Source organism: Gymnodraco acuticeps, unplaced genomic scaffold (genome assembly GCF_902827175.1).
Source record: "Gymnodraco acuticeps unplaced genomic scaffold, fGymAcu1.1, whole genome shotgun sequence".
NCBI lineage: Eukaryota > Metazoa > Chordata > Actinopteri > Perciformes > Bathydraconidae > Gymnodraco > Gymnodraco acuticeps.
Genome location: NW_022990023.1, coordinates 5,635,034 through 5,703,209, shown reverse-complemented (window position 1 = coordinate 5,703,209; position 68,176 = coordinate 5,635,034). Strand labels below are relative to the sequence as shown.

General features: G+C 40.8%; 9 protein-coding genes across 16 annotated transcripts in view; 4 read left to right on the top strand and 5 right to left on the bottom strand.

The window, feature by feature from the left end:
* The window catches only part of rac1a (Rac family small GTPase 1a), a 7,715-nt gene extending 2,985 nt beyond the window's left edge, over positions 1–4,730 (top strand). For both annotated transcript variants that reach the window (XM_034214416.1, XM_034214417.1), the window contains exons 3-6: positions 151–268; positions 767–829; positions 2,178–2,337; positions 3,413–4,730. In XM_034214416.1, coding sequence (XP_034070307.1) covers positions 151–268; positions 767–829; positions 2,178–2,337; positions 3,413–3,543 — 472 coding nt within the window. In that variant the 3' untranslated portion in view covers positions 3,544–4,730. The remainder of the gene's footprint in view (positions 1–150; positions 269–766; positions 830–2,177; positions 2,338–3,412) is intronic.
* Positions 4,731–8,408: 3,678 nt separating this feature from the next.
* Positions 8,409–14,587, bottom strand: crym (crystallin, mu). 2 transcript variants are annotated; one of them, XM_034214414.1, is made up of 8 exons: positions 14,165–14,587; positions 11,291–11,483; positions 10,485–10,547; positions 10,297–10,398; positions 9,563–9,746; positions 9,347–9,468; positions 9,180–9,264; positions 8,409–8,676 (listed from the first exon to the last, which is right to left on the bottom strand). In XM_034214414.1, the coding sequence occupies exons 1-8, from the start codon at positions 14,329–14,331 to the stop codon at positions 8,603–8,605; spliced, it is 990 nt and encodes a 329-aa protein (XP_034070305.1). In that variant the 5' UTR covers positions 14,332–14,587; the 3' UTR covers positions 8,409–8,602. The 2 variants fall into 2 exon arrangements, with proteins under 2 accessions (XP_034070305.1, XP_034070306.1); XM_034214415.1 differs by having other exon boundaries at positions 11,333–11,483.
* A 614-nt stretch (positions 14,588–15,201) lies between these two features.
* On the bottom strand, positions 15,202–17,083 carry LOC117544834 (NHP2-like protein 1). The gene is made up of 3 exons (XM_034214302.1): positions 16,825–17,083; positions 16,546–16,666; positions 15,202–15,670 (listed from the first exon to the last, which is right to left on the bottom strand). Exons 1-3 carry the CDS (start codon positions 16,825–16,827, stop codon positions 15,408–15,410), a joined length of 387 nt encoding a protein of 128 aa, XP_034070193.1. The 5' UTR covers positions 16,828–17,083; the 3' UTR covers positions 15,202–15,407.
* Positions 17,084–17,446: 363 nt separating this feature from the next.
* On the top strand, positions 17,447–26,063 carry LOC117544921 (cytochrome b-c1 complex subunit 2, mitochondrial). 3 transcript variants are annotated; one of them, XM_034214444.1, is made up of 15 exons: positions 17,497–17,587; positions 18,665–18,697; positions 18,785–18,886; positions 19,439–19,588; positions 19,893–19,957; positions 20,053–20,109; positions 20,357–20,481; positions 22,453–22,550; positions 22,640–22,697; positions 23,791–23,886; positions 23,974–24,173; positions 24,382–24,462; positions 24,548–24,624; positions 25,197–25,350; positions 25,778–26,063. In XM_034214444.1, the coding sequence occupies exons 1-15, from the start codon at positions 17,555–17,557 to the stop codon at positions 25,859–25,861; spliced, it is 1,413 nt and encodes a 470-aa protein (XP_034070335.1). In that variant the 5' UTR covers positions 17,497–17,554; the 3' UTR covers positions 25,862–26,063. The 3 variants fall into 3 exon arrangements, with proteins under 3 accessions (XP_034070337.1, XP_034070335.1, XP_034070336.1); XM_034214446.1 differs by lacking the exon at positions 18,785–18,886 and having other exon boundaries at positions 17,447–17,587; positions 18,665–18,748; XM_034214445.1 differs by lacking the exon at positions 18,665–18,697 and having other exon boundaries at positions 17,518–17,587.
* Positions 26,064–26,332: 269 nt separating this feature from the next.
* Positions 26,333–36,881, top strand: LOC117544922 (uncharacterized protein C16orf52 homolog B-like). 3 transcript variants are annotated; one of them, XM_034214449.1, is made up of 4 exons: positions 26,333–26,975; positions 27,062–27,121; positions 32,764–32,976; positions 35,367–36,881. In XM_034214449.1, exons 1-4 carry the CDS (start codon positions 26,957–26,959, stop codon positions 35,549–35,551), a joined length of 477 nt encoding a protein of 158 aa, XP_034070340.1. In that variant the 5' UTR covers positions 26,333–26,956; the 3' UTR covers positions 35,552–36,881. The 3 variants fall into 3 exon arrangements, with proteins under 3 accessions (XP_034070340.1, XP_034070339.1, XP_034070338.1); XM_034214448.1 differs by having other exon boundaries at positions 27,041–27,121; XM_034214447.1 differs by having other exon boundaries at positions 26,333–27,121.
* Positions 36,882–38,290: 1,409 nt separating this feature from the next.
* On the bottom strand, positions 38,291–49,783 carry tmem235b (transmembrane protein 235b). Its single transcript, XM_034214834.1, has 4 exons — positions 49,430–49,783; positions 49,157–49,234; positions 48,508–48,645; positions 38,291–38,948 (listed from the first exon to the last, which is right to left on the bottom strand). Exons 1-4 carry the CDS (start codon positions 49,605–49,607, stop codon positions 38,722–38,724), a joined length of 621 nt encoding a protein of 206 aa, XP_034070725.1. The 5' UTR covers positions 49,608–49,783; the 3' UTR covers positions 38,291–38,721.
* Positions 49,784–50,783: 1,000 nt separating this feature from the next.
* Positions 50,784–54,356, bottom strand: birc5a (baculoviral IAP repeat containing 5a). The gene is made up of 4 exons (XM_034214517.1): positions 54,117–54,356; positions 51,381–51,490; positions 51,171–51,288; positions 50,784–51,033 (listed from the first exon to the last, which is right to left on the bottom strand). Exons 1-4 carry the CDS (start codon positions 54,222–54,224, stop codon positions 50,941–50,943), a joined length of 429 nt encoding a protein of 142 aa, XP_034070408.1. The 5' UTR covers positions 54,225–54,356; the 3' UTR covers positions 50,784–50,940.
* A 965-nt stretch (positions 54,357–55,321) lies between these two features.
* Positions 55,322–62,621, top strand: faap100 (FA core complex associated protein 100). The gene is made up of 8 exons (XM_034214839.1): positions 55,322–55,633; positions 56,215–56,333; positions 57,035–57,891; positions 58,462–58,624; positions 59,169–60,078; positions 60,157–60,264; positions 60,872–60,958; positions 62,245–62,621. The coding sequence occupies exons 1-8, from the start codon at positions 55,460–55,462 to the stop codon at positions 62,374–62,376; spliced, it is 2,550 nt and encodes an 849-aa protein (XP_034070730.1). The 5' UTR covers positions 55,322–55,459; the 3' UTR covers positions 62,377–62,621.
* Positions 62,622–63,671: 1,050 nt separating this feature from the next.
* Positions 63,672–68,176, bottom strand: part of fscn2b (fascin actin-bundling protein 2b, retinal) — a 13,772-nt gene continuing 9,267 nt past the window's right edge. The window contains exons 4-7 of one of the 2 annotated variants that reach the window (XM_034214840.1): positions 65,927–66,083; positions 65,414–65,535; positions 64,904–65,071; positions 63,672–64,397 (exon numbers count right to left, since the gene is read on the bottom strand). In XM_034214840.1, coding sequence (XP_034070731.1) covers positions 64,192–64,397; positions 64,904–65,071; positions 65,414–65,535; positions 65,927–66,083 — 653 coding nt within the window. In that variant the 3' untranslated portion in view covers positions 63,672–64,191. The remainder of the gene's footprint in view (positions 64,398–64,903; positions 65,072–65,413; positions 65,536–65,926; positions 66,084–68,176) is intronic. The other variant, XM_034214841.1, reaches the window with a different exon arrangement.

Genomic DNA, 68,176 nt, shown 5'->3' with positions numbered 1-68,176 from the left:
AATTTAAACTTTATTTCACCACAATATGATTCCATTAAAAGACAAACAATTATCATATTGAATAATGGCCTAGCCCTATCCTTTAGGGAAAATTGTTGGAATGCATTAAACTACATTTTCCATAGCTTATCCTCTCCCCCCCTCCTACAGCTTTGACAACTACTCTGCCAATGTGATGGTGGATGGCAAACCGGTGAACCTGGGCTTGTGGGATACAGCGGGACAGGAGGACTACGATAGGCTGAGGCCTCTGTCCTACCCTCAGACAGTACGTACACACATCCATACACTTCACTAACAACAGCATCGTCTCAGACCGCTGCCGTGCACTGACCAGTATCAGCCAGACAATGTTAGCATGAACACTGTTCTCACTTTGCCACCATTGATTTAGAGTCATTCACTGGCTTTAAATGCTTCAGACACTCAGCAGAGTAGAGCCTCGTATCCATAGTACCTATACACTGTCTGCAGGAAGTGAAAGGCAGCTCTTGTTTGCGCTCTTTGTCCCCACAACAAACTGGCCTCTGTGCCAGAGACTCTCAAGGAGCTGAGAGCGAGTCAGTGTGGATCTAACCAACAGTGTCTAGTTCTGTGAACCCTCATGTCTTAGCATTTGGGGTCTATTAAGTCAATGTTGTGTGCTATCTTTAGCATCATAGTGTCAAAGATGTAGGTATTCTTGTCCCAGTAGTAACTTAAACACTTACACAGTGGCTATAAAATGTGTTAATGGTGACTTGATGTTTGTCCTTTTCCTCCTCAGGATGTGTTCCTGATTTGCTTTTCACTAGTCAGTCCGGCCTCCTTTGAAAACGTCCGTGCCAAGGTGAGAAAAACCTGCTCTACATCCCTGTAGTTTGTCAAATCGGCCAATAATGTTAATATTAAGTTTGCATAACATTTCATAATTACATTACATTTTGGTGGAGGATCAAGACAGCCGTATCTTGGATTCTAGCCATTACACAATAACAGTTTCTGACACACCTATTAATGTAACAGTGACTGCGCTTGTTTTGATATCATAGGCATTTTGATAGGGATGTCCCGATCACCTTTTTTTGCTCCCGATCCGATTCCGATCATTTGATTTTGACAATCTGCCGATACCGATTTTTCCCGATCCGATCTTTATGCAATGCATTAAGAGGAAAAAAAGGTAACAGATAACGGCTGGTCATCCAACGCCATGAATTCAGCTATCTTGGCTGTTATTGTTTTGGCCTTTTCACTGTTCTGGGGCAGTTTCTCTTTCCTTTTAAAAGTCTCTGAAAGTGTCGGTTGTTTCAGTGCCGTTACCTGAGTGGCCGCTGTGTACTCGTCGTGTTGTTGTTGGTGTTTGTTTCTCAGGTGGCGTGTTAGATTGGTCGTGTTGAACGTAGCTCTGTTCTTTCCACCACGCGGAACCTCCGCCTTGCAAACATTGCGTCTGGCTGTTACACTGCCTTCGCTTTCAATTTTATAATACTTCCAAACTCCTGACATTTGCTCTGTCCCGACTCCCGAGTCACCAGCTGAACGTAGCCTCTCGTTAGCTAACTGCTACTATTAGACACTGCGCCCACTCTGCCGCCAGATTTGAGAGAAATAAGCAACCAGGTCTGAAAACAAGCCCAACAGAAGCAACACATACATGATGTTGTGTGATTTTAAACCAAAACTAAGTCCTCAGGATGACTTTAAGACGTGAACATGGTCATTTTTGTTTTGTAACATTAAATAAAATACAAATATTTTATAGGAAAAAAAATCCCGATCCCCGATTTTTTTCTCCCGATTCCGATCTTTTGAAAATCACGTGATCCGATCCCCGATCACGTGATCCGATCCGATCTCCGATCACGTGATCCGATCGGGACATCTCTAATTTTTGAATCAAATCAACAATCTTAACTGAAACATTTACTTTTATTCTTATGTAAATACAAAATAACTCACAAAACCTTATTTTAAAATATATAAAATTACAGATTTAATGACAATATGCATACTTTTATGCAAAAGACATTCAACATGTTGCGATTAATGTAAATATTCAGCCATTAGGTACACATTTAAAGGCAGAAACAGACTGTCGGTCATGTTAAAATAACCCATGACCCTTTTTGAATATATTAAATATTCCACACTGTCTGCATCCTGCGACCGCTGACTGTCCCCCCTCTCCCCCTCAGTGGTACCCTGAGGTGAGACACCACTGTCCCAACACGCCCATCATCCTGGTGGGCACCAAGCTGGATCTGAGAGACGACAAGGACACGATTGAGAAACTGAAGGAGAAGAAGCTCAGCCCCATCACCTACCCTCAGGGCCTGGCCATGGCTAAAGAAATAAGTGAGTTGAAACACCACAAATTAATCCTCAGATCCTTTGAGAAATGGTTGAATGCTGTTCTCTGAATCGTGATTTTGTGTACTCATTATGGTCATTTAAAATCCATTTCCTGATACCAATTATATGGAATTAGGGTTGTTCTAGAAACCTCATGCCTCCTCTGTAGTATGGGATTTACAGTGTACTCAGATTTACTATTTTGTATTACCATGTCCTAAATACTTGGGTATTCTACTCTTACACTTTTCTTGCATTGTATGTATTTGTACTGCTATGTTTGTAATTTTAATTTTCTCAATGTTTTATGTGAGGGCATATTTACACTTGGCATATTTCATGTTTTAAGTGTTCATTATTGTGCAATGTCCCTGCCAAATAAATAAATACAAATACTGGTACAACATCATCAAATGTGATATAAGACATTTGCCACTTGCTCAATTGTTAAAATAAGCATATATTGAATAGGTTATATCACCAGGGGGTCCGCGGGGTCTTAACAAGTATTAAAAGTTGATAAATCAATTTAGCGAAAATGAAGGCTATTAAACGACATTTCTCAAGGTATTACGTTTTGTAGCTTGTTTTCAATAAGTATATAAATGGTCCAAAGAGGTTGTATTCTACAGTCGGCCTGAATGTAATCATTGCGTAGGTGTGTAGTGTGATTCTGTGTAGTTTATTTATGGCATCCCGTTGGATTTGACGTCGTCTGAACAGGACATCGCACGCTCACTGCTTGATAGCGCGAAGGTCCGTTTACGCCGGTTGTTAAACAACATCGTTATGGGGAAATGCAAGTTTGCGTCCAAATGGTTGGAAGATAAGGAGGAAGGACAATCAATACTGTATATAGTAAATGTGAGGTAAAGTGTGTCGCCAAGGTAACCGGTTAAAACTCCAAGTGGCGATGAGGTCTTAAAATGTGTGGAAAGGGTCTTAAAAAAGGTCTTAAAAGTTTTTACATCTGACTTCAGGATTCCTGCACATACCCTGATCATGCCATGCAAACAAAAACAAACTTATTTGCTGACTTGCCCCTCTGCCTTTTTGCTTTCCTCCCCTCCGCCCTCAGGTTCAGTGAAGTATCTGGAGTGCTCTGCTCTGACGCAGCGCGGCCTGAAGACGGTGTTTGACGAAGCCATCAGGGCGGTGCTGTGCCCCCCGCCCGTCAAGAAGAGGAGGAGGAAGTGCAGAATATTGTAAGGGAGAAACACAGGGAGTAGAATAACACAGTTGCAGTCAGAACCCGCCTACCTAGGAGATGGAGAGGATGGCTGGGTTCCCCACATATCTATTCACCCCGTGTCCTTGCTTACATAGAAGCTCTGGTAGATCAGATCTCCATCTAAAAGGACTTCACAGATTTAAGCAGCGCTGAAGGTTTTTCTCTCAGATCTGGTTTCTGTTTGCTTTCATCTGTATCGTCCTTTTAGATCGACAGGAATGAAGTGACTTTGTTAGGCCTTGGGGAATGTGAGGGAGAGGGTGATTTAACATTTCACATCATCTGTCTCCTACGTTGTGAAGAAACACTACTTGAATGTGATTTTATCATGAATTAACTGAAGATTTAACTCTTAAGAGAAGGGGGTCCTGCATTGCACTCTTTCCCCTACACACTACAAGATTCCTGCTGCCTTGATGACATTTTACTTTTAGCAAGAAATGTATTTCAGTAGCTCTAATTTCCATCGTCAGTTTATTTTCAGCTGCGGTTTGTTTACATGTTTCATCTGACTAGACTGAGGTGTTGCCAAAACTCAGTGGTCAAAGGTCATCACTTTGTAGTCGCTCCTTGGACACTAAATATCTCTTCCTTATTAACTTAGTTTCTAACCTGTTCAAGGTACCATCATGCAGTCACAGTTAGATCCTTAAATGACATATAACCTTTCTTGTAGCAGATGCTAAACTAAGTACTAATTTCTCTGTACAAGTAACAAGCATTTAAAACGCAGTCTCTGCTAGACGTCTAACAGGTGAATGTGAACACACGCAGTATTTTCTAACTGTCGGGCCTGTGAGGGTGCAGCGCTGCCAGTGTTGTTGTGCTGTTTCGTCCTCAATCTATCTGTAATTATAAAACTCTCACTAAGTTCTTGTTGATTTTGACCACATCTACTACTGTGTTTCATGAAGTCTACGAGCCAGTGCACTCAAGGTTGTAACGGATGTCTCTTGTTGTACAATATGAGCAGTAGCTTCGAAGCAAATGCATTTTATTTTTAAACGAGCAATGATCAAATTGCATGGGTGCTCTGGGGAGCCGCTGTAAATCTCATTTTCAGTGCGCAGTGGACACGTGGATTTACCTTCTCGCTTAATATGTTTTAATTTTCACTAGTAATATGCAGATTTTTTTTGTAAGCAAATAAATTCATTTAAAATTATCTGTTTGATTTGTTATTTCTGTTCAAACATCATGGTGCAGGGAAATAATATAAGTAAGACTGCAAGAGATGAGCTTTTTTTTCTTTATTTAGTCTAGTTTCTCTGGACCTGTGCGCATCAGAGGGCCACCTAGTGGGTCGTGAATGTACTGCCACATTTTTATTTAAACAAAAATGTTGTGTAATACACAAGCTAGTTATTTTCAAATATCTAAATATAATTCACTCATTAAAAATAAAATTCATATTTTTAGGTACAAATATTCCCATGTCAGGTAGAAACAAACATGTTACCGTTACTTCATGCATTGATACTAAATGCACTAGTTTTTGGGTAAACCAAGTCATAATTTTAATGACTTGAATGTTATAGACGAACATATATGGAAGAACCCGGTCCTATTTCAAGTTAAAAAGCATGTGGTGAGGAAATATGACCGTGAATACATTAAAGGGGACCTATCATGCAAAATTCACTTTTTTATGTATTTTATACATAAAGATGTGTCCCCGGTGTGTCAGGGAACACACGCCGCGTCAGAAAATAAAACCCTCTTTTCCTCCATACCCAAATCTCTAAAAACTGGGCTACAACGGAGCTGATCCAGATTTGCGTCCGATATGACGTAATATCGGAAATGTAGGCTGGCTTTACACCCACGGCCCAATCAGAAACAATGCCCGACTGTTTTGGACGTAATATGGTCTGTGTTTACATTAGCATCGCTAACACTCAGAGCTAACCTGTACTGGAGAGCATGTGTGTGAAGAAGCAGGAAATAAAAAGGAACTCACCTTGTGGTATAACCGGCAAGAGAGAAAGCCTCCATGATATGGCGTTTCATCACGGCAGTATTTAGTTTAGACAGTAGCTGCCGGGTCCCGCATGAGCTCAGCCCACTCCTTTTTTTTTATCAATTATTTTTATTTTTATTAAGTTTTATACTTAAAGGGGACCTATCATGCAAAAATACACTCTTGTACGTCTTTTATACATGAATATGTGTCCCCGCTGGTGTGTCAGGGAGTCTCACCAAGTGTCAGAAAATACAACCTTCTCTTTTCCTCTATACCCAAATCTCAAAAAAAGGGGCTGTAACGGATCTGATACAGGCTGATCCAGATTTGAATTATTTTCTACGTCACAAAAGGGGTGCTCCGCTTAATGGTCAATTCTCCACCTATCAGGGGAATGAGAGGTTGGGCCACGGCCGGCCATTGCCGCTCGAAAGCGCTGGAGACGCTGTAGTATATATGCCAGGCCTGTAAGTGGCGCTGTAGTCTGCCACAAAAGCAGCAAAGAAGACTTCCCTTGCATGGTTGGCCTTCTGTTTATTCTCCGCTGTGGCTCTTTTTCTCCCTCCCCGAGGCAAGCGTTTGCGCCTCCTGCTTTAAAACAAATGAATAATGACTCTATATAATCATATGTAAGGGATAATGTGCAGCGACAAGGTCATTATGGGGAAAAGAACACCGACAGGCTGATCAGGAGCCCGACGCGAAGCGGAGCGATCTAGATCGGCATGAAGGCACATTATGCAATGTGCACATTATCCCGCTCATTACATGGCCACATTCTCAACAAAGTAACGATATGACTCCCAATATTAATTGAAATGCTTTTATGGATTTATAAATGTATTTTATTGATTTAAAAAATAGTTGTATTGATTTAAATTGACATGCATCCGCTAAGAAAAATAGTCCGTTGTTACTGTCTGAACCATGGTCTGAACTAACGTAGCAACGGCAGGAACTGCTTCGATAGCGTTTTTGAGGAGCTTTTTGATTACAGATTTGAAAACATCGTTGCTTGCTTTAAAAGTAGAACAATTCATTATGTCAAACCTTGGAAAGTATCTAGATATCCCTGCCCTAATGCAGAGATGGGGACTCGAGTCTGTGACTCGGACTCGAGTCGCACTTAAGTCGCACACACAGAGACTTCAGACTTGACTTGGACTCCTGCTCAAAAGACTTCGGACTCGACTTGGACTCGTGTGTTGGGACTCGTGTGTTGGGACTCGTGAACAATCATTGTGTTTTCTATTTTTGGCGTATTAAAGGTGGGGTAGGTACGTTTGAGAAACCGTCTCGAGATCGCTCGAATTTGAAAATACACAACCGGAGAAAATCTGCCACTTCCTCACAGAGCCCCTCCTCCAACACACACGAACGCGCACATGACCAATGAGGGCACGAGATAAGTTTGTGCCCCGATGGGAGGCTGACAGGCAGGTAGGCCATCCAGTTACTTTAGCCGGGCCGGCTATCGGGATGTTAAGAGCATTCCATGGAATATAACAACAAGTGTATCTCGAGCCGGTTTCTCAAACTTACCTACCCCACCTTTAATATTAACATTAACATTATGGTAGCACCATGGCGACCGGCGGCACACCTGCAGCTGTACCGCTTGTAATTAGGTTCAACTATAAAAACTTCGAACAAAACGCCGGCGGCACCAACAAAAGGAGCGCACACTGCAAAGTCTGCAATATTAAAATCAAGGATGCTGGTGCAACAACGTCAAATTTCATCAGGCACTTGAAAACTCACCCGGAGAGGTCAGTCACATTAACACATATGGACGGTTAGCAAACATGTTTAGCTCAGCATCAGCTATGTAATGTTAACTTAGCTTGCTACTAGCTTTGTAACTGAATATTTGAAAAGATGAGTGAATGTTTGCTTGTCACACTTGTTTGCGTTGAGTGGCGTTGACATCCAACTCTTGACATGACATAAAAAAGGTCGGTAACGTTAATCATTACGTTCCGCTGCCACCATCTACTGGCTAACGTTAAACGTAGAAAAATACAGTTACATACATAAATACATCTGTCGGTTTATAGGCAGGTTACAGGTTTATTGTTGACCACGTAACGTTAATGTTACAGGTTTATCAGGTTACCATTACACTGGGTTTGAGTGAGAGGATAGAGGAATATGTTTATTTATAGTAGACTTAAAATATGTAATTAGAGACCCAGTGTAATTAAACAATACGGTTGCAGAGGTCAAATTTTAACATGTTTGTCCACTGGCCAAATGGCTAGCCTAGTGAATGTTGACATTTTACCAGCCACTCAATAGATTGCCATTGTTATTTTTGGCTGGTGCGTGCAACATACAGCACCAGCCACTTGCATGATTTACCAGCAAATGGTGTTAATGGTAGATATCTCTTTTGGAACAGGTCATGTTTTAATATCACCAGTTCAGTATATTTCAGATAATATTGCAGCAATAGTTTTTTAGTTGCAAATGGCACAGAACAAATGTTTTCTTTTAAGTACTTTTAACACAGTTTCCCTGCGGGGGATTAATAAAGTATTTGTGATACTGATTTCTGATTCTGAAGTGTTTTGCTTATAAGTTGTTTGCATTTAGCTAAAGTGTGATGTTTTTCCTCATATTGCATTGCAATAGCCTGTTTAAAGTGATCATATAACAAACAACTAATCAGTACTGATACTGTATGCTAATAGATATAGGAGTGATAATAATACAGTAAATGCTTTGAATTTCTTAGATATAGCTGTGCAGTATTCTTAACAGACTGGATAGCAACAGACAATAGAAGGCTTATTACAACCAGAAGAGACATGAGACTTTTATTTTTTAGAGACTTGAGACTTGACTTGGACTCGTGACCAAAGACTTGAGACTTGACTTGGACTTGCAAAAAAAGACTTGTGAACATCTCTGCCCCAATGCCAAAGTAACTGGCAACTGAATATGTGTCGCCGTTTGATGTCTATGTCTGGACTGCTGCGTAAAAAGGAGGGTTTCTGCCCCATTACTTCTCTTCTTAGTTCTATAAGAATAAAACACGGTAAAACAGGTCAGGATTGAAATAGATGGCCACTTCATGATTTGCAGGATTTGGCTTCCCATTGGTCGAACACCAGCTGAGCGGACACGGCATCTTCCACTCCCATTCCTGTTATTCCAAAAAGAAAGGTTTAATGTATTAAGTTGAGAAATGTAAGTACTTCACTCTCTAGGGACTAGCCATAACATGGAGTCATATAAAAGCCATTACAAAGAATACATAATATGTAAAATATTACAAAAATACATGTTGTAAATAAAATAATAAATATGTCAGTAAATGCTGAAATATAGTATGAATAAATAAAATGTAAGTATAGTATATATTTTAAAGTATATCAATATAGAGAACTATTACAAATTATTAAATAATTATTAAAAGCACATATTCCTGTGTATATGTATTTATATACAATTAATCAAAATGTATTTATTTCCTTTTAAATTACTCTTTATATTCCCTATTTTCTTTCATCTATTTCTATGTAAAGTAATTTATCTCTTTGCTTTTTGCTGATGCTCTAATGTTTTTGTTACTCCTTAAGGACCAGGCTGCAAAAACCTGCAAACCTGAGCTTTTTCTAAATATATATACAATCAAGTAAGGCTTACCGAGGGATTTGAACACGGTTGTCTTCTCTCTGAGGGCTGGTTTGGTCCCATTGATAACATCTCCGAGCTCTGCAAACACCTCGGCCTAAAACAAATAATATTAAAACAAATTCTGCAAAAAGACAGTTATGCCAATGAGGCAGTAAGAGAGCACAATGCAGACTGACCCCTGAGAGGATGACGTCCCCGGACTCAGTCAGCGCCCCCTCCCTGCTGTCAGCGTACACCACGGCCTCCTTCATCAACACGTCGTCCAGCTCCCTCCAGGTCGGCCTGCAGGCTCCGACCGCTAATCAGAAAGAAACCAGAACCGTTAGAAAACATATTGAAATCTCACCTTTTTCTTCCTTTTTTTAGTGTGTGTGTTAAGTAAGTTTTCTCACCTGCCACATGGGCTCCTGGTTTGACCCACTGCCCAAACAGCACCGGCTCTGTACACCTGGTAACCGTCACTATGACGTCTGCGCCCCTCACCGCCTCCTCAGCTGAGACACACGCGGTCACCGGACCGCTGACTGAGCGGCAAAACCTCTCTGACCCCTGACCTGTGCGGCTCCAAACACGCACCTGTGGGGAGGATGCGAAGTCAATGCAACAAATAGTCTGGCAAATAACTCCCCGAAAGAATACAACCTGTTATTGCCATATCTACACTATAGCTACTGTGCACTTGACAATAAAGCCTTGAATCTTTACACTTATATAGATTAATTAAATGATGTTACCTTTTATTAGCTATAGATCTGCTAGTAGGTGGACTTTGTTAACTTTTTTTTCCCCCTTCGTTTCCTGTCTTTATGCAATTCTGATCGGCTATTGGCATCAACTTCCTATTTTTGATATTATAAGAGTTTTATAAATGTCAATCTTCTCATCTAACTCTGAAAGAGAAATTTCCTCTAGTGGGAACTTTGGGAATGTAGCCTTTGCAGACCATTTACATGCACAAAAACCTATATAACACACTAAAGGAAAGGGAAAACCCCCCAAAAGCATCATAGGGCCTCTTTAAATCACATAAATAATACCCCACTTCTTTTATCATGCATATATTAAATTGCCCTCAACTGATACTTGTGTCCAGGCTGACTTTTTAAAGATATTGTTGTAACCGTACCTCTTTAAATGAGAACATTTCTGTGAAGACGTTGTAATGACTCATGGCCTGAGCGCCAGTCCCCAAGATGGCCAATACCTCTGCCTCAGGACACATCAGCAGCTGCGTAACAAAAGCATGTCTAAATTAAAACAAGAGTGTAAATTAGAGAACAAGTTTGAATCGATACTCGTCAAAATTGGAGCTACCTTAGCAGAGATGGCTGACACTGCAGCTGTCCTCATCCTTGTGATCAGCTCTCCATCCATAACCTGCAGGGTGGAAACGTGACTGTGTTTGAGTGAAAAGCTTTGCCTTTTGCTGTCTCTTTAAAGGTCCCCTATACTACTGTTTGTCATCAATATATTATAGGTCTCAGATATATACAAAACATGTCTCTGAAGTGTTTGGCTCCAAACACCAAACAGATCATTGCAGCATTACCCATAATCCCCTCTGTTTCAGCCCTGTTTCAAAAGTGATTCTCTGTCTGTTACTTTAGATGAAAATAAGGAGCCCCTCCCCACGCCCCTCTGAGAGAGATTTGGTTAGAAAGAACACAATGGTGCTCTAGGAGGAGATTCAGGTGATAAGGTGGGGGGGGGTTACCTTGGTTGCTGATTGGCTAATGGTTACACAAGCCAACACATCGTTATGGAGCGAGCTTCACTTTCGATTGCATGCTATAGCCCAGCGCAACATCTTCATCACACATGTTGCCACTTGTTTGTACCATTTGCATGCGATTTGTAATCTGTTCTAGAAAAACGACGTGTCTTTGGGTATTTTTGGAGTTAGGTGGTCCGCGAGTGTTTTTTTATTGGTTAAGGGGTCCTTGGTATATGAAAAAGTTTGAGAAACACTGCTCTAGGAGGACGGACATTCAGGTGATAAGGTGGATCAGGACAAAAAGAGAGACAGTCTTTGTTCCTGAAACTTTCAGAGTCTCTTTACACAGAGGACACATGTTGATGTAGAAAAGACATGAAGAAGTGGATTTTGCATAATAGGTGACCTTTAAGGGATCCCTGCCTGTGTTTAATAAGGTTTTCCTCACAGCCTTTACGTTCCCGTACTCCGGGTCCAGCAGCACCACCGTGGCCTGTGTGGACGGCAAATTTGAACCGTCCTCCCTCTTGTAGAAACACACAAACTTTGCGCACAGGACTCCCTTATTCTCCATGTATGTAGGCATCAATCCCATAAAGCTGTGAAAGAAAAGGAGGGTCAGTCAGAAATACATCTTGTTTTTAATGTTTCCCCTGTAGGACAACCAAACTACTTGAAGGAATTCACTTGGAAGTGATAATTAAATATTATATAATGCCTTATAATCAAAGGAAATGTAAGCTATTTTCTAGAAAGTATGATTGAGAGGACATTGGGCTTTCTTTACATGTCAAATATTACTTTCCTTTTGGAACGGTTGAGGAAACACCGTTATCTATTTACCAGGAAAGATCAATAATTAACATGGTTGCCGCCATAAAGACAAGGACAGTTTTGAAAGAAAGGCTCAGATTCTTTACTAAAGTAAAAGTTCAAATATTGTGGTCTGAAACTACTCAATTACAAGTAACAGTCCTGATTTAAAAATATTACTTAAGTAAAAGAAGTCAAGTAAAAGCATCAGAATATATTTAAAGTACAAAAAGTTAAAGTATTATACATTATATCACATCAGCATAGCATGTGTTTGAATGTGCACAAAGTAACAATATGAGGGTTAAAAGTAGTGGAGTTAAAAGTCCAAAATGTTCCTCTGAACTAGTACAGAAATATTAAAGTAAAGTGCAAATGTCAACAAAAATACTTAAATACAATTCTAGAGTAAATTAAAAGATACTTTCCACTACTGCAGGGGTATTCAACTAAAATTCAACGAGGTCCAATTAGAGAAAATGTCCCCATGCAAAGGTCCGGAACATCAAAATGTCTAAGTTGCCTTATGAATTAGTGTGATATTGAAGTAGCTGTAGCTTTATCAACGTCTGCATGTAATCAACAGCTGACTGCCAATCAAATAAAGAAAGTACAATTCATAAACAACAATATTTATCGTCAATTAACATTGAACTATACAGATATACAGTAAATACTGTGGATATGTGTAATGTTCCTCTCGGGCTGCATTTAAAAATAAAATAGAGAAAATAAATAAAATAGCTTTTGAAAATGTGTGCATCTTAAAAGTGCTTCATTTTAGATAAATCAAATAAAGTGTAGCAGCAGCTTGAGTTTCCCTTTTTCTTTGTTAACCGTTTCACATCATGACTTAACAGTTTCAGACGATTATAGAACAATATCAGTCTTTACATCATAACAATTTAACAGTTTTAAAGTTTCTCTTTCTTTCCCTCTTATATTGCAGTCCCTCACTCACTTTGTTTAAATTCAGTGTGAGAATTGAGCTCGAGCTTGTCCTGCCAGGAGTTTGTAAATCTGGGCTGAAATGGTGTCAGGGCCATTCTCACACACATGCAGGTGCTCATTGGTTACAGTGATGCAAACACAGGTATGGTGAAAAAAGAGAGAACTATATTATGAAGCAGGAAAAAAACAGCGTAATATACCATCTGACAAAGGCCTGTGCTATAATGCTTCAATTAACTGCTATTCTTTATAATATACTCTGATCAATAGGAGACAGAGATGTTAAGTTATAAATCAAGGGTTTTTTATTATTATTTACAGCAGGGGTGGGGAACCTTTTTCCTTTCAATTTTTACAATATCCTCCGAGGGTCGTACAAATTATTGAACTCAACCTCTGCTTAAAAAAACTAAAATCACAGCCCATTCATTTGACCTTTCTTTCATGCTGTGCAAAGAAAAAGCAACCTTTTAAATATTGAAGTTAAAAGCATCAATCTGGTGCACTTTGAGAGCAACATGAAGAGATCTATGGATCCATCTTTCAACACCCATATGAAACAGAACTGTAAGCAGATTTTTCTTTTTGGATATTTTACAAATCACTCCCCTTTTAAACTCTATTCTTGTTATTTTTAACAACTTTTTTGTGACTGTCATAGTATTTTATACCTGTTTTTTATTTAGTCTCTAATGTCTCATTAATAACTATAATGATCATATCAAGGTGTGCCTTAACCTTCTCACTGAGCTGAGGTTATGTGAGCCTCTCAGGAGAGAGCTCTCTTCCACCTGGTTGTAGAAAAGCTCTTTAAATTCGTTAGCATAGCTAGCTAACCAGATGCTAATAACAACAGATCGCCACTGTGCTTACAACTAAAGACACAGCCACGCAAACACTGCGGCATGTGTACGGCTCCTTATGGGTATTGCAATATTGTAAGGGCTGGAGCGGCGTTCCGGTGCTCTCTGTCAGCACTCCTTTCAGACGAGACATATACCACGTGAAGACACGTTACGCTCGTGTTGTGTTCAAGGAACCTGTCCTTGGCCAGGACAAACAGGTACTCGCTTGTTTAATTATTTTTGCGGTCTAGATTTCTTCTTCTTTTTTGAAGTGAGAAGTTGTCCGACAGTCGGACGGACTCCCCACCCCCAAAACGAAAACTCTTTGGTTCTCCACGAATTACACAAGTCACCCAAATCAGCGTTAAAAAAGCGGGAGGCGACGAAAAATCCCCTATTAATGTATTGATTATAGCTCCGCGTCCGTATAGGTCGGCATCTGGGTCCGGATCCGGACCGCGGTCCGTCTGTTGCCGACCCCTGCACTACTGCATAAAGGGTTTACATTTCATTTCATAGATCATTTTGGTTTTTTTAATAACCTCAAAGACAGAAGAAAATATTACTTTTGTCTAGCCGATTCAATGTGTATTAATTGAACCAGTTACACCGTGCAATAGATTCTATAGACAACTAAATATTAAAATCAAAGCTTCATCATTGAGGCATACCCGTGGTGTTTCTGCAGCGGCACGGTGGTGCGCACAGGCTGGATCACCTCTGCGGGGTCCCGGCTGGAGAACTTCCCCAGAGCCTCCTCCAGCCGGGGAACCAGCTCTCGGTACCGCAGCAGACCCTCCACCTCGCGCTCCCAGATCACAGCAGGAGGTCCGGCCATGCTTCAGCTTCTCAGATCAGTTACTGCGGTGAGTTTGGTGCAAAGTTTAGATTCTAAACTTCAGAAGCTCACTTGGTATACTTGTTGCATTCAAGAGCCGCAGTAAAGCTCTGATTTAGTAGGTTTTTAAAGTTCAGTGACTTCTGAATGTTTGCCTCAAAGGTAGGGTTGGTCAAATTGGGGAAAACAGGAGTAAGCAAGAGGTTATAATATGTCCAGCCATAAAACCAAGCCATGCGTTGCAAAATGTTTCCAAATGAAAGTAGCACAGCAGTTAAGTAGTTCAATTGAAAATGGTCAAGACAGCTGGTCCCTTCAAAGCCACTCCCCCAAAATACAATATTAATAATGTAACTCTTTAACTTGGTTCATTCTGCCTATCAAGTTATTTACATTTATACTGTTAGTTATTTTTGCTGCTATATGTATATATATTTTAGATTGTACTTGATTTTGAGTGAATATAAGGTTTTTAGTTTTTGAAGTATCTCTACTTTTATTCAAAGTGAAAGTATTTTCACTATAGCCAGTTTTATTTCGACAGAGCTACTGATATATATGTATCGCTGTGGGTGTATGTTTTATAATTTAATTATAGTTTAAACCCCATATCTTCAAGGGCCAACTTTTCTATTGATAATGAACAACATAGCTTGAGTGAAGTTTTTGCTCATATTTCATCATGTTCAATATCTCACCAGAACAACCCAATCTGTTATATTCAAATATGAGGTTTGCCAGTTATGTACAATAAAACCATGTTATAGTTTTTTGTAATGCATTTAGCAATGTGAAGCAATTTACTTTCCTAAATATTTGGATTTTTAGACGACTTCTGAAGTTCACACTGAATGAGAACAGAACAAAACATCAGGTTTAAATAAAAAAGTATTTTTTATTCATCAGGATATGCCTTCGCAAACTGATACAATGAAGTGGACACACTGTCCTAAAAAGTACAAAAGAAAAACCATTACATTTTCCTGTCATTCATAACTGTTTTTCATCAGACAGCTGGCAAGATAACGTCTTCCTCGTTTTTCAGAGGAGACTTTGTTACAACAGTGCAACAAAAATTAGACGAGCAGTCTCTCAATGGACAATTGAACAGACTGGATCTGTGGTTTAAGCTGGGACCCCTCCTTTATGGTGACTGAGGTAGCGATGACGGGGCGAGAAACCCCGCAGGCCCGACCCAAAGCCTGCTTGGATCGGACGAACACGTATGGGACGTTCTTGTCCTCGCACAGCAGGGGCAGGTGGAGGATGATCTCCAGAGGTTCTGCATCAGCGGCCATCACGATGAACTCAGAGATGCCTCTGTTCAGGGTTTTAGTGGCTGGGGAAGAATTAAATCACAATTAGTACAATGCGTTAACATCACTGTTACATCGTCATTACTTTAGTTATTGTTTTGGCAGCAACACAATGGTGGCCTACTGGTTTAAGAACTGATTCTGAGATCTGCAGAATTTTTTTGATTATTGGTTTAATAATTTGAGTATAAGTATTGAACAATGTAAATAATGTTCTTGATTTATGAAACTAAACTCAAAATTCAAACAAGTAGCTAATTTGAGTTGGTAAATCATAGAACAGGGTTCATACACTTTCACCAATGATTTTCCATGACCTTTACCTCATTTTCCATGACCAAACAAATTACTCTTTCTCAGCGGTACCACTGAAAATGGTTTATTTTAACATGGAACAGGAAAATAAGGTCTGCATATGAAACATGTTGTGCCTATCTAAAACAAATCAAATAGTAGGCTTACTAGCTTCTACAGACTAAAGCAACTAAAATCTCTCCCCAGCAAAAAAATATATTGTTTTCCATAACTTTTCCAGGGCCTGGAATTAGCATTTTGAATTCCCATGACTTTTCCAGGTTTTTAAATGACCGTAAGAACCCTGATAGAAACAAGCAGCAAAATATATTTGCCATTTAAGTTATTTTTTTTTTTAATGACTAAAAGATTAATTAAGGTGTCTTTACTTTTGAAAAGATAACAAAGTAATTGACAAATCCCTGCAGGTTTACAATGAGTTTTTTCCCCACACATACTGCTGCGTTTGTTGTTAACCTGAACGAGACCACGTTTCGCAGCCTTTCCTGATGTTACAATAGCTTTGAAAGTAGCAAATTATCCAACTACCAGGTTCTACTTGAAGCCACCATCTAGTTACATTTAATTCCATACGTCTCCTCACCTTCATTAGCTCCCTTCCTGAGCTGTTTGTAGTTGGAGGCTTGCTGCACCAGGTCCAGGATGGTCTTGGACAGCGTGGCGTCGGCCAGCGGATAGGCCTTTGGGTTTACTGCTGCTTCAGTCTGAACATGGAAATAAAACAACATTTAACACACATTAACAACAGCAAAGCTCCATATAAAGTGGACAAACAAGGAGATTGGGATGAGGTTAGTACGACATACAACGTTGTTACCTTAAGCTAATGTTAGCTCAAAGTGAGCCTACTCACAACACTCACCATTGTGAATTAGTTTTTTGGGTATTTCTGTCCTCTCGGCGAAATGCTTCACGGAGGTTATTCGTCTTTTACCTCGGTAAGAAGAGACAACTAAACTTGCGCTGAGTTTTCTTTAAGCAATATGTTGTACCGATATTAACTTTCTAAGCTCTCTGTTAAATGCAGCCAGTCAGACGATCACCACACGTGTGGAATATTCGCACATGCGCACTGGCTACACCAGCTGAAAAGGACCGGAAGTGCTTCTTTTTTTCTCCCGGTGCGCATTGTTAGCTTTTTTGTTGTTGTGATGACATTTTAAACTGTGATTAATGATGAAATATTAATTATATGAATGATATCAAGTAATAAACAACAACAATACAAAATATACACCTTCTGATAGTAAAATATATTTAGTATCAATAATATAAAACAACAACATTATTCATGCGTTATTAAATTACAATTCAATCACCTATACATTTATCAGTTATAAGACTAGGAACATGTTTCCACAATCTCTTAGTAAAATTCCAAAACACATATGCAAAGGTTTTACGTTTTTTTGCAGTACAGACATTTATATATATCATATTTAGAATAATAAACAGTTTGTGGTCTTGTCACGCATCAACAACAGAGCGCGCTCATTGGCTCAGCGGATCGCCGGCAAGGAACGCGCTAGGCATTCTGGGTAGGGCAAACACGGCGGCCATATTACTCAGATTTCCTGAAGGAGAGAGGGGAGATGAAGGGGATTCGTGGAATTAGTCAGCTTTCGGTAAGGATTTATCCAATGTATCCTGTATATATGTGTATTGAGAGAGATATACAGTCATTAGCTGTCTGTTTCAGTGTTTGTGTGATTGTCAGAGAGTGTAAAAGCTCAGGGTCAAGGTGTGATGAAGAGCAGAGGAGGAACAGCTAATGCTAACCTGATGCTATCCAGCAGTAACCCAACTGATAACTTTAGCTTACATAATAAACATTACACAGTAATGGACGTTATAAACATAACTTACTGTTAACTTAAACCATATTTACTTAAGTCAAAGCCTTAGTAGTAAGAGCTAGCTTCTCGTAGACTTAACTCCACAACAAATGTTGACCTATATTGTGTGATGACAGCTGGCTTTAATCAGCCTATTTTTGTTTCTATCTTTTTTAAAAACATTTATTTTATAAGAAATGAGCAAAACAGTAAAAGTCTATATAGGTTTGGACTTGTATATTAGACAAGGGAGAGCACACGTTATTACAACATGTATTAAAACCAATCTGTCTTTGTGTCTATGTGTATTTAAAAAAATAAACGGCGTTTATTTTGCTGTTTGAAATGCTAATTAAATGTAAATTGGTTTGTGACTGATTTAACATCTGAGTGTGTTTTATTGTGTCAGGCCTAGGAAAAAGGAATCCTCTCAAACGTTGAATATTTACCTCAATATCTATCCACTCAGTCTCTATTGAAGGTTGGGTTTTAGTCTTTTTCATGTACAGCTCTTTTTTTGCTGGCTGCTGATGATATCTTTATCTGAATTGTCTTGAACCAATATATGAGCTGCTATATTGCTTAGAAGATTAACGAGAAATAATTGAGTCACCATAGTGTTCTCTATATATATATATATATATATAGTGTTATCCATGCCCATATTACCAAATAGCTCGGCAGCTCTAACATATTTAGAAATGTTTTTCTGCTATCGACCCTATCCCTTCTCATTGATCTATAAACCTTTATAAATCCACAATGTTTAATGCCCCCGGATTTTCCTGCTCCCCCTTGCATCAATCAGCATGCCAGCAACACATTAGTTGTAATGTCCCGTCTTCCCATGTTTTTTCTACTTTCCAGACGAGGCTTTACGCGGCCCAGGCTGCCCGTAAGGTGGAGTTCACCGCCGCTGAACATGTTAAGTTTCAGCCGCAGGATGTGCAGGTCAGTAGTTGTTGATGTGTTGTTTCTTCTCCACAGAGACACTTCCATGTGGCTGCCAGAACAAGCCAGTCTCTCGCTCAGCCACTGGCTGGCATCAAGCTCTCTCCAGGGGCCGCACACTCCCTCCAGGACATCCATGTATGTTGGGGGAGTGAAGAGGAAGGGTTGGATGGGTCCAGTCAGTTTAGGGGGCACACACATTAATTTTGTTATTCTACAGTATTGTTGTTTTATAGTTATTTGTTAATGTAACCCAATTTGTGTTCTTTGAAATTGAAAAGGATATCGCATTGTGTTTGTTACTTTCGTTGCAGTTGTATGTGTCTTAAGTGTAATTTGGCTTGGCTTCCTATTTATGGACATGCTTTTATTTTGAAGGAGAGGTAGCGCAGTTGACAGGAAGTTGTTGTTGCTATGGAAACAACGTGAGGGAGATTAAGGGAGAAAAGTAATATCTACATATAAAGACGGAGAAAGTAAACGATAACGTGTATGGTTAAGTGTTAGCACCCCCGAAGAGGCACAAGCTCTTACGTTGATATTGGAGATTTCAATAAATTCAATTTGAGAAAAAAAACGGGGGAAAAACAAACAAAACGAATATCCGAATAACGAAATTGAAACCCGAATAGTACTCCAACGAACGGATATTCGGGTACAGCCCTAAAAACTAAAGAAACATCTCTGCAGGTGACCAGGCTGCCCAGCGGACTGGTGATCGCCTCCCTGGAGAATTACTCGCCCGCCTCCAAGATCGGAGTGTTTGTGAGGTCCGGCTGTCGCTATGAGACCCCTGAGAACCAGGGGGTCACCCACGTCCTCCGACTGGCCTCAAGCCTGGTATGGTGCAGCAGTTAATCCAAAATGTTTTTGTAATATTTATTCAGCCATGACCTGTGCAAAAAAATGTTTTGGTAGAAAAGAAAAAGAGATACAAAGCTGTGCCATTGGTGTCTGATTTACTTAACAACCTTGTAACTGGAAAACGCCCAATTATTTATTTTGAATGTTTAGAATCCATCACTAAATTCATGGCAAAACAATTTGTTCTCATCTTGCAATAACACTAACAAGTTTCATTTACAATTTAGTGTTAAAAGGTCCTCCTCAGCTTGGTGTTGACTGACATGTTCTGCTTCCCCAGACAACCAAAGGAGCCTCAGCTTTTAAGATATGCCGCGGTGTTGAGGCAGTGGGAGGCAGCCTGAGGTCAGTAACTTTACAGAAAGATCATTACAAACCTTTGAATACAAGTTGTTCCTAGATCAGTATGCTTATCTGGAGATGTAATTGTTTCTCTGCAGTGTGACTTCATCCAGAGAGAACATGGTCTACACCGTTGACTGCTTGAGAGATGACTTGTGAGTCTTTGAATAACTCAACGTAGTGACTAATAATAATAATAATAATACACTGAACAGGAATCTTGATATGAATCATTTGAAGGTCAGGGCCTAATCTGATAACACCTTATTTTTGTGAAAGAATAACTGTTTAGTACTTAGGAGAGTCCGGTGGAAAGGCAGATTATGCTACAGGATTTAATATAGTATTGGTGTAGCTTTGCAACTAACATGTTTTTTGTGATTTTTAAAAAATGATTTGCAGTGACACGGTGATGGAGTATTTGATCAACGTGACGACAGCCCCTGAGTTTCGGCCATGGGAGGTGTCAGACCTCACGCCCAGAGTCAAGAGGGACAATGCCCAGGCCAAACAGAGCGCTCAGATCGGTGGGCCCTTATTTCTCTTTGCCTTTTGACCTCGTCTCTTCATTTTATGTAGGTCTATATTGACCACTTATTAATTATCATTCCCTCCTCCTTTCTGCGGAGTATAGTCCAATTTAGCTCTGAAGATGCTTCTTTGCTGATTGATATCAGAAATATGTTTTGTATTTTTCACAAATAAAGCTGCAATGCTACGTTCTTTTAAATCGAAATACTACTGCAAAGACGACAGCATCCAGCATCTAGTGTATAAAGTGGTTTCATGTCATTGTTGGTGAGACATTTCCACAAAACGACAGTTTGTTACTCCTTCACTTGGGGTAAGGACTCATTCCCTACTTGGAGTGGACAGTCCATCGGTTTCCTGCTGAGAACCATGGCCTCAGATTTGGAGGTGCTGATCCTCATCCCAGCCGCTTCACACTCGGTTGCGAACCGATCCAGTGAGTGCTGAAGGTCGCAGACCGATGAAGCCATAGAAACCGGAAACCGATGGAAACCGGAAAACCGATGGACTGTCCACTCCAAGTAGGGAATGAGTCCTTACCCCAAGTGAAGGAGTTCAAGTATCTCGGGGTCTTGTTCTCGAGTGAGGGAACAATGGAGCGTGAGATGGGCCGGAGAATCGGAGCAGCGGGAGCGGTACTGCAGTCGCTTTACCGCACCGTTGTGACGAAAAGGGAGCTGAGCCAGAAGGCAAAGCTCTCTGTCTACCGGGCCATTTTCGTTCCTACCCTCACCTATGGTCATGAAGAATGGGTCATGACCGAAAGAACGAGATCGCGGATACAAGCGGCCGAGATGGGTTTTCTCCGCAGGGTGGCTGGTGTCTCCCTTAGGGATAAGGTGAGAAGTTCGGTCATCAGGGAGGGACTCGGAGTTGAGCCGCTCCTCCTTCGCGTCGAAAGGAGCCAGTTGAGGTGGTTCGGGCACCTAGTTAGGATGCCACCTGGGCGCCTCCCTAGGGAGGTGTTCCAGGCACGTCCAGCTGGGAAGAGACCAAGGGGTAGACCTAGGACCAGGTGGAGGGATTATATCTCTTCGCTGGCCTGGGAGCGCCTTGGGATCCCCCAGTCAGAGCTGGTTGATGTCGCCAGGGAAAAGAAAGTTTGGGGCTCTCTGCTGGAACTGCTACCCCCGCGACCCGACCACGGATAAGCGGGAGAAGATGGATGGATGGATGGACAGTTTGTTACATTGTTTCATTTTTCAGAAGGTTCGCTTTGCGTTCTCACGGGAACAATTCTAACGGACTATGAACTTTAAACACAAGTCATGTGCTCGGAAATGCTGTCAGACATTAAGGGGGTGAAAACACAAATCCCGGAGCCTCCGCCATGGAGCATCGGCAGGTTATTTTCATGCTGTTGTTAATCTGGAGAGCATATCAATGGACTCTAGCAGACGGCGCATATGATTGTATAATCAGATAATGTGCGATAAAAAACACAACACATAATGAGACGTTCTGCAGTAAGGAGGGGGTTTCACCGACGTCAGGTGGCTCTGACTTTTATGTATAGTTTGATAGTTGTTTTTACTTTACCCGACACTGATCAACACTTAATTCTGCTTCACTCTTTCGCTAACAATTCTGAAGACATCCGCGTTCTTATGACACGTAAATACTACGCTTCCTATGTTTTGGTGCGGACTGCGTTTACACCAGCGATGATCCGCTCCAGAGTTCACGAGCAAGCCGTCCGAGACCACCTCTTTTAGGCGGACCAGAGTCCGGTTGCTTAGTTCGCTTCAGAGGTCTCGGACTGCGTTCACACCGACCCAAACGAACCGCACCAAGCGGCTAAACGCACCAGGGTTCGATTCAACCGGACTATACAAGGCTGGTGTGAACGCGACCTAAGAGACATAAATGAATTAGACGGGTGGAACAAAGCCAATTACTCCACCAGGATATCACAAATGTTGACTTAAATAATAATCTCGCGTCATGTCTCTTTCTGTGTTCTCCAGATTTGCTTGAGGCTCTGCATGAAGCCGCCTACAAGAACGCTCTCTCTAACTCTCTGTACTGTCCTAACCACATGGTCGGCAACATCACCTCTGAACATGTGAGTACTGTTCCAGTGTTCATTCGTCAAGACTTACAGTGGTAATAAAGCCATTAAAACAATTCTAATGTTGTTTTTTTATTCTCCAGCTGCACCAGTTTGTCCAGAACAATTTCACGAGCGCAAGAATGGCTCTTGTTGGACTTGGTAAGGGGTTGTTATACTTTAAACATAATATACATACAAAGTTTGAACGCAGTGTATCGCATGACGCCTATAAAGGCTGTACTAAATAGTTAGAAACAGTCAAATGTGTGTTGTTTATTAGTTGTGTGTAAAGCAGGTATTTCTGCATAGTTCAAGAGAAGATTAGGCGATGCTGATATTGTTGTATAATAATTGTATAAAGACCTTTCCAATAACTCAAAAGTGAAAAATATATTCTCACTAGTTTTGATCTGAAGTGATCCGTTTGTTGCCTTTTCAAAAGCATCATTTTCATTGTGGTAAAAAACAGTTTGACTCCGGCTGCTGCAAACAAAAGAAAACGCCAACGAAGATTTTAATTCATAAAAGACGGTCTATTTAAAAAAGGAAAAAAAACATTTGATAGTATAAATGAGGGTTTCCATTAAGGGTTGATGAAGTAATAAAATATGATATCAGACATTTGAACTTTCTTTATTAAACCTTCCTGAATGAAGAAACATTTAATTCTGTACATACCCACTGTTTTCCTTCAGGGGGTCCGCGGGGTCTTAAAAAGTATTAAAAGTTGATAAATCAATTTAGTGAAAATGAAGGCTATTAAAAAGTATTTTCCAAGGTATTACATTTTGTAGCTTGTTTTCAATAAGTGTATAAATGGTCCAAAGAGGTTGTGTTCTACAGTGTGCCTGAATGTAATCATTGCGTAGGTGTGTAGTGTGATTCTGTGTAGTTTATTTATGGCATCCCGTTGGGTTTGACGTCGTCTGAACAGGACATCGCGCGCTCACTGCTTGATAGCGCGAAGGTCCGTTTACACCGGTTGTTAAACAACATCGTTATGGGGAAATGCAAGTCTGCGTCCAAATGGTTGGAAGATAAGGAGGAAGGACAATCAATACTGTATATAGTCAATGTGAGGTAAAGCGTGTCGCCAAGGTAACCGGTTAAAACTCCAAGTGGCGATGAGGTCTTAAAATGTATGGAAAGGGTCTTAAAAAAGGTCTTAAAAGGTTTTACATCTGACTTCAGGATTCCTGCATACACCCTGTCCTTATAAGAAGTTAGTGTCTGATGTCCGTCTCTCCGTCAGGTGTGGACCACGAGGTGCTGACTCAAGTTGGAGAGCAGTTCCTCAACATCCGCAGTGGGGCGGGCACCATGGGGGCTGCGGCTCAGTACCGTGGAGGTGAGCTGGTCGCACACCAATGTGCTGCAACATGGGGAGTTTTCCTTAAACATTTCAACGTATAACTCCCTGTATTCCCGTCTGAAGGCGAGGTGCGTGTGCCCGGCCTCGGCGCCCTGGTGCACTCGGCGGTGGTGAGCGAGTCGGCGGCGGTGGGCTCCGGCGAGGCTCTGGCCTTCAGCGTCCTGCAGCACATACTGGGGGCCGGGCTGCACGTCAAGAGGGGCTCGTGCACCTCCAGCAAACTGGTGCAGGGTGTTACCAAGGCAACTGCTGACCCCTTTGATGTGAGTGATAGTCAGTTATAATAGAAATGCTTCATACACGGAGGCCTTGAATGGCTTGAGTCTGGAAATATCATAGATTAATAATAGATTATATTTATTTTAGCGCCTTTCAAGGGACCCAAGGCCGCTTTACATGGTGTGAACAAACACGTTGGGCAAATAAAGATTCAACAGTACCTGTAAAAACATGTTTTTTCTCTCTGTGCAGGTCAGCGCTTTCAATGCAAGCTACTCTGACTCTGGCCTGTTTGGGGTCTACACCATTTCCCAGTCTGCAGCTGCTAGTGGTGTGAGTATCTTTTATTCATGCCAAGAGTCTGTTTGGGTTGTAACAGAAAGATGTCTTCATGTAATATCTGTCTTTGTCTCTGCAGGTGATTAAGGCTGCTCTTGCTGAGGTGAAGGCTGTTGCTGACGGTGACGTCACCGCGGCTGACCTCACTCGGGCCAAGTAAGACATGCAGAAACCACTGAGATATGATCCCTCTCTGCATTGATCATTTTTATATTTCTATTCCAATAAGCACCAAAAACATTATGTGGAAGACATGATTTCTTGCAAGCACTACTTTTAGTAACTTATGGTTGCTACTTCTATAACATCTAACTGAACATTTCAGTAGGCATTAGGTTTATTTAAACGAGATGTAAAAGGAATAGTTTCAGTTTTCTTGCTAAGAGATGAAAAAGACGATTTTAAAAAAACAGCTTGCCTGTGTCAGTGCAAAGATGACAATACATGGTTCTGCAAATAGCCTCACATCTTGGTTTATAAACAGATTAAAGAAATGGTAAAACATGTTTTTTTTATATTCATATAAGTCATGCTTTACTAAGTTGTTTGGAGCCAGGTCAGCTGTTTCTCTCCATTTGCTGTAAACGGTTATTAACCATTGTAACTGGACTTATTAAAACATCCTGTTATCCCCTTGTTCTTCAAAAGTAACTGCACCAAGACAACATTTCTCCTTCTAGTTTCCTGTATTGTATCTTATGCTGAGCGTGTCCTGGTTCTCTCCGCAGGGCCCAGCTGAAGGCCGAGGTCCTGATGTCTCTGGAGACCTCCGAGGGTCTCCTGGAGGCCATGGGCTCTCAGGCTCTGGCCGAGGGATGCTACAGCTCCACGGACGAAGTCTCCACAAACATCGACAACGTCTCTTTGACCGACGTCGCCAACGTAAGAAATGTGCTTCTTGTTAATGCTCTGCTATTGTCAGTAGAGATTAATGAGAATGTTGTACGGGGTACTACTTTGTATACTGCTTGGTATCTTAACCTTTTAATACTGTATACTTATTAGTGGATATAAATTCTGTATAATTTATCTTAATCTGCAAAGTAACTAAAGATAACGAATATATTTAATATAAAAAACACAATATTTACTCCAAAGTGTAGTGGAGTAGAAGTAAAAAGGGACAATACTATAGTAAACGCATCTTAAATATGTACTGTTTTGAGTAGATGTACACTGTAACACTGGCTCTCATAATAGGCATAGATGTAATACTGAATCTACTGCAGTTTTTTTTTAAATATGCTGTGTGAAAACATTGGTTTGAAGTTAATAACGTGGCTCAACTTGTATTGCTGCTTGTTTTCAGGCTGCCAAGAAGTTTGTGACTGGCAAGAAGACCATGGCATCCAGCGGCAACCTCGTAAACACACCCTTTGTGGATGAGGTCTAAAACCCTCCTCGTTTGCCTCATTGTGAAAAAAACAAACGAGGCAGGGCATATAATGTCATAAGACCTCTGGGTATTTATCAGTGCTGTAACAGTATATTTTCAGGTGATGCTGCTCTGGCGCATCATATTGTCGTGCTCCACTCATCTGTCCACATTAACTGTATAGCTGATGTAAAATAATGAATACATTCTATCTACCTTACAGAGTTTCAAGTGTTTTTGTTGTGGCGTTTTATGTTTTGAAAGCTTGAAATGAATTACGTTTTATTGTTTTTTCTTCACAATAAAGAGGGACATTAACAAAAACTCTTAACCCTAAATGAAAAAGTTCAGTTTTTTAAATTTTTACAACGAGTTTAAGTGCCACTTGTGTAGATTTTACTGCATGAGTGTATAGGTGTAACTTCAATGTGCTTACCCATGTTTACGGAACATATATAAATGTCCATGTTGCATAATTTATGTGGCAAAAAGTCCCAGCAGCCTCGGCTATTTACAGATGTTCTCGCGAGAGTTGTCCACTACAGCCAAGGAGTGACGCGAACTGCCAGAATTTGAGAGAGGACAGCAGCGTTTTGCATAAAACACATTTGCTGTGTGTCTTAAAAGCTTTCTAAAGAAGTCTACTGAAGATATTCTGCATAGGGTGTGTGGATTTAAAGCTCCAGGAGAGCGCCGCAGAGACTGAGTCATGGGCGGCGTTTCCCCTCAGTGTGCGTCCTCCAGAGGGAAGAAAAAGCTCCCATATGGGGGGAGAAAGCTCAGGGGCTGCATGCAGACTCAGGAAATAAGTCTGCTTCATGCATGAATCCGTGTCGGAGATTCTACCAGCGATTAAAGCACATTTTCCACTCTTTTTCCCCTGCAAAATCACCAAGATGTGGTGGAGCCTCCGGAGCTAAGAGATCCATGAACCCGGGCTGAGAGCCTCTCCTCCGGGGCTGGAGAAGCGACAGCAGGTCGGGTCAGGCTCGGTTGTTTGTGGGCTAAATAAAAGTGGATTTCTTCAGGAACGATTTGGATCAAACACAGTGTGCAGGAACATCGTGGATCAATCCTTCATGTTGCTAAACCTGGCTGTCCTCGTGCTGCTGGATGTCCCACCTCCCTTTAGGTGAGACAGAAACTCTCTAACCTGCAGTTTGTGCAACGACATGGATAAACTCACCGTGATTTCAGGATGCCTCTTCCTCACTGCAGACATCTTCGCCATCGCCAGCATCGCCAACCCGGACTGGATCAGCACTGGAGGAGCATCCGGTAGGTTCATGGTGACACTTTTCTCCCAGTTTGTGCTGTAAAAGTGTCTTTGTTACATTAGCAGGTCAGTTTATTGGGTAGGAGATTAAACCCTAAGAAAAGGCATAGTTTTTAGGCGAAATCACATACAACAGTGTTTTATGTTTAAAAACCAACACGCTTGAAGGCAAAAGTTGCAAACAGATTTATTGTCCAATGTGGTTATTTACATTACATTGCATTTAGCTGACGCTTTTATCCAAAGCGATTTACAATAAGTGCGTTCGACCAACAAGATACAAACTTGAAGAAAACAGAATCATATAAGTACATCAGGTTTCATGGTTCTCAATTTGGCTTTAAAATCAAGCAATGTCTAGAAGTGGAAGACGTCCGATATTTTACTTATGTAAAAGAGGCAATACCATAGTGTTGAAAGTGTCTGTTACAGGTAAAAGTAAATTTGTAGGTTAAAAAAAACAAATAAGTACTCAAAGTTAGAGTACTCATTATTGTACTATTTTACAATTATATATTATTTTGTTGGATTTTATTTATTGATGCAACTTTTATTTAATGTTTCAGCTGGAAAAAATACAGCAAATTTGTATTTTAATTGTAGCATTACTTATAATATAACATCACAATTAATGAGTTGACTTTAAGGTTAAATGATCAATCTGAATATCTAACAAGTTTAAGGTTGGCTTCCGAAATGTAGTGTTGAATATCTATTATAAATGGAAATACTTGAGTATAATTACCTTAAAATGCTACTGAAATAATGGTTATTTCATCACAATTAATGGCATTTTTGTGATTAGTAAATTGTGAGGTGAAAGTATCCATTTCTTCACAAATCAACTGTTGTTACAGATTACCTTTTCATTAACACCTATGATCATTTCTAGGAAAGCATATTTCATTCATCGTACAGTCAATCCTAGAATGTATGTTTATTACAGGCGATTATCACAGTATTCTTATTACAGTCAGCCTCCCTGATTTTTCCAATAGTCATATTCAGATGCAAAGTCCACAAGCTAAACATTGACTAAAACTGATGCAAAAGACAAACAGTACAGTATATGCACAGCTGCCTCCATCCTTATGTTACTGTGCAGCACAGATAAGCACGTAACAGGCGGGCCAAGTACTTATTACAGGATTTATATTGAAGTCAAAACACTGACTGCTGATGCGAGTTGAGTACATAACAAGCAGGTTTTTGTTGCATAATGAAAGTAAACCACAGACTAAATCTCTATTTTCTTAAACGTCATAGCAGGAAATGGACTGTAGTTAAGAGCAGCTCACATTCCCTCATACTAGGCGAGGGTGTGAGAGGACTGTACTACTACTTACTGTATTGTACTAAAAGCTTTTTGTTCCTGTTAAATTAGCCGAGTAGTAATCACCTGAAGGCCCTCAGTGCAGTGAGTGTTGTTAGGGAATGAAGATGTGGGACTTTTAATTAAGCCTCCTGGGAGAGTAATGCTTTCCACTTGGAGAATAAAGCTCCTCAGACACGGTGATGTATTTAAGTTTAAGTGCATGCATAGGAAGCATGTAAAAAAACTCTTCTTACATTTGTGACGGCAACATTTGTGTTTATTATAGCTGCTTTATGAGCTATTGTTCCTTGTGTTTTTCCATCTAGTACAGGGGTGTCAAACTCAATTTCATCGCGGGCCACATTCACATAAAGGTTGCACTCAAAGGGCCGGTTGTAAATATATAAATATATAATATATACATAAAATAATGTATTATATTACATTATTACCTCTGAATTGTATTATTATCGGATAGGATAATAACTTAGTAATTAACTACGCCTGAAAGCAGAAGTCCAGGGAAAATAATTGCAAGTCTCTTCAGTGCGCATGTCACAAAACGAGATGCATTGTGGGACATGTAGTTTATGGGCAATCTGCTTCTGTAAATTGGCATGTAACCGTATAATAAATGTATTATATTCTTTGCAAGCTCTTGCAGGGCCACATAAAATGAAGTCGCAGGCCGGATTTGGCCCCCGGGCCTTGAGTTTGAGACCCCTGATCTAGTACAAGGTCAAAATGCATGCCTGAGCACTTTGTGTGTGTTTGGGTGTGTGTGAGCATTTTCACCATGTGTGTTTAAGTGTCAAGTGGAGAGGTTTGAAGGAGCAGGAAAGTGTCTGCGTTTCAGAAGTGTTCACTAAGTACAGGTTAGGGATTGGCCATTCGTGACACAGAAACACACTTCCTGCCACTTCTGTGTTCACTTAGGCCACAGCGAGACTGTCAGGACTCTATGGGTCTAACCATGGAAATATCATGTATAAAGTTAAACATTTATGAACTACAGATAATTCAGAGTGTAATATTTAGGGAGATCTATCAGCAGGAATGCTATGCAATATTCACAAGTATGTTTGACAAGTGTTGAAACATCTGAAACTAAGAATTGTTGTGTTCTCGTTAGTTTACATTAAGCTCTTCATATCTATACACCGAGTCCGCCATGTTGCATGATTTAATTGTAGCCTAAAACAGAAGCCAAACTCTGTATCAATATAAGGTTTTCACATTTGTTATTACCGGAAAGGGAGGGTTATTCAGTTGGTTGCAATCTAAAACCTAGTTACCACTAGATGTAATTAAATCCTACAAACTGGACCTTTTGAGTAGCATAATTGCAGCAGACATCGATGCCGCCAGCTATCTCAAATGTGAAGGGTGTTCCAGACATCGTGGTTTGATTATTTTCCATACAATGTAACATCAAATATTGTATGTTCCCTTTATAAAACCCCAGTAATACCCTGAGTCCCCGTTAGTGATTTCTTTCCGAACTGCTAATCATTCTTTTTCGGTCATGTAAAACCAAAAAACATTTATTTCAGTGTTATATTCTGCAACGGTTAACAAGCGATTCTTTTTTTTTTTTTTTTTTTACTTTTCTGTTCTATTCTGCCCCAACTCCACCTTTTTCTCGCTTAAGATACAAAGCACAGATCAGTAGTATAATAATGTTTTAACAACACCCCTTTCACCTCCTGTCTGATGAGATTTAGGGCTGGCATTTAAATGTGGTCACAATGATAATAGAACGGCTATAAAGTACGACTCGTTCGCCTTTTTCATACCAATGAGCAGGAAAGAAACCAGAGCGTAACATCACTGGTAACTATAACTTTTTCTTACTTTATTCGTAAGTATCCATGACTCTCCTCTTTATCGCTCGAGTTTAACAATCATTGCTGTCTTTCTCATCATTTTTATCAAAGACAAAAGCCACTTCCCACCAAAGCACAAGGCAAAAACCCATTTGTTGTGTGTCCAGTATGCGGGAAATTAATGTATTTACGTTGTCTCCCGGTCTGCGGTGTAAGAGGATGTGTGTAGGGAACAGGATATCCTGTGTGTGTGTGTGGAGGGGGGAGGAAGGGAGGTCAGCCTGCAGGAGGATGTGGTTCAACCTAGGATCATCATCCGGCACTTTATCACTAATCGGGAGCTGAAGCCACTTCAGTCCATCCATCCATCCATCTTCTCCCGCTTATCCGTGGTCGGGTCGCGGGGGTAGCAGTTCCAGCAGAGAGCCCCAAACTTTATTTTCCCTGGCGACATCAACCAGCTCTGACTGGAGGATCCCAAGGCGCTCCCAGGCCAGCGAAGAGATATAATCCCTCCACCTGGTCCTAGGTCTACCCCTTGGTCTCTTCCCAGCTGGACGTGCCTGGAACACCTCCCTAGGGAGGCGCCCAGGTGGCATCCTAACTAGGTGCCCGAACCACCTCAACTGGCTCCTTTCGACGCGAAGGAGCCAGCTTAATTAAATAATTGAGCTTCAGTCCAATTATGAATATGTACATGAGATGACGGATATGTAACATTATGAATTGCATGAAAAAAGTCTATTCTAATTCTATGGTGACACTTGGTGGTCTTTTACACAAAAACACTACTGTTAAATGGCAATTGAGAGTATTTTAATGGCTTTACTAGTTGATTGTTATTTGTACATATCATACCAATGATATGATGTATAAGTGTATTTCTTGCACTCTTTTTAATATTGGTTTCTTCTGATTTGGACCATCGTGACAATTATGCTAATTCTCCAGTTGCTAAATTGCCATGAATGAATCCATAAAACTCCTCTTCTTCTGTGTTTGCTTGGCAATCTCTAACTGCCTTTGTGAGGATAATAAGATAGAAAAAGAAAAGGAGACAAATGAATGAATGAAGGAGTGGGAGGATTTAATTGTTCTGCATTTGTGTTGTGTCTTCAATGTCGTCAGAGGGGATGCTGAGAAGATGGTGTGTGTGTGTGTGTGTGTGTGTGTGTGTGTGTGTGTGTGTGTGTGTGTGTGTGTGTGTGTGTGTGTGTGTGTGTGTGTGTGTGTGTGTGTGTGTGTGTGTGTGTGTGTGTGTGTGTGTGTGTGTGTGTGTGTGTGTGTGTGTGTGTGTGTGTGTGTGTGTGTGTGTTGTGTGTGTGTGTGTGTGTGTGTGTGTGTGTGTGTGTGTGTGTGTGTGTGTGTGTGTGTGTGTGTGTGTGTGTGTGTGTGTGTGTGTGTGTGTGTGTGTGTGTGTGTGTGGAGAAAGCACTTGACGTCAGAGCCCCCAGCAGGAGGAAGTCAGATGACTTTCCTTCTGATGTAGGACCTGTGATCTCTTAATCTCTAACATGTACAGTGACCGTCTCTCTCTCTCTGATGAAGATGCTCTGGTGGTCTGTGCAGACCCTGATCCCGTCAGACGTCATCATGAATCTCTGAGGGTCTCTGCTGCAGCCAGAGTCAACATAAAAACAAATCATATCACGTTTCTCATGCACTAGGAGTTTGTAACATGAAGCTTGCAAAACAAGCAAACTGCCAGCCCTTATATACTACATAGCCTTTCATGTCATATAATTAATGTGCGGTAGACTGTGGGGTATTTATTTTAATCTTGCTTAAAAACTGTCTTGAAAGGTTATCAACTGAAAAGCCATGCTTAAGTTGTATCTCTTGCAATCAATGAAACAAATTATAATTGTATCTCAATGGGGTTTAAAGCAAGTACACACAGGTGTTTGACATGATCTTTTTCCAATTGAGCCTCACCCACTTCAAACCAGATTGAATGATCCAGACAATCAACAAAAAAAGACTGAAATCTAAATTAAAACAGTTTGAGGGAATTTTGTCTTCACATGAAATCTGCTAACTGCCAAATGCTGTTGTTTTTACATACAAGGAGTTTGTGTTGGTCTATATTGGTGCAAGAAAACACAAATTAAGAGACAAAAAAATATCTTAATATCTGAACAAAATCTAGTGTAATACTACCATAAAATAAATATAAATATACAAAAAGGAAATACACTGAGAATATGACAAATCAGTATATCTAAATTTAAATGTAGGAGTACAAATATTTCCATAGCCTTAATATTAGTTTATGTGTAGTCGCATTGTATTTGATTTCTCTCTATGGATGTTTTACCTTCTTGTTTCTCTCTCCCTCTCTCTCTCTCTCTCTCTCTCTTCGGCTCTCTCTCTCTAGATCTAGCTCCTCATCTCTACTCTACTCTCTCTACTCTCTCTACTCTCTCTACTCTCTCTCTCTCTCTCTCTCTCTCTGCTCTCTCTCTCTCTCTCTCTCTCTCTCTCTCTCTCTCTCTCTCTCCAGGCACTCTGACAGTAGGTCTCGTCCGTCAGTGCCAGACGATCCACGGCAGAGAGCGGACCTGCTTCCCCCCCCAGCTTCCTCCAGAGTGGATCACCACGCTCTTCTTCATCATCCTGGGCATCATCTCCCTCACCGTCACCTGCGCTCTGCTGGTGATGTCCCACTGGCGCCGAGAAGCCGCCCGATACGCCCGATGGATCGCCTTCACAGGAAGTACGTTCATTTCCATCGTAACCAGTTCCCTTTGAATCGATAGAGTCTGATTTCACATGTCTAAACGCTCATATTAATGCCCTGATCATGCCAAGCCCTACCCATGATATATATAGAAATAATTGATTTCCTCTCCAATGACTTTCCAGGGTCAAGGACAGTTGTCAGCTAACAGAAAACGACAAAAGTAACAAGCAAAAGACCCTTTATCTTTACCTTTTTGAGGCATCAACCACCTGGATATACATCATTGTTCTGTATCCAGTGAGCAGACGTTACATAACAGAACTCATGAATATTAAAGATTCTTATGCATAAACCTTTTAGCTATAGAATACCACAATATAGACTCTTCTTGCACTATTTGTTCTATTTGTTCTATGTCCTCTATGTTACACTGTTGGAGGAGCCTGTGACCTAAGTTTGTCATTGCCATATCCACACTTTAGCCAATGTGCAAATGAAAATAAAGCCTTGAAACATTAAGGTCAGAAATAAAAGGCAGGCGTAGGCAAAACTGCCCGTTATAGTTTATAAAATGCCGGCGAAAGTAAGAGATGCTACTGAAGACTCTCCTGTGAAATAAATGCAGTCTACCTCGACATCAGAGTTCACTTCAGGAGAAGCTTTTAGTCCGGTAATTACGAACACCTTTACTGCAGAGGAGCTTATTGATGGTCCTGTTTCTATTTTTACAGGAAACGGACAGTTTCTCTGTATAAGAGGTTCAGAGCAGGAGCTGTGGTTCATTCGGCTCTAAAAATAGAAAAATATGAAGCATGTTCTCACGAGTTCAGGGACAGTTATTAACACACTTTTTAAAAGCTGAGAGCTGCATTAACCCTCCTATTGTCTTCGTTCCCCCCCCCGGCCCTTACTTTGGTGTTCGCGGTCAAATTTGACCGGTCCTGTTTTAACTGCTATTACATTAACACAAAAACCATTAATCATCACCAAATGTCGTTTAACACCCTTTCAAACTGTACATATTGTATCAGACCACTGGTATACATGAAGAACTGCAGTAAATATACAAAGAATAGACACTGAACATGTATTGCGTGTCAGGTATGATCCATGTGGGGGGATGGGCACATAAGAGCGGGAAATGTGTTAAATTGTTCTGTGTGTGTGTTTGTGAGTGCCAGGTGTGATTTACATGGGGGGGATTGGGCACATAAGGGGGGAACACATCTAGTGTGTGTGTGGTGTGTGTGTGTGTGTGTGTGTGTGTGTGTGTGTGTGTGTGTGTGTGTGTGTGTGGTGTGTGTGTGTGTGTGTGTGTGTGTGTGTGTGTGTGTGTGTGTGTGTGTGTGTGTGTGTGTGTGTGTGTGTGTGTGTGTGTGTGTGTGTGTGTGTGTGTGTGTGTGGTCTAGCATTACTATACTTGTGGGGACCTAAATCTGTTTACATAGTCAAGTGTGGGGACTGGCTTCCTTCATGGTTACAAATTGGAGGTCCCCATGAGGGGAATCATTAATTTTAGGGTGAAGACTTGGTTAGGTTAAGGTTATGGTTATGGTTAGGCATGTGTTGGTTATGGTTAAGGTTAGGATAAGTCTCCAGGAAATGCATGTAAGTTAATGTAATGTCCCCTGAAGTGATGTATACATGGTGTGTGTGTGTGTGTGTGTGTGATCTGATCCGGATGTTACAAAGTTGACTAAATCATCCAAAATTCAATGAAAGTGGTGATCAGCAATGTATATGTTCAAATGTCTACTGTGAAGGATATCATAACGCCTTAATGCAATCGAATGTAAAACTAAAAAGTTATGATTGATGAAAGTAGTAAATCGGTCAGATTTGACCCGAAAACAACAGGAGGGTTAAAGGGGGGTAAAGATGTGTTTTGGGGTTGACATGAATATTTGATAAATCAATTAATTAAATCAATTAGAGTTGTCTGGTTTATTAACCTTTTTTTTCTATCAGAGACAGCTAACTAATCCTACTGTTTATCCATCACTTTATCTATTTGAACCATTTCCATTATCTAACGATCTCATTTAACTGCCTATCAATTACTTTCTATATCTTATACCATTATTACCTTTTGCTAACATAACTTTTTAAACTGTGTACTTCTTATTTGACCCATTTAAACCATTTATCGTTGCTTATTGAACTGGTTTCCCATTAATATTTGCCTGTTATTTCAATGTATCTGCTGGTTTGCCAACTTTTCTTTCATGCACTCTCAACTCTCAAGTGTTACAGCTGGCCCCAAGAGCACTAAGTCATACTTTCTTTATTTTCAAATATCTTGAGCTTCAATACAGTCTTTCCTTATTCGTCCTGGCCGCTGCAGATCACCTCTGGTTGGGAATCGTCGTTCCAGAGAGGATGTGTAATCCGTTTCTGTCCTTCTGTTTTCTCCTCTGTCACAGTGGTTCTGTTCTGCATGGCTGCTCTCATCTTCCCCATCGGTTTCTACATCAACGAGGTGGGAGGACAGCCATATAAACTCCCCAACAACACAGTGGTGGGCTCCTCATATGTCCTCTTTGTTCTCTCCATATTCTTCACCATCGTGGGGTTGCTGTTTGCCGGGAAGGTTTGCCTGCCTGGATGACTTATGTTTGTGCTTTTGGAGAAACACCACCAATGGAGGCGGATTGGACTCCTCCATGCCAGTGTGGGAAGTACCATTAAGGTCAAACTAAACTCAGAGGAACCTGTTTGTGCTTCAACTTTGGATGAATTGTGTTGGGAAATGAGCTCTGATATGGCCTTCCTCATCTTCAACCATGAACAGTGAGAAGGAAGTCATTCAAATGGGAGAAGGTTAAAAAAACAAAACATGATGGAAATGGATTAAAACGTCCAGACTTTCAAGGAGGCCCTGCTGCATCATCTGTCTTCTTAACATTTAATGACAGATAACCCTTCTTCCTCTCATCCCATCTACCAAGATGCACAAATACTGACATTTCAGGCCTTAAAACCGCCCAAAGCACCAAATATCCGGCTCCAATATGACAGAGGCTCTTCCCTGAACACAGCTACATGGAGCAGACTGTAATATATACAATGACATTTCACTTTATTGTCACATTTAATTTATTTCTGAAATCGTTATGTTTCTTTTTGTAAAGGCATTATGTATGACACCGTTTCTCTGCCGTTGATACGTGTGGTGGATCACTTTGCCTTAAAGAGCGTTTAACCTTAAAGTAACTGATAGGGTTCAGTTGTAATCTCATGGGGTCCATTTCTTATTATTGTGGATACATGAGAGGATATTAAAATATGGCAACTTCTGTCCAAATTGATCAGAACACAATATTTGTACCTATACCTCGAGTATGTTATTGTAGGGTTGGTTATTGATGCTTTCACAAAACAATTACACAATCAGAAAATGGATGGTCACCTGTAAAATGAAAAGTAGATAAAGGCATATAATATTAGGCTAATTTCAGAAAATTACATAATTTTACTTCACTGTAATGCAGCCTTTTAAACTAATATTTAAATATCCAAAATCTAAGATGATGATTCCAGATGATTATCACTATCTAATTGAATGCCTTGTGTTTAAATAGACCATAACATATTCTTAGTAAATATCTATGATGATTTCCAGTTTCATGTCACGATATCACGCTGCAAGAAAACGAGCTGGTCTCTATGATTTTGCTCTTCTTTAGTATTATTATTCTAGTAACACAGCTTTGTTCTTATTTTAGTGAATGTATTATTCACCTTGTTGAGCATCTCCTGTTGTTTAAACACTGTATCAAGAAATTACTGAAGCTACCATTAGTTTGTTTTATACTTGTGTTAATGTCGTCATCATTTCTGTATAAATGAAAAGCCTGTCTGACATTTTCTAGAAGCACTGTGATGCTTTTGAATGAGCATGGAAGATCTCATTCCATTAAAGATGAATCTTTTGAAAACTGTCTCATCTTGTTTTAGAAGACCATATTCTTGATATTATTTACAATCTTGAAAAAGTACATATTTAGAGAAGATGGCTGCAGTTGAAGGGAGTTGCAGCTTCATATCAGTATGTAGTGTCTCTACTGTGACATGTCTCCATGCTTTAATGTTCAAAAAGCTCTTTATTTGTCTGCTGCAGCACCTCTTTTCACCTTCTGTCTGAAACCAGAGCCCAGTCTGCTCTGATTGGTTAGCTGGCTGGCTTTGTTGTGATTGGTCAACCGCTTAGAGATGTCCCGCCCCTTAGCCTATCACGTACATTGTGTTGGAGCACTAGCCAATAGAAGCTAACCAATAACCCTAACCCTATGTTTGAAGTAAACAAAGGAGTCCAATGGAGGAATTTCTGTCTGGAACTTAGGGATTGTAGCCTTTGCAGACCATTTACATGCACACAAACCTTTATGACACACTACAGGAAAGGGAAACCCCTCCCAAAAAATGATAGGGCCCCTTTAAGAAGCTTGAGGAATCAGAGATACGTTCAGCTTATAGTTTATTGGAAAACCAACATATAGCTTCTGTTTACACTGCGATGTCTTGGTGCTTGTTTCCCCTTGACTACAGCTGAATGGTTTCATCCGATGACTACATTGAGGCCGTTTCTCAATGTCGAGTATACCTGCTGCAGAGCCACTATTTCAAGTATACTATGTCATCGAGTGGCGCCGAATGCTGGGCATTTAACATGCATTTAAACAGTCCTTAGGCGCCACTCGATGACGTAGTATACTTGAAATAGTGGCTCTGCAGCAGGTATACTCGACATTGAGAAACGGCCAGTATCTTCAGTTTTCTGCACACATCTCCTCTCACGCCCACTTTCCATCCTTTGTGAGGACCGAAAGGATGTTTACGTTGCCTTAGAAACGTCTGGGGAAAGTGTTTAGTAATGTGTATTTGTGTTTTTCTGAAAGGATCCTGTCCGATATGAGTGACAGCGACAGGAATCCAGTCTTCCTCTCTGCTCAGTGCTAATAGTAAAACAACAAAACTACCTTTGGCCTTCGAGTCAAATCCCACAGTCACAAGTGCTGCTTGCACACAATGAAATAAATGTAACAATTGAGACGGATACAATTCTTCTTAAAAAAGTAACTAAAGAAAAACACCGTAGATACAGATAATGTTCAATCCCAAAGTACTGAATAATAAACAGTATAAACTTTAAATGATCAATCGGCTCAAAATACAGACAATAAGTAGCCGCACAACAGTAACATTTTTAACCAGTGAACAAAAATGGATACATATTTTTAGTAGAAAAAACATTGAAGTAAAATGTGAATATATAGACAACACAGGTTTGGCATTTCTAACACGTTAAACCTTCAAAGACAGACTGATTAAGCATGTGGAGAGTGAATGTGTGTAGAAACGTAGACTCTGAGATCCTCAGTTTAATTTGGCACAGATTGAATGTGTGACAATAAGCATGGAAACAAGTGTATTATAACTTATTTCTTGTTATATTGTTGACTATAGTTACTCCATAGATGTGCATCTTTTTACTGTTGAATTGTATACGTTTGTTGTTTATTTGAAACGTTTTCTCTACTCCTGTACAGTTATCTTTAGACTTCTTAAAATCAGACCACAAGAGGGCGCCATTTATCACATTTAAAGCAGATTTGAGGACATTAACCTTATAAAATACTCTCTTTAACAGTCAGACACCTCTTCAGTTGAACATTAGTGTTCCTTTAAAGCTTCTTGTTAATAACCTTAAGAGCCACATGTCAGTAACCCATCAGTCCAGTTTCCCTCCTGGAGGTGTTGGATCCTCTGGAGTTAGAGTCAGGCTCTGGGACTCCTGCACTGCTGCTTGGCCCTCCTGGCAGCCAGCAGCAGCAGGACCCCGGTGAGCAGCTCCAGGCCGTAGGAGAGCCAGGCCAGACCCAGAGACCAGCCGAAGGAGGTGTGGATGTGGGCCAGACCCTCCGCCCCCACCAGCCTCTCCGTCTCCGCCAGAGCCTGGTAGGAGTAGATCATGTAGAGGCTCACTCCACACAGGGTCATCAGACCTGCAGAGACACACATACAGAGATAATTAAGACTTAAAACAGTGCTGGGTTTGACTTACTCATCATTTTGGCCATTTGTTTATTGAAAAAACGTAAGAAATTAGTTCTTCCAAAAAAGAAAGACTATTAAAAGGATAGTTCACCCTAAATCAAAAACATATACCTGTATTTCTTTTTGTCAATCTGTATTGTGTACGTCTTGGTTACTGACTGGTAAAAATATCTGCCTTGTCTTGAATATAATGGAACTAGATGATGCTCAGGTTTTGGTGCTCAAAGTCCCCAAAAAACACATTTGAAAAACTCAACAAAAATGTTTCTTTCCAGAAATCATGACACTGTTCATGTAGGAACTATTTTCTGTCTACAGAACTACACCTGCCAACCACATCACCATGCAGAAGGAAGCCTTTCTCATGGATGAGAGGCTTGTGAAAGCTCAAGTTATACAATTGGAGTCCATTCTGTTGACTTCTTAAGTACCTGCACGCTTCTTCTCCATAGGGATCCGGTTTGTGGGTGTTGTTCGAGATAAAATAGTTCCTTAATGAAACTGCTCACAACAAGGTCTGTGGATTATTTTAACTCACTCATGAATTCTAGAAACATACATCACTGCTGATCTTTCTTTCTTTCCATCTCTTTGGATTATTTGTTTTGGCACCACAACCCATCCACCCAAGAGAAGGCAGACAAACATATGTGTTTTTGTAATATTTTTGGGTGAAACAGATAGCAACAAGGTCTGTGGATTATCTTTAGTAACATAATAAAGATGTCTTGAAAGAGATATTGCTGCTAAATGTTGTTTGTTGGCGCTTTTAGCACCAACTTCCATCGTTTCCATTATCTTCAATACACTTCTCTGCCTTTTCTCCAGCTCACAGCGACTGACACCAAAACCATCCTGATGGTCAGAGGGAAAATATCAATTTTTGATTTGGGGGTAAACTGTCCCTTTAAGGCAATGTTCAAGCTGGCATTGTACTCCAGCAAATTATAAAGCGGATATTTGTACCAGTCAGAGCTGCGTGCTGAGAGCTTATCAATTAAACCCACAATAACATGCTGCCATTAGCTTCCCAAAATCTCATTTTGTGACAGACAGGAAATATAATGACGTTCGTGCTGACTGCTTACTCAACATCCTGCTCATCAGAGACTTGATTCAGACAGCACAAAGCCATACTGTCCTCACCACTTTCATAGTGTTGCTATTGGAAACCCCATTTTAACGACTTGCTACTGGTTTTAAGGGGATGCAAGTGGAGCGCAGAGGCTACCCAGGGTGGGACTAATAATCCTTTTATTACGATTACACCCCAAGGTGCTTCTAGCTCAGAGAACAAGGAGGAAGCTGCATCTGAGGTCTCATTTCTATGCAGAGAAACACAGTGACAGAAACTGCCTCACGTCGTACAGATCCAAATCTAAAAGGGATAAGCCATTTGTGGAAGATGTGGTAATTGATTGAAAGATTGTGAAGATTTTGTGTCTTTGTATTTTTATCCTTGATTTTCAATCGTTTTCTGACTGTTTTTACTGAGGTATTGCTCGATGTATCCGTCTGCCTGTCTACTTCTTTGGTCCAGGCTATTAAACCATTACAAATATTGGATGGATTGACATGACATTTTAAATTAGACATTCATGTTCTCCAGAGGATAAATCCTTCGTACTTCGGTCATCCCCTCACTTTTAATGCAAGAGGTATGCATATAGTTCAAAGTGAAATACATCAACAAGTATTACATGGATTGAAATGACATTTTGTTGCATGTCAACATTAATGTACCTTTTGGAGGTGTCCCTCTAATATCATCATCAGGTCAACATCTTTAGTTGTCCAATTCTTGAAATGATGTTGAATATTAACCCATAAAAAGAATAAATTAATGTACTTATGCTTTTGTGTTTATTGTATTTTTGGCATGATAACAGAAACGTGTGCTGTTTAGCTACACAACATGACATCACATCCTGTTCTGGTTTGAACATGACTTGGTAAATGTTCTCATTTCCAGAGGGAACCTTAACTTCCTCAGAATATGAATTGAGAGGAAGAGGAAGTGGAGAGGAGGCAGAGGAACGGCCCTGCAGGGAGTCAGGCAAATACCCATCATCAGGCTGTTTAATGCTTGGAGAGGAAAGAAGCTGCAACATTAGAACAAAGCAATTAAAAGATCATTTAAACGTTATATTTATACACATTTATGTGTGTACTGTATACTGTATATACGCTTGGGGAGTTACAGCTAACAGGGAAACATTTTTTAAGGGGAAAAGAGGAACACCATTATCGTTCAGTGCCAGCTGTTCATTCTGAAATACTGTCACTATTCAAGGAGATCAGATTTAGAGAAGCATTTACAGATAAATGAAAGGCTTTCTTCATTCTTTTTAAATGCAGTAAGTTGACACCTGGTTTGTTAAAGGGGCCCTATATCATGTTTTAAGGGGTGTTCCCTTTCCTGTAGTGTGTTATTTAGGTTTGTGTGCATGTAAATGGTCTGCAAAGGCTAAAATCCCAAAGCTCAACATGAACATTAAAGCATGGAAAAATGTCACAAAGGGGCACCAAATACAAATATGAACCTGAAAGTGAGCATGATAGGGCCCTTTAAACAACTATGTGTTTTTACAGGTAATTAGTCATTTTTAGGGAATACAAATAACTCTTCCAACCCTACATCCTGACTGATGACTCATCTCTTTCGACTCTACTTCGAGCGATATAACTATTAACAAAGCACTTATATACTAATAAAAGACTGGCTTATCTAAAGCCAGTTGAGTAGCACTTGAAATGTTTTGGCTCTATGAAACCTGATGTACTTATATGATTCTGTTTTCTTCAAGGTTGTGTCTTCCTGGTCGAATGTACTTATTGTAAGTCGCTTTGGATAAAAGCGTCAGCTAAATGTAATAATGTAATGATGGAACACTCGGTAAACACTCAGGTATTCCATTTTTATATAATTTAATTGATTATTTTATTTAACCTCCGGGTTAGGGTTAACTCTAACTGAATTTACTCTGACACAGCAACATCTATTATGATTCTGACACTCACAGGTGAATCATTGCTTTGATAAAAAAGATTATTCATATACCCCTTTTAGTTGTGAAGATATACTCATTCATTCTGGGCATGTCATTTTCGAGTCTGAGGGTTAGGGCCCAGGACTTAAGAGGTTAAGAGCAGAAGGGTGAAAAACAAACAGGGCAAAGTCACTTTACACCAGAAAACAAAGAAACACCCGTCTCGAAGCTGGGATATTTTAAAAGTCGGACAATCAACAAGTTCACGAGTCAAGCCCAATCTAATTAAAGTCTTTATTCCCTTCCACACATCGCCATGTGCTGCTGATTACAGTGAGAATATAAAGGGTCTTTTTAAGTGTTAGCCATCACAAGGTCTTCTTTATCGAGGTCATAAGGGAAGAGCTCAGGCACTTCGTGTATGTGCTCACCAATAACCCGATTACTGTAAATACCCAGGTTAATATAATAGTGTTAACGTGCTTAACGGTAATCTAACTCTCACACATTTATATCATTGGTTTCTAGGTTAAATAATTATCAAGTTAAATTACATGTTAATGTTATATTCTAATATTTAATTGAATTATCTAACATTTAATTTAACATTCAATACTGTCAATAACTACAAACTATGGTTTTCTTTTTTCATTTTTCATTCATATTTTCACTTCATGGCACGGACTCGAAACACACCTCGTTTGTAATTAGGCAACATTTGGATGATGAGTAATCCAGCTCTATTTACTTAATTGCTCCAATCTGACAAGGACCCTGATTTACATTTTATAACCAGATCAGATTCATTATTCTTAAATGGACTGTACTTAAATAGCGCTTTATCCAGTCTTTACGAACCCTCAAAGCGCTTTACATACCACATGTCATTCACCCATTCACAACCATTCATACAGAGCAGTGTACCTTACTCTAGTCTAGGAACTAACATTCACACACCGTTGGCCATGCCATCGGGAGCAACTCAGGGTTAAGTATCTTGCAAGGATACATCGACATGTTGACTGCATGGGCTGGGATCGAACCCACAACCTTCTGGTTGAAAGACGACCGCACTCCCTCGCAGCCACAGTCACCCTTAAAGGGTTTGTTTAGCTCTAAGTAGCATGTTCTCTCAGCTCTTTTAAATGTGTCTGAATGAATGCTGGTTTTCTGCGCTGTATCTCAAACACCTCGTGAATATTTCCAATCATGAAAGGAGTTACATCGTGCAGTTCAGATCATTTGAGGTTTTTGACATGTGCAGCAGTTACAAACCAAAACCTCCTTCATGTTAGTATTTAGACAGGATCAATTACTTTTCCAAATAAATTTAAAAAAACCCAATCAGAAAGTGCCTTTGTCTGAATCTCAATTAACCCATGCATAGAGCATATTAACAGAGAATCTGATGTATGAAGAGACAGCTTTTTATAGATCTGCATCTCAACAGTTTCTGTGTTCCTGGCTTTCAAATGAGAGGAGAAAATCACAGGATCAATAAAGACAATGTATTTGAAAACTGCTTTAATATTCTCTTTACATTTTCAGTTGCTTATTTCACGTGTGAGAGCGTTGCATCAATTTAAAAAAAGAAATGTGATAGTGATTTTAACCACATGGCCAACCTTTTTTAATTGACACATTTTAAGAGATTTAAAGCAGTGGTTCTCAACTGGTGGGTCGCGGACCCGTTTCGAGTGGGTCGCAGATGTGTGAGTGAAGAAAACAATTTTTGATTCTTTTTTTTTTTGTGTGGAAAAAAGTCAAACTTTTATTTTGAAGGCCCGATGTTCTAACGCTGTGCATGCAGTAGGCGTTGGACTGGAAGTACCGGAGACCATAAACGGTTTTGAAAACTGCTGTCACGTAGTGATCATCTTCTCAATAAAATATCTTTGCTGATGTTTTTTCGAGTCTTCTGGCCAATCAGAATCAAGATTGTTGCCGGAAGTCCCCACGGAGAATAACTTTGCGGTAGAACTATTCTTTATACATCCATGGGTACAACTTCAGATACAAATGAAATATGACCCCCGGTTTGATGAATGACAGGTCACAGAACAATGGGAGCTATCTACCCTTACCCACAATTTAAAGTAATTAATTCCCTCTTTGCTCTTCTCTGTGTGGAGCAGCAAGCTGTCAGAACAAAGTGAAAAACAAACAATGGCATAACATATTATTAATATGTCCGGTAGCTAGCAATATATTTATTTATTTTCTTCTCAGACTGTACCAGAATGCGTAGTTTATATGTTAGTATTTCTAAAAATCCCCCCAGACCCCCCTTCTGGGTTTGGGTTTTCAGCATGTGTGCCTTTTTATGTTAAACAGTTCAGCTTTGATTCCATCATCTCATTAAACCTTATTTAAAAGCATTATTTAGTTGTGTGAAGGGATATAAGGGATATATGCACTGTACTTCACTTTAATTAATATTGTATGCTGAAAAGACGAGTATATATTACAGCACGATTTTTTGTTGAATAGATTTTAGTGGTTAAAAATTTCGGGTCGCGATTTATTGACAAATGAAAAAGTGGGTCCCGAGGCCTGACCAGTTGAGAACCACTGATTTAAAGTATTTCCCTTGTTGTTAAGTTGAAATCAGAGCAAATATTCCATAACCTACGAGTGTATGTTCCAGCATGTGCAGTCCATGTAAAGATGGCATGATTTAAAATGCACCAATCATGCTATTTTTAGGCAATAGCATAGGTCTCAGATATATACAAATATATAAAAAACATGTCTATGAAGTTTTTTTTATCAAAATACCAAACAGATCACCCATTCTAGCCATGCCTCATATCCCTCTATTTCACTTCCTGATTAAAAAATGCAGATTTTAAGTATAAAGCTTTAAAAATAAAATAATTGATACAAAATAAAAAAGGGGGCTGAGCTCATGCGGGACCCGGCAGCTACTGTCTAAACTAAATGCTGCCGTGATGAAACGCCATATCATGGAATATCAAGGATTATCTCTGAAACAGTTTGGAGCTCAAAGGCTTTCTCTCTTGCCGGTTACACCACAAGGTGAGTTCCTTTTTACTTCCTGCTTCTTCACACACATGCTCTCCAGTACAGGTTAGCTCTGAGTGTTAGCGATGCTAATGTAAACACCGACCACATTACGTCCAAAACAGTCGGGCATTGTTTCTGATTGGCCCGTGGGTGTAAAGCCAGCCTACATTTCAGATATTACGTCATATCGGACGCAAACCTGGATCAGCTCCGTTGTAGCCCCGTTTTTAGAGATTTGAGTACGGAGGAAAAGAGAGAGGGTTTTATTTTCTGACGCTGCGTGAGTTCCCTGACACACCGGGGACACATCTCTATGTATCAAAAAGTGCATTTTGCATGATAGGTCCCCTTTAATATACAGAACATTAGAGAAACACACATTTTGATTGCCATTTTTTCTGATGCAAATCTACTTTGCCACATCTAAGACAATTATGTACAATTTAATTTAAGTTGAATTAATTAGATAGAATCGGAGGGATGAAACCCTCTTTAATGGTCACACACTGAGAGCACACACTGCTTTTAACCCATCCTAGTACCAGGAGTCTAGTGCCAGGAGCAGAGGGCAATTGTATGCACTTTGGGAGCAAAATTAAGAAGTAAGAGAAAAGGAAAAGTGTGTGCTCTTCTTACCAACTTCTGATTAATGATGGTGTGCTCCTAATCCAATATAGCTAAACACACAAGTTGTACAGATAAACAAGGTTACTTTGCTGTAAGCGGGGCTAAAGTTAACAGGGATTTTTTTCCAGTAATGTAAATTAATAAGTTGAAACTAAGTTACTGAAACAAATGTTAAGAAATAAAATAAAAACAACGTAAAACAAATAATGCATTTATTACCCCAATCTTCTTTTAATGTTCTGTATCATGGGCCAAAGCTAAAAAACCATGATAATTGTAACAAAGTCATGAAACAAACTAAATAAAACATCAATAATGGTATTTTATGTTGCTTTTTTTACTTTATACTAAACTCAAAATGTTAAAATCTACATTAAATATGCCCCTCTTATTAAATGAACAGCCACTGGTTGTGAGAGCATGGTGTTGTTTTTATGTATTTATTTCCTTTACACAACGTGTTTCCATGTATTTCCAATGTGGAAAGAATGTTGGGACTTCCTTTGTAAATGAAAATGAGATTACAGCCACAGGCTAGATAATTAATGTGAAACACGGTCACTGTTCTGATTTAACATGCAGGGCCGTCATGAAACTGTGTATAGATATAGAAAACATAGAAAATAAAGACCTCTGTTACATCTCTCCACAGACCAATAAAATCTCTCCTAACACATACGAGGAGTGAAGGAAGGCTTCTAACAGCAACAAGACACACTCTTACACGCACGCACATGCACGCGCACACACACACACACACACCACACACGCACACAACACACACACACACACACACACACACACACACACACACACACACACACACACACACACACACACACACACACACACACACACACACACACACACACACACACACACACCATGTATACATCACTTCAGGGGACATTACATTGACTTACATCCATTTCCTGGAGTATTATCCTAACCTTAACCATAACCAACACATGCCTAACCCTAACCCTAAACCTAACCAAGTCTTCACCCTAAAATTAATGATTCCCCTCATGGGGACCTCCAATTTGTCCCCATAAGAGAAGCCAGTCCCCACACGTGACTATGTAAACAGATTTAGGTCCCCACAAGTATAGTAATGCTAGACCCCCCCCCCCACACACACACACACACACACACACACACACACACACACACACGCACACACACACACACACACACACACACACACACACACACACACACACACACACACCACACACACACACACACACACACACACACACACACACACACCCGTTCATGCATACTTAACCAATATGGCCGAATAAAACAGCCAATCAGTCTTTATTGTAATAACACACTCGGTCAGTTCGTTTGGCCTCATGAGGTCAATAACTATACAGAAGGTCGGTTTCACACAGCAGTGCACATAACGTGTTCCCGTCTGCACAAATGAACCATCATGGCTTGCTCTAATGCCAACTCCAGCCTTATATAGTCCAACAAACCCTGCACAGCGTCCTAGTTCTTCTATAAAAACCAACAGTGAGTTAAATACCGAATAAAACACACCGCATTGATCGTGACCGAGTTCTAATCTCACCAAAAAAACAAGCATAAATACATATTTTCTGAGTATTCTGCCTTTGTTCTTCTTACAAAGGGACTTAAATATTACATATACATGCCATTATCTATTATTTAACTGCGTTGCAGTTAAACTATGCTTTGATTTAAATGTTTTTTGGCATGAAAAAGCCCAAATAAGGATAATTGTTCAAATCCTTATTGCATTAGGAGTACTTCTCATGCACTGGTCTCATTGTCACACTGCATGTATGTCAGGAAAATGCTGTGGTGGAAAAGGTGTGAGAGCGTTGCACAGAAACACTGAGGTATCGTGTTTCCTGCGCAGTGCCATTTGAGTGCAAAGATCATTAACAACGTGTGTCGCGACAATTGACTCCTTTATACCGGCACGTAATGGCTGCGGCTTTATTTAACGCTGAGGTAAATGATCCAAAGCAGAATGACTCTCTTTCTTGCACTTAATGTGATATATTGTGTCGTTTTTATTAACACCATCTCTTCCACAATGTGTAATTTCAATAGTTGGGCCATATAAAAGCAGCACTGTCTTCCAGATAAAAAGAAAATCCCAGGCGCAGTATTTGTGAGAGAGCTTTGTCCATACTGTTCACATGGGGGACTTCCTACTCTGGCTTCTGAAGCTCTTTGATGTAGTGGCAGTAGTAATAGTAGCTGTGATTCATCTTGAGTGCAAAGCCTTGCTGTTTTTTATCTAATTGCTCTAACTGGAATTGATGACAACATATCTCAGCGGGTGCACGAAACACATCTGCAGATTTGGGAGCCAGTCATGGAAGAAGTAGATCTAGATAGTGCAATTAGAAATATTAAATTGTAAAACAAAACTCCATTACAAGTATAGTCCAGCATTCATAGTCTGATTAATGTTTGAGTACAAAACTATTGTATTTAAATACACTTAAGTAACAAAAATAAGAGCATTTGTTATGCATTATGACTCATTACAGCGTCATCTATATTACAGGAATATGACTATTGATGCTTTATGTTCATCAATGCTTGTAAATGTGAAGCTAATTTGAATGACTATACTGCTGCTGGATGTCTTACCCTATAATAATGTCACTGTTGATTTACATTCTGTGTTAGCTCAAAACTAAATCTGTGAAGTAACTAAAGCTGTCAGATAAATGTGGTGGAGTCCTAAGTGCAATATTAGCTTCCAAAATCTAGTGGAGTAGAAGTATTAAGAAGCATAACATGGAAAATACTCAAGTAAATGTAAGTACTACAGTCCTTGAGTAAGTGTGGAGGAAACTGGAGCTGGACTCACTGCAGATGAAGAAGTAGGCGGCGGTGCCGGTGAGGAGGAGGGGGCTCCGGGCTAGAGAGCTGACCAGCCCACAGATCGCACCGAACAGCAGCAGCACCAGGCTGATGGGGAGCACCACCACGATGGCACTGTGCATACCTGCAGACACACACGTGCACACAAACAGGTGTATAATGAAGCATGTGTTGAGTTATGCATGTGTGGACAATGCAAGATCCTTATCGGTGATTATTTGAACCACAGGGTTTTATCCAAGATGGAGGCGGTTTGAAGAATTTTGGAAACACACTTTAACTTTGAATATGTTCTACAGGGGCCCTAACTAAGTACATATTGCATGCATACAACTGGGACATACAAGTCATCCAATGCACCTTAAAGTTAAAGTTAAAGGGCTGTGTGTCAGAATAGCCAACATATTAGGACATAATACTTTTCATTCCTGGCGTAATACATGAGGTGATTATTGGATCCAAGAGATATTGTTGCATTTAAGAAAACATTACAGGATTTCAAATTGGATAGAAGTACAGTACAAGTAGCCTATGCATCTCTGCTTATGTGTTTTTCATTAATTCTTCATTTCAATCTCACTGTGAATGACTTATTAGTGTTTCAATAAAACATTATTCAGATGAAGGAGACTCACTCAGCATGTGCAGCTCAGTCTCAGAGTATCTGGACTCGTCAGCTGTGAAAGAGTCAATGGAGTCTACGTTCTTCTCACCTGTAGTCACAATAAAAAAGCACTTCAGTCATATACATATTGTCCAATTATTTACTCCATCACTAGAAAGCCTGAAATAATACATTAGAGTCCAACAGAGATAATGAAAATGGTTGTCATTCAATTCTATTTCACCCCCACTCATGCTCCCCAATATAGCAGCACTAATGTCAATAACAAAAAGAGAGTTATTACCTTCGTTGATGCTCCACAGTCCCGAGTGGGAGCTCATGTCCTCAAAGTCACTCACATTCATGGGATTCATCTCTATGATGTACCAGTACTGCGTTCCGAGGGAAGTGGCCAGGAAAGCGAAGCTCAGCAGTCCGCAGATCCCGGCTGTGATCACCAGAGAGCCGAGAGTCACCTTCATCCTCCCGCAGGTGAGGATCACTTCACGCGTAAAACGGTTACGGGATTAACTCGCGCGTAACGCAGATGTTCTTTCAGTGTTGATCCAATCTTTTAATCGTCGAAGCGCAATAAATCCCCATAATATAAAAGGTTATCCAAAATGTGTTCTGTCCGGGATAGATCTGCAGGACGGAGATGAACTAACCCCGGACTGAATGATGAAGTGAGAGAGATGCGCGAACAGCTTCTTCTTCTCTGGGAGGGACTTGATTTATCCGGAGGCGCACACGTTTACGCAAGACAATCATAAGGGAATAGTTGGAGACATTAGTCAGCAGGTTTACTTAAAAAAAGCTATTCCGTTACACTTACTTATTAGTAACCTAGTCTATGACAATATCATAGTAGTGTAACCTGATGATGTTCCTATGCTTTCCAAGCTTGCGTTATCATGTAATTATAAAGGAAACGTATTTGTAAAAACGTATATTGGGTTGTTAAACGAGCATCACTGGACAAATCAAATATCATATTTTAACAGTAAATATTACTTAAAATAAAGCCAGACCTTTATAATTGAGTGTATAGCTTTTCCTCTTGCCAGTTTCACACATGCACCTAGATGGCTCATTTCAGTATTTAACATCAGAATCAAGTTTTTGTCAAAAGTTAATTGAACCAGGAATAACCCCCAGTGAGATAATACATACATCAGGGTTCATACACTTTTTGAACGACTTCTCCATGACCTTTACCTAATTTTCCATGACCAAAAAATGTACTCTCAGCGATACCACTGAAAGTGAAAATGGTTTATTTTAACATGGAACAGGAAAATAAGGTCTGGATATGAAACATGTCGTGCCTATCTAAAACAAATCCAATAGTAGGCTTACTAGCTTCTACACGCTAAAGCAACTCAAATCTCTCACCAGCAAAATACCTTGACAGTTAAAAGCCATTTTACGTTTCATTACTATACGTTACAGTATTTATTATCATTATAGTATTACTATTTCGTCGATTAGATAAAATATAAATTATATTTGATGCAACTTTAGTTACATTTCATGACTTTTCCAAAACTTTGGGAAAAATATTGTTTTCCATAACTTTCCCAGGGCCTGGAATTTGCATTTTGAATTTCCATGACTTTTCCAGGTTTTTAATGACCGTAAGAACCCTGATACATAAATGAAGGTAGAAAGAACATGTTTATTGATTAAAAACTACAAAAAAAGACTACATAAAATATGACAGTTACAAAGAAGACATAAAGGAATCTCGGATATCAATCAAGTCAGTCAGCCAACTACAATTCATCTTCTCATTCATCTGCATCCGTCATCGTGTCACTCTTCCACTATGGCCGTCTTAATGATATCGGCTCGTCTCTGTTTGGCTGCATTTTCAAACTTGGTGATGTCGTCGTTACAGGATTTTATCTTTGAGGGAAGGAAGGAAATTAAATTTGGATAAGTAATTGTGTGCAGTTTTTAAAATGCGTAACAAAAAGTAAGGATTAAAGAAAAACAGATCGGAGAAGTACGTTGGCAGTAACATAGTTGTATCTAAAACGTACAATCTGGAACTTGTGCCTCTCCTTCTGTAGTTTGAAGAATTCCTCCACGTTCAGCTCTTCTACTTTCTTCTTCAAGGCGATGAACTGGCAGGCTGCCGAATGAGATTTGTGCTCCTTTCTGGCAACAAAAACAAAAGAGTGATGAGTTAGACTAATATTTCATCCATGGTTCTTCTCTGAGCAGTACGTTTAGTAATGTGATCATCGTACTCTGGGTCATCGTCTGGCTCCCAGCCCTCCAGCTCTTTGAGGCAGAAGAAACACATGGCGATGTCCGGGCAGTTATCTGAAGGAGTGTGTATGAAGCCAGCTTTGGCCATCTGGGGAAACAATGGAAGAGACAGACCACATTCAGGGTATATGCAGGAATCCTGAAGTCAGATGTAAAACCTTTTAAGACCTTTTTTAAGACCCTTTCCATACATTTTAAGACCTCATCGCCACTTTGAGTTTTAACCGGTTACCTTGGCGACACACTTTACCTCACATTGACTATATACAGTATTGATTGTCCTTCCTCCTTATCTTCCAACCATTTGGACGCAGACTTGCATTTCCCCGTAACGATGTTGCTTAGCAACCGGCGTAAACGGGCCTCCGCGCGCTATCAAGCAGTGAGCGTGCGATGTCCTGTTCAGATGACGTCAAACCCAACGGATCAATAAACTACACAGAATCACACTACACACCTACGCAATGATTACATTCAGGCAGACTGTAGAATACAACCTCTTTGGACCATTTATATACTTATTGAAAACAAGCTACAAAATGTAATACCTTGGAAAATGCCCTTTAATAGACTTTTTAAATAATGGTACTTTGAAAGTAACCATTTAGACCATTTACTTCTATGCTTAAATTAGTACTTAGAAAATAAACTATTCCCAAATTATCGCGACGTTTATTTTGAGCAACAACCACTTGTTTTCCATTTTGCACATTACATATCTATCCTACATACGTTAAACCAGGCATCCTCAAACTACGGACTCTGGTCCGGATCCGGACCGAACCACCACTGTCTCCGGACTCTGAGCAAATTATACTTTTCATATGTATGATCTCTCTGTATTATATGTGAGACATCGCCACAACGCATTCGCAACGAGTCAAAATTCTCCGCTATGTCCACTGCAAACAGCGCTCTGCATGTCTGACTGTTCCACTGTGTTCCACCTGTGTGTGTCAACGCTTTGGTCCAATCACATTCAGCATCCAGTCAGCGTTTTTTTCCCCCAAACAATCTGCGAATCAGAGGCACAGTAGGGCGGGTCTTCGCGGAATGCGGGTGGGAAAAATGTGTGTGTCTCTTTCAACCTGTCTAAGTCAGAGCGAGAATTAAAACAAAAACTTAAAAAATTCAGAGCGAGAGTTAACAGCTCATCTAGTTCCATCTGTACTGTAGCTAGTAGCCTAGTTTCACCTACCGGGGTGGCAACTGACACCCTAAAAATAGGCCTTGCCACCCCAGCTGCCACCCCAGTTGGCAGCTTTGTTTTGAAAGAAAAGTTGTGGCTCATCGGACATTTATGAGAGAAAGTCTCTAATGTCCGAGTGCAAGTGAATGCAGCACAAGATGCACGTCATGTAACCCCTCCCCCGGTCCTGGCGCGAGCGTGGACATACGATTTGGCGGCGATTTCATTTTTAACTGGACGGCGCAAAACGAGAAGCATTCGGACCCAAGCGCTGAAGGAATGAGGTATTTGCGGTCTACAATGACAGAGAAGAGACTGTCAGTATGACTGTACTCAGCATTGAATCAAAACGCACTAAAGCTGTTGATCTTAATACGTTTGTGAGGCGTTTCGCTGAACAAGATGGTAATCGCCGCATTCAGCTGTAATAGACATGTCAACTTGATGCTCTGCTCACGGATGAGCATACACAACTATTAAGATGATGACCTTACGTGTGTAAATATATTGTTTTCTTTGAGGGGGTCTGCCCCCAAAAAACTGTTTTAAGTCCTGAGAAAGTCAAATCAGACGGTGTGTAAAACTACACTGCCCAGCCAAACAAAAGTAACCACTTTGATTGAACTAGGCCAGCAGGTAAGGACTTTCCACTGGATAATAACTGAAGTATAAAAGAATGTATGACTGAAGTGATGGAGACCATGTTGAAGGCAAACAAAAAGAGGAAATAACAGGTCAAATCAAGCAAATCCCCTCTCAGATTGCACAGCAACCAGAAGAACATACATACTGGCTGGTGATTTGATTAATCAGCTTTGTGATGGAATAAAAAATGCACAGTGCATTTCCTTAGCTGTGGGTGAGTCCACTGACACCACTGACAATGCTCAGTTGCTGGTGTTTGTGAGTTTTTATGATGAGGCAAAGGGGGAGTTTGTTGAAGATGTGTTGGGCCTGACGAACCTCAGTGGACGCACAAGGGGCAAGACATTTATAAAGCAATAATGGGAATGCTGAATGAAAGAGGGTGCAGCTGCCTTTATTCATAACTGTGCAGCTCTTACACTGCGACTCTGAGGGGTCAAGCACAGAAACAATAACAATGAAAACTGCTGCATACAGATTATTTTTGTTTTTGCAACCTCGTGTTAAGAATCTTGTTGCAATTGTTTAAAAGTTTGAATGACCGTAATAAACGGACCTTTGTCTTATTGAAACATTTATTTTGGACCTTTAAGATTTGTATTTGAGTACCCCTGCGTTAAACCTTTGTTTATGCTATGCTACGCAAAGGTTTATGCTATTGCAAAACGTTGTGTTTATATAACCTTTTTAAGTATTGACAACGCCAACGTTGCTCTACATTAAAGCAAAAGTCAAGAGGGATTATTTATTGTCGGTGAACCTGCAGGTCGATTAAACCCAGGTTATTTAATTTCATTATTAACATGTGTTTAACTTTAGCTACAGCTAGTTGTTGTGTTAGCTGTTAGCATTGTTAGCAGGATCAACCGTTTTTACTCACGTTCTCCGGCGTACACGAACAGTTTTCTTCAAACGGCCACCCCTCGAAAGTTTTCAGTCTGTTCTCATAAAAGAACATTTCGACGGAGTGTTCGCTAAACAGGTCCATTGTATAGTTAAAATAGACGTAAACAACTTTTGTTTCAACCAGAATGTTTCCAACAGCTAAAGCCACAGAGCGGAGGGTGATTTCAAATTTTGGCGAAATTCGCTTCGACTGTTTTGATTGGTGGATTTCTTCTTCGTGGATCAACGTGAAAATAAATACACAGGTCCGCCACCCAGTGGTCAGTGTGAAGCATTTACCGTAAACTTTTACTGGAGCTGAACTTGAACAAAAAATAACTTTAAACATTACTTTTAAATACATATGTTTGGAAGACATTTCTCCCACCTTCCATACATTCATAAATAAATGTGAATCCTACATCATCTTCACTTTTTGTATTATGAGAAACAATTGGATGACTTTTATGTTCAGGGTCTTTGTATACTTTGTTAGAAAAAGTGGTGGGGACAATTTATCCAGATTAAATTCAGCAAAGCAGAAGACAAACGATGTCCCTCCCCTAAGTGTTGAATCCTTCATGAAAAACCAATGAATAGACCTCTGGACCACCAATGAACTATAAGTGTTATTGTGATGTGATTGAGTAAATTTGTACCTTGATGCACACAACGAGCACACAGGTATGGAGGACAGAACATGACATGAGAAAAACAATTAATAAATGCATAAATACAGGAAGAAATACAGGAATACAAAAATAAATCAATAAATATGGAAAGAAATGTGTAAATAAAATAATAAAAGTTGAGAATAAAACAGAACACACATTTCACTTACATGTATATATTTATTAATGTATGTGTCTGTGCATGTTTCACACACTGTTGTTTTGCTTGGCATCCTTGTATTCTGTTGATACGACAACACCACATTGTTGTTTTTTTGTCGTCTTCATATCAAATGACTTATAGAATTGGCTTAAAAAACGTCATTATTTGTAATGTATTTTTGTTAGCATTTTACAGGTCAGATTTGTTTTTATATTCAGCGCCTTTTCTGAATAAGCCTGAGAGTCTGGTAAAAAAAAAAACATTAAAAAAAAAAAACGTCACATTTTCATGGGTAATGTAGTTCTTTGCTCTCATTGGTCCAAAACGCGACGCGCGGAATTCTGTGAGGGGCTTCCCTTCCTCTATCAACAACCGGTTCAGGACTGGAGTACCTTGTCCATTTTGCCACAATTTTACCCTTTATTATCACTCACTAAATTAACAGTGTCAACAGTACCTAGCGTTACAAATGCGGACTACAGTTTCTTCTTCGTTGGTGTGACCATGGACCATGGATGTGCCATGGACGGACGGTGTGCTGTGGAGACTTGTGCAGAGTTTGGCTTTGCAGGAACCTCGTGCACACCCAGGATCAGGTGTGGTTTTGGGACAGATGTTTTCCTCTGCACTGGAAGCGACGAGGCTTATGTTTTCAGCCCTCAGGAGAGGAAACTCAAGGTAAATAACTCATGTACTTTCAGTGGTGGACAAAGTACTTACACTTAAATAAAAGTAGCAATGTCCCAGTGTAGAAATACTCTTCTACAAGTAAATTCAAAATGTCTTGAGTAAAAGAATAAGCGTCAAAATGTGCCTGAAGTACAATAAGTAAAAGTACTCATTCTGCAAACTGTCCCATTAAAACATTTTATAATATTGTATATTTATTTATTGATGCATTAACGTGTTCATCGATGTGTGCAGCTGGTAAAGAATTAGCTTTTGTGTACCTTCATATTAGCTTGTGAATTTCCTTGAGGGATCAACGCTATTTTAAAACTTTAAAAGTACATAATACATTATTTTTTCGTTATGAATTGGACTATTAATCAGAATCTGATTCTGCAAAGTTATCAAACAAATGTAGGTGAGTAAAAACAACAGTATTTGTCTGAAAATGGATATATCCGCTCAGGTACAGTACTAAATAACTGTCCACCACCATATGCTTTACACTGACAGGCGCAAATCTAGATATCTAAAGATAACTTTACGTCCACATTTTCTGTGTTTGATTCTCTTATGATGTGTTTTTTCAGACTGTCCTCCAGTGCCCTGGTCCTGTGAGTGACCTGGTTGTGAGTCATGATAAGCAGCGCCTCTATGTAGCCTGTAGGAGCGGAGTCTATTGTGTCGGTTCACAACTTCTGCTATCCAGGTATGGACCCACATAAAGGTGCTCCAATGTTACTGCAGCACAATAGTATGTTCAGGGCTTTTAAGGGGGCTTCCCTCAGACAAAGTTAGCATAACCCCCAAATCAAATGGCCTCATGTTTATTTCATTGATCCCATAGAGACCCAATAGTCGACCCAAGATAGCCTAAGATTTTTTTCAATATTAGATTTCATTTAGCTGATGCTTTTATCCAAAACAACGTATAAAAAGGGTAGTAAACCATCAGGATACACACTACCAAGAATACTCTTCAATTAAGCCAAACCTTTAAAAGTCTTGCATATAAATATTTTGTTTTTGTTGCATTGTTTGGGCCATCTATAATTTCAGACTACACAAAATAAATAAAAATGTCGCTCATAACGCATTTAATAGCTTCTCACTCTGGGAAAGTTAGAGAACAGTGCATCTCCACAAACCTCCGTATCTTTTAAATGTCTTTAATTAAATCTCACACATTTGGGCTACTTTATGTGATCTTCTTTTGATAATTCATTTAAAATTGTTTCACTGAGCCTCCTATCAAATAATTTTCAGCCCCCGTCTGGGAAAGGCCTGCCTCCCACTATAAAAACCTCTCTTCTAGTTCACAGATAATCCATATGTTCGATATCGTGTTCAATCCTGTCAATGCCTCTTAAATACATGCCCCCCCCCCCCCCCCCCCCCCCCCCCCCGCAGGGTTAAAGGCTCCCCAGCTGATGCTTCCTCTGGTCCATCTGAACTGAAAATCTCCTCTGAGTCTCTGGTCGTTGCCGAAGAAGGAGTGTTATCGCTGCTCCTCGTCGGCTCCGTGCTTGTGACTCTTTCCCAAAGAGACGCATCCTGGATGTTGACTCTGTACAAATCCTCAAACTACGAGAAGCTCTGCTCTTTCAGTCAGGTCTCAGGAGATGTAAACACTGAGGAAAAAACAGAAATAAGAAGAAGTCCGGTGCTGATTTGTGTTCATTCAAGGGATGCAACACCATCGCCCTCCTCCTCTAATTCCTCATCAGATGAAGCTCCAACTCAGGGCCATTTTCACCTCGATTCAGTCCTCTTCAAACTTCTTTTTGGGGTCGATGTCGCCCTCGCCAAATCCCCCGTTATCCTGTGTGGCCTTCCAGACGGGTGCGTGTGTTTCGTCCCTCTGCGTCTCCCAGGATCGAGGCTCCGAGTCCTGCACAGCCTGGAGCAGCCCGTCGTATTTGTCGGATCATCGGGTCCAGGACGGTGTTTGGTGGCAGTGGGTGAACTGGGGAGGGTGGTGCTGATGAAAGCCGACAAAGGAGGGTCAGCAGAGGGGAGAGGGAACGTTTTTATTGAGGGGTGTGTACCGGGGCCTGTGGTGTGTGGCTGTGTGGATAAAAACACTGTTTACTATAGCACGGGGTCAGACCTGCTGCTGCTGGATCTATCAGAGGGGAAATCTGGAGAGGAAGGCCAAGGAAAGGATGAGGAAACACGCAGAAAGATGGACGCTGCCCTCCAAAGCCCCACCAGTTTGAATGTGTGTCGAGTCGTCGCTTTGGCCCCGCCGACATGCAACACTGCAGGTAAACAGGCCTTTCATTAAAAGTGTGTCAACCAATTACCAATGTCTTTTCACAGAGAGGTGACTTGACATAATTCATGAGAAAAGAATGGCGACATAAGGTTCTCACTGTTTGATTTGCGGTCTCTGCATGAGAGTTGACTTTCCATACAGAACATTCTTGAATTAAAGGGGAAACATTAAGGCTTTGAAGGTGTTTGGAAATAGACATTCATCTTTGAAATGTAAGTACTTTGAATTCTGCCATCACTGTTACAGCACAGTTGAGAAGTCTTCACACATTCAAGGCTGCCATTTCTCATCAAATGCTCAGTGTTGTAAAAATAAATAACCTTGATCTGTGTCTCATACTATGTCTCTGCCATTCATAAAAGACCTTGGATGTATTGTTTAACAAGGTGTAGGAACCCTTCACACAGTAGTAAAAGTAAAGTAGCGATAATGTCTTAAACCAGAAAATGTATCTTTACACTGTTACATTTAATATTGATTGCGTGCATCAAGTCCTCAGCAGACATGAACCCTTCTTTCCATTCAACCTGTGACTATCCTGATTATTTTTGCCTTATAGCTGCAGGTGTAGTGGAGCTGCTGGGTCTGTCTGTCAGAGGGCAGCTGCAGAGGATCCGTCTCCCTGTGAGGACAGAGGACAGCAGATTGTCCTCGGGGTCAGACTCTCAGGTCGGCCGCAGCGTCAGGGACCTGCTGTCCTCCATCGGGGACGTCTGTGAAAGGTGAACCCAACACAATAAACATTTATAGTAGTCATAACATGTAACATTTCTGCATTCAAATCTCTAAGAACTACTGGATGTTTGTTTGTATTTTATTGAGTTGTGTACTTACATTATACCAAAACCATAGAAATCCACATTTCCATGTTTCATTTGATCTCCGGTAATAGCAACATATCCAATATCCCATATTGTATGCCAGAAACATAATAATTGCACTTTTTAACCAGTTTTGGCACTTTTTAAATTTCGGTCGTTCTCTATTTTCTATTTTAGGCAAGGGTCGGATTTAAGCCATCAAACTTCTGGATATTGAGTCAGAAAAACATAAACATACACTTGAAGAGAGCTTTGTGGATAGTTAGTGAATTGTGGAAATGGTGGCGATGACAACCATGATCCCACTACTTCACAAAACATCCAGACTCTGCCGATTGTTATGGTTTTGATTGAGAAACCCCTTGTGGCAAATAAATGACTTTATGTGCCTTTTTAATATTATCTTTCTGTTCATGTAAATGTCATTTTCCGTCCTCTCCTTTAGAGCATCTGTGCTGAAAACATCCATCAAATCCAAAAACCAGATTCTCCAGCACCTGAATCAAGTGCTCAACATCAGCTTCCTGTTGATGGCAGGTGCAAACGGTGCAGAGCATCCTCCCCTCCAGGAGAGTCCAATCAGATGTCGAGCTTCGACCAGTTGGAGCAGATTGCTTCAGGAAGACTCCCTGACCCTCACATGTGTCCTGGATAACTCCAGTGCTTATGTTTTGGAGCGAGGCTGGACGTTAAGCATCACTGTGTTTCCTCTGTGTCCTTCTCCCAGTGCAGGAGGAGAAAACCTCTCCACAAACTTTTCATTCCCGTTCCAAAGCCTCCATCCAGGCGAGACGTTAGACGTGTCTTTGCCTCTAGCAGCTGCAGGCGAATCATCCTTCCCCGTGACAGTGAGCTGCTCCCTCCTCTTCTCCCTCACCAGCCTCCTGGGGGAGGAAGCTGCAAACCTTCCCGCTCTGCAGAGCAGCTGCATCAGTTTGCCCCTGAACACCCTGACAGTGGATTGGCTGCACGCCCTGCAGGTGAGCAGCTCTAAAGCCGCCCAGGAAAAGATCACGCCTCATGCGACAGATGCCATTGAAGCTTTTCTAAGGTCACATCGAATAAGGTGCGGTGGAAACGCAGAGGGAGGAGGAGAAAGTGGTTTAAAGTATTCAGCAAGTGTACGGGTGTCTGCAGAGTTACTAAGGGACACACTTATGGTGGCAAAAAGCTCAGATTTAGACCCTGCAAAGACGGCTCCTGAGAATGTGTGCCTTTCCCTGCTGGAGTGGCTGCTGTCTGAAGGTCCTGGAGGAGTGACGACGGGACAAAAAGAAGACCAAATCGCATTGAGGGGATCAGTGGTGCATGCACAAAGTCTAAACAGACATGCTGTCAAACTGACTGCCAAAGAGGTAAAGAATAATCTGATAATATATTCATAAAGGTACATTTTGTGTGTATTTATGATCAAACAGTGCTTTGTTCTCCAGGTGAATGTAGGGGTGGAGGAGTCCCTGAACACAGTGGAGGTTCAGGTTCACAGCTCGTCTCTAGCAGCGGTGTGTGGACTGCACCACGCTGTGCTGCGGCGAGTACAGGTACACACACACACACACACACACACACACACACACACACACACACACACACACACACACACACACACACACACACACACACACACACACACACACACACACACACACACACACACACACACACACACACACACACACACACACACACACACACACACACACACTTCTTTCCAGAGTTTTCTTTTGTCTGACGTTTGCAGACACTTAAATGTTAAGGTTTTATGTACAACCACTATTTATTGTAGACGGCTACGTAGGAGTCTTGAGACGCTTCACCAGATGAAGGTCTTGGGGCTAAAAACTCTGAGTCAGCAAAACATTTTTATTGCAAGTAAACAACAGTGTGCAGGAATGTTCTCTTCCCTTGGCTACACATCTATCTAAATCATTTTCACATCTACATATTTGACTTATTGCTACATTTTAACTTGCACCATTTTGTCATTGGCACTATTTTATGTATTTTTGAATCTGAGAGTGAGCAAACATGTTAGTTTTGGCGTTGCAAATTTGGATATTATGATGGAGGGACATTAATCATTCCCTTACACAGTCACGACGTATACTATAGCAATATTAATAATAACTTTGTTGTTCCTTCACACAGACTCTGCTGCAGAGAGCTCCAGAGAGAGCCGCGTCCACAAAGAGGGTCCAGAGTTTGGGGTTAAGAGAGGCGCTGCAGCGGGCCGAGGTACCTCACTTTCTCCCTTATAGCTACATTTTCTACAGTTCAGTCAGACAACTCACGTGTTCTTAATATGTTTATTATAGCAGCATATAGTTTGAGTTTGGCGTCTAGGCTCGGGCCTCATCACTCCACAGATTTACAAAGAACATGAGTGATGATTAGATAACTATCCCCCGAGCCTACAGATGGAAGCTGGGGTGGGAGCTGGGGTGGAAGCTGGGGTGGAGCTGGGGTGGGAGCTGGGGTGGAAGCTGGGGTGGGAGCTGGGGTGGAAGCTGGGGTGGAGCTGGGGTGGGAGCTGGGGTGGAAGCTGGGGTGGGAGCTGGGGTGGAAGCTGGGGTGGGAGCTGGGATGGAAGCTGGGGTGGGAGCTGGGGTGGGAGCTGGGGTGGAAGCTGGGGTGGGAGCTGGGGTGGGAGCTGGGGTGGAAGCTGGGGTGGGAGCTGGGGTGGAAGCTGGGGTGGAAGCTGGGGTGGAAGCTGGGGTGGGAGCTGGGGTGGGAGCTGGGGTGGGAGCTGGGGTGGAAGCTGGGGTGGGAGCTGGGGTGGGAGCTGGGATGGAAGCTGGGGTGGGAGCTGGGGTGGGAGCTGGGGTGGGAGCTGGGGTGGAAGCTGGGGTGGAAGCTGGGGTGGAAGCTGGGGTGGGAGCTGGGGTGGGAGCTGGGGTGGGAGCTGGGGTGGAGCTGGGGTGGGAGCTGGGGTGGAAGCTGGGGTGGAAGCTGGGGTGGAAGCTGGGGTGGGAGCTGGGATGGGAGCTGGGATGGAAGCTGGGGTGGAAGCTGGGGTGGAGCTGGGGTGGAAGCTGGGGTGGGGGAGCTGGGGTGGGAGCTGGGGTGGGAGCTGGGGTGGGAGCTGGGGTGGGAGCTGGGGTGGAAGCTGGGGTGGAAGCTGGGGTGGGAGCTGGGGTGGAAGCTGGGGTGGAGCTGGGGTGGGAGCTGGGGTGGAAGCTGGGGTGGAAGCTGGGGTGGAAGCTGGGGTGGTGGGGGGGCAGGCAAGCAGCAGCAACATGAAACACAGCAGCAGGAACATGAACGTAGCAATAGCAAGTGAACGCAGCAGTGGCAGCATAGCGAGGCAGAGGCAGGAAGACCTGGCAGCTTAAATAGAGCGGCATGTTTAGGAGAATGTGTTTGGTTGGTTGTAAGAGGGACGAGGTGCGCCACGTGTTAATCTATCATTGGTGCTCGAGTTGACTGCCTGAACTAGCTCGCAGGCTTCGCCCCATTCGTGTTTAAGTCCAAAGTATCTTGTTGTTTTGAAACCTTCCTTTGTCCCCCTCCTCTCCTCCCAGCACCTGTTGCAGCAGATCCAGCAAAGTCGAGTGTCAGGGGTCTTCAGTGGGGGGGCGTCCACGGAGCAGATGAGCCGAACGCTTCTTGACGTTTACCGAGAACTCAGAGAAAACCCTCTCCTCATAATCTAACACTTCCTGCCCTCGGCTCTGTCCGGTGCTCTGTAACCCGTCTTTGCAGCAGATGCATGAAGAACATTATCATAAATGTCATTGCTATTGTAAATGCGCTTTGACATCAATATCAATTCTGTTTCCGTTTAATATTCTACACAAAGAAAGATTTACGACTCATTATTTCCAACCGGTGTTTTACTATAGATTCCCTACAGCTTTAAAAAAATAAAAGATAAACCTCGTGTTTTTTATATATCATTCATCGCGTTACTGATATTTTCTGATGAATGGATATACAAATGTCTCTCTTTGGTATTTCAACAAAAGGACGTTTTTTTTTTTAAGCTAGCTTTATCAAATGTGCAGATTTCTGTTCCAAAAATGTTTGCAAATGATCATACATTTAATAGGATATTGCCTTTTTTGCATATTAAATATAACATCTCAGGAAACTTGTAATACAAAAAAATATAGTTTTAATGTAGGTAAGGAACTGGGGAAGTTGAATTGAGATTGATATTAGTTAACGTTTTAACCCCCACTCACCTGCAGTGCCTTTCTTCAAGGAGAGACATTCAACATGTTCCTTTAACACGGCACCAATGCGCTTTGATGGAATAAAAGCAAGAGCGAGACTCATTTTTTATAGACATCATAACTATTCTAGGGATTGAACCTGAAGTGTTCTTGTGATGGAAAACCTCCATTAAAACTCAGGCGTGTCTGTGAAATTAAACCAGAGAGTGAAACCTTGAGGCGAGGATCCTCACATCACCTATAGAAAGATATTCAGTAATGAATCTGACCTTTACTCTGACATGTACCAAAGACATGCAACATTACTGTTTTAAAGGACATTTTATTTTGTTAAAAGCTCTTAATGTAAAGCAACTAGTAGGGCTGGGAATTGCCCAATAAAGGACTTCAAGTTCTACGTCCTGATAAGAAATGTGACATTACTAAAACAAAACCTAACCCGCCATACAGGTGTACTTTCAGTAAATGTAGATGAATGAGACGGAGACAAATGCAAAAAATCCACGCCCTTTTGTCGCAGCCTCAGACAACAATGCTATTGACTGTATTGATTAGTATGTTTGTCTCAAATTACACATTTATTTAAATTCTTAAGCTTGATGGTGTCTTGCATATCTGTTTTTTACGGTGGCCGACGGGAAAACATGCCGAAAAAGTTACATTAGGAAAACCTCACTGCAGTTTCAAAAGCAATGCAAATGTGAAAAACGCTGTGTGCATCACTTTTCATTGTCCTGGTTTCCGTTGTGTTTTAAAGTTCTTGCAGTGCTTTTAGTAATGCGTTTGCCCCTTTCGGCCACCATAGTTTTACCACTGTGCTGTCAATAATATCACACCTGTAAGGAGAGGGAGAACGTTTGGGAACATGAAGACAAGGAGAAAGAAGGTTTTGGTTTTACATCTTCAGGGGCTGAAGGACATTGAGAACGTCTACTTGTCTTTATTGAAAGGAGGATTTTATTTCTAAAGATGGAGATGTTAGATTGGACAATAAATAGATCTTGCATCGCATGCTCTTTGGAAAAAATCTTAAGGAACAACACAAAAACTCTAAAGTTCATTCACACTCATGCCGCTGTTTGATCCAAAGCATTGTTCACGCCACCAGGACTTCTCTTGGTTCTCGTTCTCACTCTCCTGTGGTGTGAGGCTGTGACTTCTTTGTAACAGGAAGCTGGAAAATGTGCGATGAATTCAGTACAAGTTGCAACTCGTCTCTGGTGCGTAAATATCTTCCACCTTAAAGTGTCACAGACCTTTAGACTCTTGACGTCATACTGATAATGTAATGTTTTAATACTCCCACAGGGCCGAGCTGCTCAGGCTGAGTCCGTCTCCCTTCAGCGTTCCTCCCTGGTCTCCTCGCAGGTATTTTCTGTTCTTCCCCCGGATGGCGAGGCGGCCGTGCTCCAGCAGCTCCACAGTGAAATCCTCAGGAACTTCCCCGTCTGAACACACCAGCCCGGAGCTGTTCACGTACCAGAACCGACCGTCCACTCCTGCAGGTTTGACCACAAGAGCCAGTGAATGAGAGTGGAGCAACAGAATCAGTCTGTCTTTATCTTATTCAATTTGACATGTGCATAGTTAATTTGTTTCTCCATTTACACTATTTTATTTCTATTTTTCCCTTCACGTCTAGTACTGTACTTCTTCCTTTACTACTTCCTTTTTTGTAGGAGCCTTGGATGTAAGACTTTCATTGCCAAAACTAGGCTATAGTAGCTATTATGCATTTGAAAATAAAGCCATAGAATCTTTGAGAAACAACTTATTTACCTCAGGGGGAAAGTTGGATTTTGTATCAGTTGCTCCGTTTTAGAATATGTACATTGCATTACCATAACATTACATATGTAAAAATGCTTCAAAAACAGATTAAAGCTCTTAATATACAGTCTAAATGATCAAAAGTTCCAGTTAACACAGGGTGGGTTATTGAAATGGTCATTTTGCAGGTGAAGTATAATCCTTTAATCCTCAATTTGAGTGTGTGCCCCCTGACCTCTGATGTGGTACGCCCCGTTGCTGAACTGCAGGCTGAAGATGTCGTAGACGGACCGGCTGCCGTCCAGCAGGTTGGAGTTCTTGTGATGACAGATGAAGCCGTTCTCTCCTCTCAGGATCAGCATCGGCCTGTTGATCAGTTTCAACGTCAGCTGCTCGTCCTCGCCTGTCAGAAGATGAGAGGAAAGTAATGAGTAAACTAAATATCGCAAACTTATTTTTCCGTTGTTTAATTCTGTATATATTCCACAAAGTCTGGAGATTACTGATGCCAAAACATCCCCCTTAGGAAAGTACCATTTCAAAGTTACTTATTTTTCCGGGGCAGCAGTTAAAAATCCAACTCGTAGCATCGTATGGCACAGAACACAGTTATTCTCACAATGTCTTAATTTTCACAAGACAACTTACAAATGTTCTTATTCCAACATCATTTTCACATCAGAGCAGCCAGAGAGAGGAGGTACATTAGTGAAAAGTTGTAATGTTTATTAAAAACGTCTCTCACCTATGGAGTCACTGACAGCCAGCAGCTGGCCGTTCTTCTTGGTGCAGATGTATTTCCCATTGGTAGCTTTTAGTGCCACCTTGTGGCCGAGCCACTCCACTGAAAACATGCTGGTAGCTGACCTGCACATCACAGGACATTTTTGTAATGCTTTAATAGAAAATAATTTTGGTTTGTAAAAAAAAAAGTGTAAAGCAACTAGTAAGATTAAAGAAAAAACTACATCAGTGGTCGGTTTTCAACATTTCCACACAAAACAACTCCTCTAAAACGGCGAAGGTCTGCCATATTTAATTCAGATTATTTACTTTATTTAAAGAAAATATTTCCTTTTTTTAAATTATTCTATATTTATGTTATTTTTACTAATTTTTATATAATTTTTTCATGTTTATTATATTTTTCCTCTACTCTATATTTTTGTTTTCTTGATTTTAAATGTGTATTTTTTACTTTGAATTAGGGTTATGGGTTTGTTTATGTTCTGAACCAACACACAAAGCAGTCACTCACACTTCAGTGGCTGAGCTCTGGATGCCTCCGTGGGCCACCAGGTCCCAGTAGTTCCCTTGGCTGGTGCGGAACGTGCACTTCCTGGTTTCTTTGTCGATCTCCATCTGAAACGTCTCCATGTCCGTCTCGTCCTCCTGATTGGCTGCAAGGCTTACTCCTGAGAGGGGCAGAGGAAGAATGTGCTGTCAAAATTAAATATCATTAAAGCTTGAGAAGTCTGGAGCAATCCATCATAGCTGCTCACAATTGTTTGCTCAATTGTTTTGCCATGTTGTATTCCTATATGTGGATTTATTGTTGTGATTGGGGAGGGGAGGCGTGTGGCGCAGTGGACTAGTGCGTTGGTGTTCGGATCAGGGGAGCACAGGTTCAAACCCCACTGCAGTCGTTGTGTCCCTGGGCAGTATTGAGTCGCTTTGGATAAAAGCGTCTAACAAGTAACATGTGATAATCCACAGAAAAGGTTGTTCACTCATAGATGCATGCTTTCCCTGCGCAGTTCACGGTGTAGTTCGGTCGAAAGAAAATGGATATGAAACTGCTCACAACTACATATATGTATTGTCCTGAGTAAATTAGTCATGTTTTAAATACATTGATTGCTGTTAAATTGGTCAAGTTGAGTGCCATATAGTTTTGTTATTTTGAAGAGAAGGCAAACATCTGTATGGCCTTTATCTCCTACACTCGGCAACTAACACCAAAACAATGTGAATTTAAAATTGCCCAATAGGTTTTGATTTTGGGGTACTGTCTCTTTAAGGCATAGTATGTGTGTTCACAAAAGTTTTTCTTTTTGTTCATAGGTGTTATTGTGTGCATGAAATTAACAAATTCCTCAAAAAATCTCCTCTTTTTCTTTCTTTGTGAAATCTCAGTGGCAAGCCGAAAACCAACAAAGTCATTTTGGGAAAACAGCGACATAGCGGCTTGCTAATCAGGCTGCATTGTTATGTTGAGTTTGGCCCAGCATGAGACAGTTGCTAATCACATTTGATCCTGGGATGTAAGGTTATTTTTAAGTGATGCCGTTAAACTAAACTGAACCCTTGATCTGACTTGTCAAGTATAGCCAACATGAGGGTAAATACATTTTCACTGATTGGGGTTCATTCATGCACAGATGAAAGCACGAGAAAAACACAACACAGTGACATCACTTCCTTTGAGCTTTGATTGTCAATTCAGTATCCAGGTTCAGGAGACAGCTTTATTATTAAAGGAGCCCAGTTTCAGGTTCATATCAGTATGTAGTGTCTCTACATGTCTCCATGCTTTAATGTTCAAAAACCTCTTTATTTTTTTCATACTGCCTGTGCTGCAGCACCTCTTTTCACCCTCTGTCTGAAACAAGAGCCCAGTCTGCTCTGATTGGTTAGCTGGTCGACTCTGTTGTGATTGGTCAACTGCTTAGAGATGTCCCGCCCCTTAGCCTATCACAAACAACGTGTTGGAGCGCTAGCCAATAGGAGAGTGAGGGTTACATAGTGATGTCACTATATTCTTGAAGTAAATAAAGGAGTCTAATGGAGGCGTTTCAAGCAGGGGGGGGGGGGGTGGTGTGTGACCATTTACATGCACTAAAACCTATATAACACTCTACAGGAAAGGGAAAACCCCCAAAACATAGACTTTAACCCTTTCTCTGTTTAAGTAGTCCTTCTTGGTGACATTAAAACAGGCTGCTTTCATATTTTCTACTGTACTTGTAAATGTTGGCAGGAAAGAAAGCAGTTGTTCCCCCCCAACAAAAAGCAGATTACACAGAGCTCGTTAATTAGATGCGTCCAAATACATTTCGTAATCCTTTAACAGCTCTTATTTGTGCTCATTGCCCTCCCTCTTATCTCCCTGCTCCCTTCTCTGTCACCCTTATCCCTCCCTCCCTTCTCCCATCTACTCCCCCACCTCCGGCCCTGCCTATCTGCCCTCTTCACAGCGGGGCTCTGATATAATCAGCTTTCAAGTGCTACCCGTCCAATCCCTCAATCCCCTCAATAAAAGAATAAAGGAAAAACCGGAAAAGACCAGAGGATTTTATGGTCCACACTTAGCGGGATGTACGGATAATTAGCGAGCCGTCTCAACCCTCCAGCTTACTGAGCGATGAATGATCAAACATATGGAAAACACGCTCAAAAAATGTAACCGCATTAACTGGATATACTGGATTTTTATACACCATGAAGTGGTTTTATACACCGTTAAAAGTACTCGTGTAGAGGGGACTTTTATTCAACCAACAGGAAC

What these genes read in the sequence shown, in the direction of transcription:
- faap100 (XM_034214839.1), top strand. Translation starts at nt 55,460, where the DNA reads ATGGACCATGGATGTGCCATGGACGGACGGTGTGCTGTGGAGACTTGT. An exon ending in GCCGACATGCAACACTGCAG is followed by an intron (nt 57,892 to 58,461) that starts GTAAACAGGCCT and finishes TTTGCCTTATAG; the next exon opens with CTGCAGGTGTAGTGGAGCTG. An exon ending in TCAAACTGACTGCCAAAGAG is followed by an intron (nt 60,079 to 60,156) that starts GTAAAGAATAAT and finishes TTTGTTCTCCAG; the next exon opens with GTGAATGTAGGGGTGGAGGA.
- crym (XM_034214414.1), bottom strand. Translation starts at nt 14,331, where the DNA reads ATGGCCGGACCTCCTGCTGTGATCTGGGAGCGCGAGGTGGAGGGTCTG. An exon ending in TGTCAGCCATCTCTGCTAAG is followed by an intron (nt 10,399 to 10,484) that starts GTAGCTCCAATT and finishes TTTGTTACGCAG; the next exon opens with CTGCTGATGTGTCCTGAGGC. An exon ending in GGGACGTCATCCTCTCAGGG is followed by an intron (nt 9,265 to 9,346) that starts GTCAGTCTGCAT and finishes TATTTGTTTTAG; the next exon opens with GCCGAGGTGTTTGCAGAGCT.
- tmem235b (XM_034214834.1), bottom strand. Translation starts at nt 49,607, where the DNA reads ATGAAGGTGACTCTCGGCTCTCTGGTGATCACAGCCGGGATCTGCGGA. An exon ending in GACTGAGCTGCACATGCTGA is followed by an intron (nt 48,646 to 49,156) that starts GTGAGTCTCCTT and finishes GTGTGTCTGCAG; the next exon opens with GTATGCACAGTGCCATCGTG. An exon ending in CGCCTACTTCTTCATCTGCA is followed by an intron (nt 38,949 to 48,507) that starts GTGAGTCCAGCT and finishes GTGTCTCTGCAG; the next exon opens with GTCTGATGACCCTGTGTGGA.
- LOC117544922 (XM_034214447.1), top strand. Translation starts at nt 27,016, where the DNA reads ATGGATAAACTCACCGTGATTTCAGGATGCCTCTTCCTCACTGCAGAC. An exon ending in CAGCACTGGAGGAGCATCCG is followed by an intron (nt 27,122 to 32,763) that starts GTAGGTTCATGG and finishes CTCTCTCTCCAG; the next exon opens with GCACTCTGACAGTAGGTCTC. An exon ending in ATGGATCGCCTTCACAGGAA is followed by an intron (nt 32,977 to 35,366) that starts GTACGTTCATTT and finishes CCTCTGTCACAG; the next exon opens with TGGTTCTGTTCTGCATGGCT.
- birc5a (XM_034214517.1), bottom strand. Translation starts at nt 54,224, where the DNA reads ATGGACCTGTTTAGCGAACACTCCGTCGAAATGTTCTTTTATGAGAAC. An exon ending in GTTCGTGTACGCCGGAGAAC is followed by an intron (nt 51,491 to 54,116) that starts GTGAGTAAAAAC and finishes TTGTTTCCCCAG; the next exon opens with ATGGCCAAAGCTGGCTTCAT. An exon ending in GAGCCAGACGATGACCCAGA is followed by an intron (nt 51,289 to 51,380) that starts GTACGATGATCA and finishes TTTTGTTGCCAG; the next exon opens with AAAGGAGCACAAATCTCATT.
- LOC117544921 (XM_034214444.1), top strand. Translation starts at nt 17,555, where the DNA reads ATGAAGGGGATTCGTGGAATTAGTCAGCTTTCG. An exon ending in GACTGCTTGAGAGATGACTT is followed by an intron (nt 20,110 to 20,356) that starts GTGAGTCTTTGA and finishes AATGATTTGCAG; the next exon opens with TGACACGGTGATGGAGTATT. An exon ending in GCAACATCACCTCTGAACAT is followed by an intron (nt 22,551 to 22,639) that starts GTGAGTACTGTT and finishes TTTATTCTCCAG; the next exon opens with CTGCACCAGTTTGTCCAGAA.
- LOC117544834 (XM_034214302.1), bottom strand. An exon ending in CAGGAAGGGAGCTAATGAAG is followed by an intron (nt 15,671 to 16,545) that starts GTGAGGAGACGT and finishes ATTCTTCCCCAG; the next exon opens with CCACTAAAACCCTGAACAGA.